The 68,284-nt window shown below is 50.5% G+C and overlaps 2 protein-coding genes across 9 annotated transcripts; both read left to right on the forward strand.

Moving 5' to 3' along the window:
* Positions 1 to 29,668: 29,668 nt before the first annotated feature.
* Positions 29,669 to 44,859, forward strand: LOC115080228 (sodium-dependent neutral amino acid transporter B(0)AT2-like). 6 transcript variants are annotated; one of them, XM_029584358.1, is made up of 12 exons: positions 29,669 to 29,791; positions 33,892 to 34,156; positions 35,985 to 36,142; positions 36,251 to 36,377; positions 36,700 to 36,875; positions 37,279 to 37,389; positions 37,815 to 38,056; positions 38,611 to 38,785; positions 38,882 to 39,083; positions 39,201 to 39,360; positions 40,182 to 40,344; positions 41,077 to 44,859. In XM_029584358.1, exons 2-12 carry the CDS (start codon positions 33,967 to 33,969, stop codon positions 41,413 to 41,415), a joined length of 2,043 nt encoding a protein of 680 aa, XP_029440218.1. In that variant the 5' UTR covers positions 29,669 to 29,791; positions 33,892 to 33,966; the 3' UTR covers positions 41,416 to 44,859. The 6 variants fall into 6 exon arrangements, with proteins under 6 accessions (XP_029440218.1, XP_029440222.1, XP_029440221.1 ...); XM_029584362.1 differs by lacking the exon at positions 29,669 to 29,791 and adding an exon at positions 29,869 to 29,989; XM_029584361.1 differs by lacking the exon at positions 29,669 to 29,791 and adding an exon at positions 31,193 to 31,384.
* Positions 44,860 to 45,137: 278 nt separating this feature from the next.
* On the forward strand, positions 45,138 to 56,465 carry LOC115080229 (apoptosis regulator BAX-like). Of its 3 annotated transcripts, none has more exons than XM_029584365.1 (6): positions 45,138 to 45,210; positions 52,680 to 52,728; positions 54,471 to 54,632; positions 54,876 to 55,011; positions 55,109 to 55,213; positions 55,576 to 56,465. In XM_029584365.1, the coding sequence occupies exons 1-6, from the start codon at positions 45,153 to 45,155 to the stop codon at positions 55,675 to 55,677; spliced, it is 612 nt and encodes a 203-aa protein (XP_029440225.1). In that variant the 5' UTR covers positions 45,138 to 45,152; the 3' UTR covers positions 55,678 to 56,465. The 3 variants fall into 3 exon arrangements, with proteins under 3 accessions (XP_029440225.1, XP_029440226.1, XP_029440224.1); XM_029584366.1 differs by lacking the exon at positions 45,138 to 45,210 and adding an exon at positions 45,301 to 45,327; XM_029584364.1 differs by lacking the exon at positions 45,138 to 45,210 and adding an exon at positions 45,374 to 45,627.
* Positions 56,466 to 68,284: the final 11,819 nt, after the last annotated feature.

The raw sequence follows: 68,284 nt of genomic DNA on the forward strand, positions 1-68,284 counted from the left end.
GTCATCCTACCCTCTAATCATACCACGCTGTGACTGCCGTCCCTCTCTGTGCATGCAAAGTTGTGACTGCTGTTCCTCTCTGTGCATGCCACACTGTGACTGCTGTACCTCCCTGTGTACATGCAGCCCTGCGACAACTGTCCCTCTCTCTGTACATGCCACACTGTGACTGCTGTACCTCTCTGTACATGCCACGCTGTAACTGCTGTACCTCCCTGTATACATGCAGCCCTGCAACCACTGTCCCTCTCTCTGTACGTGCCACGCTGTGCCTGCTGTACCTCCCTGTGTACATGCAGCCCTGTGACCACTGTCCCTCTCTCTGTACATGCCACACTGTGACTGCTGTACCTCTCTGTATATGCCATGCTATGACTGCTGTACCTCTTTGTAGCTGCCACGCTGTGACTGCTCTACCTTCCTGTGTACATGCGGCCCTGCAACCACTGTCCCTCTCTCTGTACCTGCCATGCTGAGAATGTTGTACTTCTGTGTACATGCAGTGCTGTGCCTCCAATCTCTCTCTCTCTGTACACGCCACACTAAGACTGCTATAATTCTGTGTACATGCAGCGCTGTGACCACCGTCCCTATCTCTGTACATGCCACACTGTGACTGCTGTACTTCTGTGTACCTGCTGCTCTGTGACTGCCATTCCTCTCTGTACATGCCATGCTGTGACTGCTGTACTTCTGTGTACCTGCTGCTCTGTGACTGCCATTCCTTTCTGTACATGCCATGCTGTGATTGCTATATCTCCCTTCACTGCTATACTTCTATGTGGACATGCTGCCTTGTGACCGCTGTCCTTCTCTCTGTGCACACCACGCTGTGAATTATGTACTTCTCTGTGTATATCCTGCCCTGTAACCACCTTGTCTTTCTGTTCACAATATGCTATTACTGCTGTATTTTCTCTGTGTCCATGCCATCCCTTTCTCTGTACATGCCATGCTATGACCTTTGTCCCACTCTCTGTACACACCATGCTGTGACTGCTGTACTTCTGTGTACATGCTGCTCTGTAACCCTCGTCCCAATCTCTGTACATGCCATGCTGTGACTGCTGTACTTCTGTGTACATGCTGCTCTGTGACCGCCATCCCTCTCTGTACATGCCACACTGTGACTACTGTACCTTCCTGTGTACATGCTGCCCTGTGTCCACTGTTCCTTTCTCTGTGCACCCTACCTTGTTTAAAATGGTTATTTGTTTAAATCCTTTTTTGTAAACCTCTGGTTCTGGATGGAGTTTGGGGGCAGGGATCCAACATGCAGAAACCTTTTCTTTATTTCCTGCAATCTCTTTTACTTCTGCCATCTGTGAGTTCGTACAAGTCCATGAATCTCTAGCAGAGGCCACACATGCTCCTTGCTTGTACAGTAGGAAACTTTTCCTGCCAAATATGCAGAAGGACAGTAAAACCTCTTCATCCCATGGCTGCACCCCTGGTCAGGGTCCTCACAGGGACCAGACAGAAATAACCCTGAGATAAAAAAGGAAAGAAGGCCATGTATTAATACCGCTGGCACATGAAAAGGCAGAAGACAATGGGGGGGGGGGGGGGAACTGGAGACGTGCCGGTTTGGATGCTTGCATGGGGCCGGAGGCTTGACTCATGCAGAGTCATGTGAGAGAGGGAAGGCGGTACTGCCGAAACAAGATCAAGTACTCTGCCCATGGGAAGGTCATTCATGGGATGGTTTGTCCTTGTTCCGCTGCACGCCACTTTTCTCCCCTCCTTTCCCCCACCCCCATCAGGGCCAGCTCATCCTGAGGAGCAGTCAGTAAACCTGTGCAAGGCCATGCTTCTGAGCCATTCTGCTATTTATTTATTATTCACATGCATTTATATATTCCGCACATCCAAAACGAAAGGCCTAAGCCAATTACATCTTAACATAAAAAGATAAACCTAGAGAGCCATCAAACAGAATAAAAACACAGAAACAGAGATAAATAAACACTGTAAAACTGTAAGCCCGTTCAGCTGAAGCTCCATGCCTCAAGTGAGAAGGCCCGATCCCAGGTATGGACCAGGCGATTTCCCAGAGCAGTGCCATACGTGCGTGGCCGCACGATGCTTCAAAACGTCTTTAAGATAGCCAGGGCTCTCTCCTTTCATTACTTTGAACACCAAATGTGGCTTTTTTAGATGTAATTGCGGTAGCTAGTGGAGGCTCTGCAAGTCTGGAATAATCAGATCCCAGAGACCGCAACTGCCTAATCAGCCAGGCTGCAGCCTTCGGGATGAACTGAAGCTCTCGCAGAAAAACATTCTGGCAGTCCCAGATAGACCGTGCTGCAATAGTCAGTGCTAGGAAGCAGGAAAGACTGGAATAGCAGTAAGTACATTTTATTCGCAGCACATAAAATGTACTTACTGCAGCCAGGTATTAACTGCCAGGATACAGCATTGGCCTTGGCAGATGAAATATCTGGAGAGCAAGAACATGGAAAGGGCCCTACTGCATCCATCAAGGCCAGCATCCTGTCTCCGACAGTGACCAGTCCGAGTCATAAGTACCTGGCAGACCCCATAAAGTAGATCTAATTCCTGTTACTCACTCCCAGGGATAGCGATGGCTTTCTTGAATCTACCTGGCTACTAATGTGTTATGGACTTTTCCTCCAGGAACTTCTCCAAACCTCTTTTAAAGCCCGCTATGCTCGACACCTTCATCACATCCTCTGGCAGCAGATTCCACAGCTTGATAGTGCGCTGAGTGAAAAAGTACTTTTACGATTTGTTTTAAATCTGCTGGTTGTTAGTTTCATGGGGTGTATTATTTGAGAGGGTAAATAACCTTTCCTTATTAACCTGTTCCACCCCCCTTCTGATTTTATAAACTTCTCTCATGTCCCCTCTCAGCCGTCACTTTTCCAAGCGGAAGAGTCCTTAACTGCGTAGCCTCTCATCATAGGAGAGATGCTCCATACCCTTTATCATTTCTGTCGCCCTCCTCTGCACCTTTTCTATTCTCACTGTGTCTTTTTTTGAGATGGGCGACCAGAACTGCACTCAATACTCAAGGGGGCGGATTTTCAGAGCCCTGCTCGCGTAAATCCGCCCAAAACCGGGCGGATTTACGCGAGCAGGGCCCTGCGCGCCGGGAAGCCTATTTTACATAGGCCTCCCGGCGCGCGCAGAGCCCCGGGACTCGCGTAAGTCCCGGGGTTCTCCGAGGGGGGCGTGCCGGGGGCGTGTCGGGGGGGGGGGGGGCCCAGGTCGTCGCGGCGTTTCGGGGGCGTGTCGGCAGCGTTTTGGGGGCGGGTACGGGGGCGTGGCTACGGCCCGGGGCGGTCCGGGGGTGTGGCCACGCCCTTCGTACCCGCCCCCAGGTTGCGGCCCGGCGCGCAGGAGGCCCGCTCGCGCGCGGGGATTTACTTCTCCCTCCGGGAGGCGTAAATCCCCAGGAGAAAGGTAAGGGGGGGGTGTAGACAGGGCCGGGGGGGTGGGTTAGGTAGAGGAAGGGAGGGGAAGGTGAGGGGAGGGCGTTAGAGGATTCCCTCCAAGGCCGCTCCGATTTCAGAGCGGCCTTGGAGGGAACGGGGGTAGGCTGCGCGGCTCGGCGCGCACCGGCTATACAAAATCGATAGCCTTGCGCGCGCCGATCTAGGTTTTTAGCAGATACGCGCGGCTCCGCGCGTATCTACTAAAATCCAGCGTACTTTTGTTTGCGCCTGGAGCGCAAACAAAAGTAGGCTATTCGCGCGCCTTTTAAAATCCGCCCCATGGTGTGCTTGCACAATGGCTCGATACATAAGCAACATAATATTATGTTTTATTCTCCAGTCCTTTCCTGATCATTCTTTGACCTCCACTGCACACTGAGCCGAGGCTTCCAATAAATTGTCCAATACCTACAAGGACTCTGGGAACGTTCTCTTAGGCGGTGACACCCAATAGAGAACCCAGCCTCATGTCCCTGGAGCTGGGATCGATTTTCTCTATGTGCATCATTTTGCACTTTTCTATATTAAATTTTTTCTGCCATTTCAAAGCCCCCTCTCCTGCTCTCCCAAGCTCCTTCTGTAACTCCTCACAATCTGCAACGTTTTGCTGGTTGCGGGGTCAGCAGCACTCACCCCTGCAGCGCCATCAGCCCCCCTGATGCGGCACGGACACCAAGTAACTCTTCGGTGGTTCGAATGCCGCCAGTCGCTGCCTCCTTCCCCGCCAGTCGCTGCCTCCTTCCCCGCCGGCGCTGCCTCTAGGTGGGCATGCACTGCGCGCCGGCATAAGATGGCTCCGCGACGGGGAAAGCCTGCTGGAGCGCCTCCCGATGACATCAGTGGCTTCCCCTGCTTAAGGGCCAACCCGGCGCTCCGTTGATGCCTCAGCAGCAGGTCTTCCTACGTGTCTTGCAGTGCGTGTTGGCGTCTTTCTAATCCCGATCTTGTTCCTGCTGTGTTCCTGTACCTTGCCGTGCCTCGACCAGTCTGCCTTGCCTTGTCCAGCCTCGACCTGCCCTGACTTCCCTGCCTCGCCTCCTACCTTGCCTTGGCTTGCTCTTTCGGATTTGACTCTTACTTCAGACCTGGACTACCCTCTTGCCTACCACTGACGTTTGCTTCAGACCTAGATTACTCTCTTGCCTACCACTGACCTTTGCTTCAGACCTGGACTACTCTCTTGCCTAGCACTGACCTTTGCTTCAGACCTAGACTACTCTCTTGCCTACCACTGACCTTTGCTTTAGACCTGGACTACCCTCTTGCCTACCACTGACATTTGCTTCAGACCTAGATTACTCTCTTGCCTACCACTGACCTTTGCTTCAGACCTGGACTACTCTCTTGCCTACCACTGACCTTTGCTTCAGACCTAGACTACTCTCTTGCCTACCACTGACCTTTGCTTCAGACCTGGACTACCCTCTTGCCTACCACTGACGTTTGCTTCAGACCTAGATTACTCTCTTGCCTACCACTGACCTTTGCTTCAGACCTAGACTACTCTCTTGCCTACCACTGACCTTTGCTTCAGACCTGGACTACCCTCTTGCCTACCACTGACGTTTGCTTCAGACCTAGATTACTCTCTTGCCTACCACTGACCTTTGCTTCAGACCTGGACTACTCTCTTGCCTGCAGCTGACGGGGCACTGCAACAGTCTGATCTGTGCCAGCAGAGAGGGAATGGGCTCTTCCCTCTGACCTTAAACAAACGATAAATTCACAGATCTGCTTTAGAAACGGTGGAACCTGTGTCAGAGGGGCTGGAATGTGGCCTGAAGGGGAGGAGGCCCTATAATTAGAATTTAAAGGCAGGGATACATTACACTCCGCTCAGCTGTCTAATCTTTCCTCCACCTGTAGCGGTGTTTGCCTTTTCCCCCCCCCCCCCATCTATTTATGATGGGGGTGGGGATGGAGCCTGGGCGGCTGCCGCAGCAGATCTAGCATGCAAGGGGGCCTCGACCTTCCATACAACCAAATCGGATCAAAGTAGAGGAGCGCTGTGTGCCTGTGCTTTGGAAGGTGAGGGTCTCAGTACTCGGGTAGCGGGGACAGTGAGGTGTATTGGCAGGGCAGGAGTGACTGAAACTCCTCAGAGGGCTGTTTTGCTCCCTTCTTGCTTACTGCACCCCTGTGTAACAGTCCTGAGGTACCAGGGACATCTGTAAGTGCTTGGCATGCACCCCCACGCATGTCTGTCCTGTGTAACTGGGACACCGCCTACACGGCCTGACCTTGTTCTCGTCTTCTTACTTGCTGTGGTGCTGTCTGCCCAAATGTTTGCCCAAACGTCCCTGGCTTAGGTTTTGAACTTTTGGACTTTATAATTAGCCCATTGTAAGGGAAAATAATCCCCACTTCCCAGAATCGCTCATTATGACCTGGCTTTTGTCCTGTCCTCCAGCTTCCTCTCCCATCCACCCGACGGCTTTCTCAAACAGAAGAGGCTGGGACAGGTCCTGGAATGAGTGAGACTGACGGTCTGCTCGGCAAAACCCCCTTTTGGTGGGGCCAGAGGCCTTAGAGGAAAGAGCTCCATGAGAAAGGAAAGGAACAAGGGCTATCAGAGTATTTCAGGGCAAAGACAGCAGGGCATTACAGGACCAGTGGGAGGGATGAATGGGAACAGGGCAATACCAGAGCCAAGGGGAGACGCATGAGGTGCAGCAGGGGCTTCCAGGGCCAAGGGAAGGGGGATGAAGTGCAGAGGGGTGAAGGGGAGCAGGGGATTCTCCTAGGACAAGCAGGATGGTAGTCCTCATGTGAGTGACATCATCAGAAACTTTGGCTGGCACACTGAGCATGCCCAGAATGCCACTATCCGCATGTCCACGCTGGGTCCCTTTTCAGTCTTTTTTTCCGTGAAGTGTTTGCCTCGCAGTAGCGGAGCTCTGCTCTTTCTTTCTTTTTTCAAATCTTTCTGTCATTTTTTTTTCCGGCGGTTTCTACGCCAGGTCCCTCTTCTCTCGGTCGGTGTCCTTCCTGCGGCGTGGTAGGATGAACCTTTCTCCGTGTCGCTTCTCAGTGGCCGCCAGCCATCGACCACTAGCCAGCTGTCCAGTTTTTGACCATGCCCCCAGTGCCCGCGGACCATGTCTGTCACTGATCCGCATGAGATTTGTATCCTTTGCCTGGGAGCATCGCACGACGTCTGGGGGGGGTGCGCTTTTTGCGATCAAATGACCCCCAAAGGCCATCACACCCGGCTGGACAAAATGGAAAAGATTTTTGGCACAAAAAGTCTGACCCATCTATTCCGGCTTCAGGGGTGTCAACACCAGGAGGCCGCGGGGAGCCGCTAGATACGCTGTCCTTCTCCACGCCTCTATCGGGACCCTCTCGAGAGAGAGATGGGCCGGAGATAGGCCATCTCTGGTGTCCTCGCATTCCAAGACATTGGGATCTTTGCCTTCCTCGGCGCCAGGGAAGGACTGGGCCGAGCACCGAGGGAAGTCCCGCAAGCATCGTCACCAGTTGCCGTCTTTACATGGCACCGGGTCAGGTGCGGCAATGGCGTCTGCTGTCCGACACCGAAGCGACCCCATGGAGAAGAAGCCTCGGCCTCTATCAGACCCAGGAGTCCCAGGCGTTCCCCACCAGTGTCAGTGCTGGGCACCAAGCCTCCTCCTCCTCCTCCTCCTCAGTCCGTTATTTCTTCAGCGGACTCTCAAGAGGAGTTGGATCGCAGGATTCAACTAGCAGTGCTACGAGCCTTGTGGGGTATGGGGCATGCGTCTCTCTTGGCGCCCCTGCTCAAGCGTTTAGACATCCTTTTGGGCGTACTTCCGATGCAGCCGGTGCCCGGGGTACCATCTGTGCCCCAGCAGCTACCGAAGCCCTCCTCTGGAGCGATTCCCATCATCGGCTCTACCGAGGAGGAAGAATCGATGCAGCCAACGACGACTGCAAGGGCGCTAGTTCTGTGGTCGCAATTCCCCGATTCCGGCCCCGGGTCTTCGGGGGCTGTGAGGCCATCAGTGCCCTCGATGCCTGAACCAAAAGGCTTGGGCAGGGATCCTCCAAGTCAGCCCCCAGGGTCCTTAGCGAGGAGGAGGGGAGATGATAGCTCCGAGTCATCTTCAGATGACTCAGGCGACCTTCTCTCAGAACCATCTCCGCCAGACGAGAGGCTTAGGTCCCTCCACCGAAAGACCTTTCCTTTGCGGGCTTTGTCTGGGCGATGGCGGAGGCTAACCCATTTCGGCTCCTCACTGAGGAGGATGCCTGGCACAAAATGCTGGTAGTCCACCAGTTTGTGGATGCCCCAAAGGAAATAGTGGTGGTCCCAGTCCATGACATTTTCAAGGAGCTACTCCTCAGGATCACCATTGGAAGGTGGATGCAATTTACTTAGTGCAACAAGTGTTGGGGTTTGAGAGGCGACACCTCCCGCATCAATTTGTGGTGGTGGAGTCTGCCCTCAAGAAAGCCAAGTGCTCCCGCACCCATGCCTCTGCTCCTCCAGGTCAGGAGCATTGGGCTTTGGATGATCTGGGTAAGAAGGTCTACAGGGCACTTTGCTCATTGCCCGCAGCAGCAGGACACACTTTCAACGGTGGTACAGCAGTGTCTGGAGGTGGATAAACACGAGGTGAGATCCACCTACGATGTTTTTGAGACGGCAGCCAGGGTGGCCGCAGCTGGCATTGGCGCCGGCAGGATGACCTGGCTCCGTGCCTCAGACCTTCGGCCGGAGGTCCAGGAGAAGCTGGCAGATCTTCCCTGCACGGGAGAGAATCTCTTCAGGGATAAGATCAGGGACACAGTGGTCCAGCTGAAGGACCACCATGAGACACTTCAGCACGTTTCAGCCAGTACCTATGACCTGCCGTCCTCAGTCAGAAAATCCTTGTGATAGGGCTCTAGGAAGTCCTTCTATCGCCAGAGGAAATATTACCCTCCTGCTTCGAGGGCACCCACGCCACACATGGCTTCCCGGGGTCGCTCCAGGCAACAGAGGGCCCCCAGGTCTCAGCCAGCGCCCCAGCAGAGCTCTGCTATGGAGTTTTGTCTGGGAGTGGGGGAGCATGAGCCAGACTGCCGTACCCTCGGCGCCCTGCCCTCCAGTTGGGGGCAGGCTTCGTCTTTTTGCGGAACACTGGCCCCATGATACCTTGGACCAGTGGGTTCTCTCCATTGTTCGCCAAGGGTACAGGCTAAATTTCAGCAATGTCCCCGTGGACTCTCCCCCATGGCCATCGTGGGCCTCGTCCGCTCATCAGGAAATACTTTCAATAGAGCTCTCCGCCCTTTTAACAGCTGGAGCAGTCGAGCCTGTTCCTCTGCGTCAGCAGGGATGCAGGTTCTACTCTCAGTATTTCCTGATTCCAAAGAGAAACGGGGGCCTCCACCCTATTCTCGACCTGAGAGCCTTGAACACGTTTCTTCAAAGAGAAAAGTTCAGGATGGTCTCTTTGGGCCCCCTGATCCCACTCCTGCAAAAAGGAGATTGGCTCTTCTCCCTCGGCTTAAAAGACACCTACACCTACATCAAGATCTTCCCTGGTCACAGGAAGTATCTCCAATTTGTTATGGGCAAGGAACACTTCCAGTAGAGAGTGTTGCCATTCGGCTTTGCGTCAGCCCCTCGTGTTTTCACCAAGTGCCTGGCAGTTGTGGGGAGCGCACCTCCGCCATCAGGGGGTACACGATGCATATAGGGAAAAATAACCCATGCTATAATTACACGATGTTGGGTTCCATATTAGGTGCTACAACCCAAGAAAGAGATCTAGGTGTCATAGTGGATAACACATTGAAATCGTCGGTTCAGTGTGCAGGCGGCAGTCAAAAAAGCAAACAGAATGTTGGGAATTATTAGAAAAGGAATGATGAATAAAACGGAAAATGTCATAATGCCTCTGTATCGCTCCATGGTGAGACCGCACCTTGAATACTGTGTACAATTCTGGTCGCCGCATCTCAAAAAAGATATAATTGCGATGGAGAAGGTACAGAGAAGGGCTACCAAAATGATAAGGGGAATGGAACAACTCCCCTATGAGGAAAGACTAAAGAGGTTAGGACTTTTCAGCTTGGAGAAGAGACGACTGAGGGGGGATATGATAGAGGTGTTTAAAATCATGAGAGGTCTAGAACGGGTAGATGTGAATCGGTTATTTACTCTTTCGGATAGAGAAAGGACTAGGGGACACTCCATGAAGTTAGCATGGGGCACATTTAAAACTAATCGGAGAAAGTTCTTTTTTACTCAACGCACAATTAAACTCTGGAATTTGTTGCCAGAGAATGTGGTTCGTGCAGTTAGTATAGCTGTGTTTAAAAAAGGATTGGATAAGTTCTTGGAGGAGAAGTCCATTACCTGCTATTAAGTTCACTTAGAGAATAGCCACTAACATTAGCAATGGTTACATGGAATAGACTTAGTTTTTGGGTACTTGCCAGGTTCTTATGGCCTGGATTGGCCACTGTTGGAAACAGGATGCTGGGCTTGATGGACCCTTGGTCTGACCCAGTATGGCATTTTCTTATGTTCTTATGTTCTTACCTCGAAGACTGGCTGGTCAAGAATGCCTCTTAGCAAGGTGCACTACGCGCTCTCAATCTGACCATTGCAGTGTTGCAGTCTCTGGGGTTTGTGATCAATTACCCCAAATCCCATCTCATCCCAATGCCACACCTGGGATTCATCGGGGCTAGACTGGACACAGTTCAAGCCAAGGTGTTTCTGCCCCATGATCGAGCACTCACCCTATCGTCCCTTGCGAGTTTGGTCCACTGACACTGGTAGGTTTCGGCTCGTCTTCTGCTGCATCTTCTGGGTCACATGGCAGCATTGGTCCATGCTACCCCCTGGCCAGTCTGTGCATGCACAGAGTGCAGTGGACGTTGCGGTCTCAGTGGACGCAAGCGACCCAGGACCTCAGTGCACGTATTTGCATTACACAGCTTCTCCAGGTCTCCCTGTCCTGGTGGGAGGACCTGTCTAATCTGGAGCAAGGAGTCCCATTTCAAGTTCCCCCGCCCCAGGGGGCACATGTGGACAGCCTCCATACCCAAGGTCGTTGATCAAATCAAGAATCTCAATGCCAGATAGCAGTGGCTAAAGAGATCCAAAATGGCGTCTTGAAGGAAGGTCGTGTGAGGAAGCGCTCTTGATTCCTGAAAGTTTTTCCGCAAAGAATGCCTCACACGAAAAGGAAGGGCAGGGTCCGAGCTGAAACTCCGACAACCCCGACTACTGCCCTCTCTCAACCTGCAATAGAAAGCTTCTTCACGCTGGCAAGTAGACCTCCGGGAGGCAAGTCTGTGATTGCTGCTGGACTGGAGTGGATTCCAACGGCCTTAGACCTAAATACCACCTTAAGCCCCGGAGCTCCCGTGGCTCCCTTACCGCCAACCCACATACAACCCCAGCTCCTGGGTCAGAACGCTCACCTTACGGAGGAAGTATCGGGAGGCCCTTTCGGAGTGGAAAAGGGGGAGAATGTAGTGGAGGCTGGCTTGGTTACGGTGACCTCCGAAAATCCTCGGCGACAACAGCTGAGTGAGGACGGAGGGAAAATATCTAGCGCCTTACCGATAACATCAACGCCAGACGGCCAGGGAGAAATGGCGGCGGCCTTAGAAGTTAGGCAACAACGCCGTCAAGAAATGCCGGTAAGCATAATTTTACCTTCTCTTGAGGACCAAGGACAAAAAATTACCTTAGAGAATGTATGGACAGTGTTATTGGAGTTGAAAACCTCAATAGTGAACATGTCAGCTATTATTTCAACCACACAGAATCAAGTACAAAGTTTAGATCCGGTAGTGAAACAACACACTGAAAAAATTGAGAATTTACAAGAACAAATTACTCAAATAAAAGAAGTACAGGCTGAATTGATAAAGTCTGATAAGAATAATATAAGAAGAACAGAAAATATAGAGAATCAAGCTAGATACAGAAACTTGAGAATTTTGAACTTTCCCCGAGTAAAGCTGATCTCTCCCCTGGAACAACTGAAAAGATTTCTACAAGAAAATTTACAATTTACTTCAGAAGCTATACCTTCTATAGAAAAGATCTTCTATATTAAATCTGGGGAAAAGCCAGGGAATGAACAAGGAAATATAGAAGCACAAGCACAGGATCTGGGAAATCTAACAGAGTTCCTCGAACAGTCTATGGAAGAACAGATAGAATTCCGGGGAACTCTTTGTGTAAGATTCGTCTATTCCTCAGATAGAGACACTATTTTGAGGCTATTCCTCCGTAACAGGAATAAACTTTACCTTGGTGGAAAAGTTTGGGTTTATCCGGACATCACGAGAGAAACGCAAATCCGTAGAAAACAATTTCTACAGATGGCTCAGGAAGTTAAAAACCTGGGCGCATATATGGTGATCCGTTACCCTAGTAAATGTGTTGTTAAATTAAATACTCAAAGATTTGTGTACTTTGATCCTCAAGACCTACGTAATTTTCTTGATTCACATAATTCCTTAAATAATGCTACCTAGGCTTCCCACGGGAATAGATTCAATGAATATGTATACTTCCTTCTTTATCTTAAAACAAACATATTTCCTGCTGCCTAATTTGTGGAATTTTGGATCTCCCATTGCTTTATAAATTAGATGTATATTACATAGTCACTATTATTTCTTTATGTCAATTGATCCAATTTGGAAAAGTACTTGTTTGATTATGAATATACGAATTATTGCATTGGCATGCATTTAAAATTTTTGCTGTTTATGTAAGCTGAAAATTAATAAAGATTAAATAAAAAAAAAAAAAAAAGAATCTCAATGCCAGATCAACTTCCTGGAGCTTGGGGTGATCTGCTACGCTATTTGTGCGTTTCAGAATCGCTTGTCCCACAAAGCGATCCTGATCCAGACAGACAATCAGGTGGCGATGTGGTACATAAACAAACAGGGGGGCACTGGTTCGTTCCTCCTCTTGTCAAGAGGCGGTGCAGGTATGGGCCTGTGCTCTGTCCCAAGGCATGCTCCTACAAGCAGTGTACCTAGCAGGGACAGAGAATGTGGTTGTGATCATCTGAGTCGAGTGTGCCGACCGCACGAGCAGACACTGGATCAAACAGTAGTGAACCGGATCTTCCACCTGTGGGGAACCCTGGACGTGGACCTCTTTGCCTCCCCTTGCAACAGCAAAGTGAGCCATTTCTGCTCCCTGTTCAGGGCAGACGGACTACCAGCCTTGGGTGCCTTCGCCTGCCATTGGGGCAAAGGTCTTCTCTATGCATATCCTCTGCTTTCGCTGGTAATGAAGACTCTCATGAAGCTCCAGTAGATCAAGGGGACCATGATCCTGGTGGCTTCCTATTGGCCAAGACAAGTCTGGTTCTCGCTCCTGCGGGACCTGTCGGTCAGAGAGCCCATCTGTCTAGGAACCTTCCCTGATCTGATCACGCAGGATCGAGGCAGGCTGCACCATCTGAACCTCAGGTCGTTAGCTTTGATGGCCTGGATGTTGAGAGGCTAGTCCTGCAGTCCCTCAACCTTTCTGACGATGTGTCTCAGGTGCTGGTTGCTTCTAGGAAGCCTTCCACCAGGAAGTCTTACAGACTGAAGTGAAAGAGGTTCTCAATCTGGTGCGTGGGTCATGGCTTGAATCCATTCGCCCGTCCCACTCCAAATCTGCTGTACTATCTGTGGCACCTCATGGAGGCTGGATTGAAGACAAATTTGGTCAGGATACACCTGAGTGCCATCAATGCTTACCATCAGGGTGTTGCCGGTACGTCTATCTCTGTGCAGCCTTAGTAGAGCGATTTATGCGGGGTTTGCTTCAGCTGAAGCCTCCCCTCTAGCCTCCCCTTGTGTCCTGGGACCTCAACATGGTATTGGCGCAGCTCATGCGAGATCCTTTCGAGCCTCTGTGCTCCTTCAATCTGAAGTTCCTGACCTGGAAGGTTCTCTTCCTGATGGCGGTCACTTCGGTGCACAGGGTGAGTGAGCTTCAGGCGCTGGTTACATATCCGCCCTACACGAAATACTTTCATGATAGGGTAATTCTGCGTACATATCCTAAGTTCCTACCTAAGGTGATGACTGATTTTCATCTCAATCGGTCAATCATTCTGCCCACCTTCTTTCCGAGGCCTCATTCACACCAGGGTGAACGGTCACTGCACAGTTTGGATTGCATAGGGCGTCAGCTTTCTACCTAGAATGCACAGGCAGGCCACACAATTCTTCATATCTTTCGATAAGAATAGATTGGGAGTTGCAGTGGGCAAGCAAATTCTGTCTGGCTAGTGGATTGTATCTCCTGATGCTATATGCAGGCGGGCCTTCAGCTCGGAGGCCGTGTCAAGGTTCATTCTGTGAGAGCTATGGCGGTATCGGTAGCCCACTTGTGGGAGGTTCCCGTCAGCGAAATCTGCAGGGCTGCGATGTGGAGTTCCTTATACACATTCGCTGCCCACTACTGCTTGGACAAGGATGGTCGGCATGACAGTAGCTTCAGCCAGTTTGTCCATCGCAATCTCTTCCAGCCTTAAACCCAACTCTCCCTTCCTAGGGCCCATTGTTAGGGTTCAGGCTACCTCCCTCTGTTACCAACAGCACTGTAGTTTCTTGTGCCCGTTGGCACCCAGTTAGGGGCTGTTGGTCATTGTTGTATTGAGGAGCAGCCTGTAGCTTGGTATTCACCCACATGGGAGGACTACCATCCTGCTGTCCTAAGAGAACACCTGTTACAGGTAAGTGCTTTACAGGGCCAAAGGAAAAGGGATGAGGGACAATGGGATTACAAGGCCAGTGAAAGGGAGCAGAGGCTTAAAGGGCCCAGGAGAAGTAGGAGATTACAGGGCCAAGTGAAAAAGAGTGAGGGGCAATGAGATTATAGGGCCAGTGCAAAGGGGAGCAAGGGATTACAGGACCAAGGGAAATGGGATGAAGGGCAACAAGATTACAGGGTGCCTGAAGAAAAGGGGTTGTCTGGGCCGGCAAGTGAAGCCCCTGCAGGGAAGGAGCTGCTGGAGTGCAGCTCTTGGGCTCATTGTCCGGAGCTTTTTCTTTTCTGCCTTCCTTCAAGTGCCCTTGTGCTTGAGAACTCCTCCGCCCCTTGGCCAGAAATAAACTGCCCTTTGTTGTCTGCCCAGCTCTCAAGGCCTGGATGGGAAGGAGGCCCATGCCAGTTTGACCCTTCTGTTCCCACAGCTCCATTAGGACAGAGTCATTGTGCGGTGGCCCTCCCTCAGGAGGTCCCTGGGCCTCCAGTCCTCATTGAGTGCCAGCTTCCTGCTCCTGAGCAGACTCTGCAGCAAATGGTTTGGAGAGGAAAAAAACCCTGCTATCTGACAGCGTCAAATTTAAGATTTTGGCATCCACGGGCGGGTTCGTAGAGGGGGGGGGGGGGGGGGGGGGAGAAGGGACAAATCAGAGTGCCCTGGCGGTGCCCCTTTGAAGCAGCAAGCTGCTTGAGGGCCAGGTGCCAGCGCTGCCTCAATGGAAGGCACTGCCATGGCACTCTGGTTCGCCCCTAGGTCATGCTCTTTGTGACGGAGGAGGGTTGCACCTGGTGAGGACCTGGATGGGGAGCACCAGGAGTCAAGCCGAGGAAAGGAACACCCCAACCAAGCCGGCCGAATTCACCATTGCTAAACCTCTGCGCCCCGCCCCCGAAACACAGAGCCACCTGGTCACACTCCATCACTTACGGTGTGGGCAGTGCTAGTGACAGCATCGGTCACTGACTGGAATCGCTCACCTCAGGGGCCCCTGAGAGCGCCAGGTGCACTGCCTGGAAGCCGCCTTCTTCTCCCCGTGGTCTCGGGCAACTTAACTGGAATCAGGATCGGGGAAAACCCAGCCTGCCGACAATAAGTCCCCTTCTAGGGCGGGGGGCAGGAAAAAGCCCCCGGCCAAGACTTCGCGTTTCTTTTCAGCTCTTTTGCTCTGTTGAAGGGTCACTTCCATGCCTCCGCTGTGTGTGAGTTTGAGGCGCCGTCCCCCAGTTCCAGCTCAGGCAGCCCCGGGATCTGTGAGGGCCCCCTTCCTGCCTCGGGTGGGCTGCAGTGTTCCCCAGGATCTGTGCCCCACTTCCTGGCCCCCCTCACAGAGTAATCTCGGTTGCAGCTTGTCTCTCTAGTACCATGCAGCTTGTTTTAGTCAACAGGAAATGGCGAACAGTTACAGACAGGACCTGAATTGTGCAAATCCTTTCCTGCACCTTTGGCTCAAGGTCTCGGGTTGTTGACGGAAACGGCGGCAGGAGAAGAGCAAGGGCTCAGCTATTCATAGACCACCCTCCCCCTGCTAGGGATGCACGCTCCCCTAGGATGGGGGGCCATCTTCTCGTCGGGCCTCCTCACAAGCTGCAAAAGCCCCCCCGCAAGCCCAGCCGCTCTCTCCATCAAGGCGGCACTGGAAAATGGCGACGCGCTTTGGGCAAATAAGAGGGAGCTGGGGGGGGGTAGGTGGGCAGAGGTTCCTGGACCACTCCTGGGTGAATGCAGTGATGAGAGAGGTGCGGTGATGAAGGAGGAAGCATGTCTTAATTGCCCCCCTCCCCCCAAAATGACATTCAAGGGGTTAACATCCTGACTAACCACATCGCAGCCAATCAGATCCATTCCATGCCTTGACTTCTAGCCACCTCCAGGGTGAGGTGGGGTTGTGAGGATAGGGCTTGTTTGTGTGCATTCGTTATGTGTATGTGCACATTCGGTGCCATGCGTGTCTGTAGGGGAAAGGACAACTGGTTTAAGGGGTACTGTGGTACATTTGTCGATGTACAAGGTGAAGGCTGTTGACTCTCAGTGCTGCACTTCAGTTTTCCTGGATATCTTTTGAAGGAACCCAGCTTTAGAGCAAGGAAAAGTAATTCAAATTAAGACTGGAACTTGGTGTCCCTGAAAAGGAGAGAAGCCAGGCCACACTGAGGGACCCTGCTTCTTTACCAAGTGAAGTCTGAAGCACAGGGCTGGCTGTATGCAGACGTCTCCTGGGGATCCCACCTGCCTGCCCCGGGGACTTGGCTGTGCCCTACCTGAAGACATTCACTCTATGACCTTGGGGGCCACCTCCTTACTGGCAGCTGTGCAGGAGCAGGCAGGAAAAAACAATGCGAGGCTCAAATATACACACAGCACTGCAAACAATGAGCAAAGCGAGCAGGAGCAGGAAACGACTGGGCCGGAGGCTGACGCGGGAGGGAGCGCAGGGGGCATTCCACAGGTGGGAAAACAGTGGCCGAGTCTCAGGGGACCCAGCAGGCACAGTGCACAACATCCCCCTTGTGTGCGCTGGGTCCCAGGACCTGTGTATTCAGTTAGGAGGGAGTCATGAAGGTGGCAGCCCCAGCATCGGTGTGCCCGGCTCTGTGCCAGGGCTATCCAGGACTCGTATAATCAGCGAGGGGAGAGCCCCAAAAGCAGTGAATAAAGCCTGATGTACCCAGATCGTACCGAGGGACAATCATGAGTTAATTCGTAGCAAGGAAATCCACATGTCTCCGGTTGTGATTCATAGCCCTGCTGCCTTTTTAGAGAAGGGTACTTTTCCTCTGGGAGCAAAGAAAGGCCTTTGTCCCAGCCAGAACCCTAATCTTGAGATAGAGGAAGTCCATAGGATGCCAAGAGGAAGCCAGAGGCTCTGAAGGGTTGACCTTCTATCAAACACCTGCGTGCTATCAGCCAGGAAGAGCCAGAGGAAAGGTTACTCGGCAGAAAACCAAATTCCAGCTCTTCTTCCGATGATGATTATTTATTTACCAGTAAGCGATTTGCGAAGTTATGCGGGGAAAGCAGGACGTTAGCTAGGGTTTGGACTTTGAAGCAGCGGCAGGGTGGTGCTTATGATCTTCATCTGCTGTCAGATTCTGGAAGGTCCTTTTTTAAAGAACTGCAGAATGGAAGTTAGTTGGGTCCAATTCTGATGATAACGCACATCTGCGATGGTCTTCTGTGCTAAATTCCTTCCTTTCGCCTTCTCAAACTCGGCTTTGCCACCACCTCATTCCCCTCCCAGGAAACCTCATCTCTGTCCTTATTCCCTAACCAGAGGCTCCCATCTCTACCCCATTCTCTTTCCAAGAGCACCCCCCCCCCCCATCTCTGCCCTCATTCTCTAACCAAGAGCCCCCATCAGTAGCCCCATTCCCTATCAAGAGGTTCCCATCTCTGCCCTCATTCGCTTCCCAGGGGCTTCCATCTCTGACCCCATTCTCTAACCAGGAGCCTCCATATCTGACTCCGTTCCCTAACCATCTCTGCCCTCATTCGCTTCCCAGGGGCCCCCATCTCTGACCTCATTTCCTAACCAGGAGCCCCCATCTTCGCCCAATTCCATAAACAGGGGCTCCCATCTCTGCCCTGATTCCCTAACCAGAAGCCCCATCCCTGATCCTATTTCCTAAACAAGAGCCCCCATCTCTGACCCCATTCGTTAACCCAAGAACCGGCCCATCTCCTCCTTGAGTCCTGTTCTCTCTTTGCTTCACTGGCCTGTGCTTCTGGGGAGTTTGTTTCTCTTGAGACAAATAACCTTGTCTTGGGCTCTGGGAAAATGGTGGTCTGCTTCCCAGAGCTGGAGAGCAATCAGTCATCCTGTTCCCCTGGTAGACTATAAACAGGAGGGGAAACGATCCATCCTTAAATAATATGTTTGCAATGTGGGATGAGTTTGATACAAATATTTATTGGCTGTGAGGAAGCACCGTGCCACTCAATGCCCCGGGTGGCTTCCTGCCACTCTTGCCCCTCACTACGCCTTGAATTCTCTTCTCTTCTTTGACATCACTGAGGTTTCTATGGTACCCAAGTGTGATGTCACAGCCTGGTGTTATGACATTCCTCTTTACTACTACCTATCAAAAGGTAGCTGCCTTCGCAGTGTTTAATTCAGAAATAGAAACATCACCTCTGTCATAAACTCTGCCGACCAAGGCATGGCCACGGATACCCACAGCTAGCTTGAGACGTTCTACCTCCCTCCTGACCTGCTGAGCTCTGCCACCACTGTCTGCAGGCTCACTCTGAAAGGGTCTTACTATGAAGCATTCACTCACAAAAGGTGCTTTGCATTCCCAACAAAGGAATTCCAAGAAAAAGCTTCTCAAGGGCTAATCCCTCAGCTCCACTGAGCTGTCTGCAACAGCAGATTACATGAGAACTGGCACGCAGGTACACCCAAAATACACATGAGCTGAAGCATACACCTAAACACCGGCAGGCAAGTACACCCAAAATACAAATAAGTCGAAGCACATGCCTTCTAAACAATGGCACCCAGGCACACCCAAAATACACACAAACTGAAGCACACACTTCTAAACACTAGCACTCAGGTACACCCAAAATACACACAAGCTGAAGCACACAGCTTCTAAACACTAACACCCAGGTACACCCAAAATACACACAAGCTGAAGCACACACTTCTAAACACTAGCACTCAGGTACACCCAAAATACACACAAGCTGAAGCACACACTTCTAAACACTAGCACTCAGGTACACCCAAAATACACACAAGCTGAAGCACACACTTCTAAACACTAGCACTCAGGTACACCCAAAATACACACAAGCTGAAGCACACACTTCTAAACACTAGCACTCAGGTACACCCAAAATACACACAAGCTGAAGCACACAGCTTCTAAATACTAGCACTCAGGTACACCCAAAATACACACAAGCTGAAGCACACAGCTTCTAAACACTAGCACTCAGGTACACCCAAAATACACACAAGCTGAAGCACACAGCTTCTAAACACTAGCACTCAGGTACACCCAAAATACACACAAGCTGAAGCACACACTTCTAAACACTAGCACCCAGGTACACCCAAAATACACACAAGCTGAAGCACACAGCTTCTAAAGACTGGGACCAAGATATACCCAATTTACACATGAGATGAAGCTTATAGCTTCTAAACACTCACACCCAGGTACATGCAAAATACACATGAGCTGAAGCACACAGCTTCTAAACACTAGCACCCAGATACACCCAAAATACATACGAGCTGAAGCACACAGCTTCTAAACACTCGCACCCAGATACACCCAAAATACATACGAGCTGAAGCACATAGCTTCTAAACACTCGCACCCAGATACACCCAAAATACATACGAGCTGAAGCACACAGCTTCTAAACACTCGCACCCAGATATACCCAAAATACATACGAGCTGAAGCACACAGCTTCTAAACACTCGCACCCAGATACGCCCAAAATACATACGAGTGAAGTACACACCTAAACACAGACAGGCAGGTACCCCCCCAAAAAACAAATGAGCTAAAGCACATGCCTTCCAACCACTGGCACCCAGGTACACTCAAAATACACCCAAGCTGAAACCCACAAGACAGAGCTGAACCCAACTGCACAGGTATCATCATAAACACAGGGAAACAGAGAGACAGTATCCAAGGACAGTAACACCCTGACACAGCCCAGACACACCTTCACTACTCCCCCTCCCCTCCCTGGGGTAGACCTTCCCATAGCCACACCGACTGCTTTTGTCTGTCTGAGCATTAGCCCAATGCACTTAAAGAAAGGCCAAATCTCTTCTGTACCACTGGGCATGTTATTGTTCTAGGCCCATTTTCATACGGTTCTGAAGCCTGGAGCAGAGGCTAAGTGCCTTCCTCAGGGGTGCACAGGGTTTCTGCCTGTGCCTGGTCTCACAGGTACTGGATGTTGGAAGCTAAGATCACAATAACCTGAGTTCTTTCAGCCACATCTCAGATGGAACTAGAAAAAAAGAAGGTGGTGGAAACCCCCTGCTGGCCTTTACTGGTCAGTACACAGAGGCACTAGAGATTTAGATATACCACACCTGCAGAACATGCGGGCTTTGCACTATATAAGTGATACCTAGTACAGATAATACAAACACACACTAACAACTACAATTGCTGTTAGATAACAGCAATTGTAGTTGTTATAAAATAACCTTTGACACTGTCAATCATTCATCTCTATTAAAATGTCTGGCAGATATAGGCATTAAAGGAACAGTCTTCAGCTGGTTCAAATCCTTTCTAGCAAATAGACAATTCAAAGTAAAGATTAACAACAAAGAATCACAACCGATCCCTTCCAACCGGGGGGTCCCTCAGGGTTCCTCCCTTTCCCCTACCCTCTTCAACATTTACCTCTTACCTCTATGTCATCTACTTACTAAACTAAACCTAACTCACTATCTCTACGCGGATGACATCCAGATACTCATCCCAATCTCAGAATCCTTACAAAAAACCTTGACTCACTGGAACAATTGTTTGCAACAGATCAATCATCTTCTCTCCAGCCTTTGCCTCATTCTTAACAATAACAAAACTGAGATCCTAATCATCAATCAAGACATCAACATCAAACTTCTAAACCCAGCTGACCTACTCAACTCATCCACTCCCATATTAAATCACTCACCACATGTTCGAGATCTAGGTATCATGCTAGACAATCAGCTCAATTTTAAAAAATTCATAAGCACAACCACCAAAGACTGTTTTTATAAGTTACAAGTCTTAAAAAAATTGAAGCCTCTTCTTTATTTCAATGATTTTCGGATGGTCCTACAAGCCATTATTCTATCAAAAGTCGACTATTGCAATTCGCTTCTCTTTGGCCTTCCATATTCATCCATCAAACCCCTCCAAATGCTACAGAACTCTGCAGCCAGAATCCTTACCAATACGAATAAAAGAGATCACATCACCCCCATTCTCAAGCTCCTCCACTGGCTGCCTATAAAGCAAAGGATCCTATATAAAGTACTCACCGTAATTCATAAATCCATTCACAATATCTCTCCTCTTCAATTATGTAACCAACTACGCCCTCACTCCTCCTCTAGACCCATCAGAGGAGCATATAAAGGCACACTCTATGTACCTTCAACAAAATCCTCGCATTATAAACGTGCCATATCTACAGCAGGCCCCATTCAATGGAATGCGCTCCCACCAGACATTCGGCTTGAGCTCTGCCACTCTTCATTCAAAAAAAAACTTAAAACCTGGCTCTTTAGCCAAGCTTTTCCTAGGACCATGATCATCATTTTTTCCCCTCCAACCAGCAAGAGCATATCTTCTTCACAAACCCCCATTTTCCATACCACTACCTACTTCGGTATCTAATCTCTTGCTGCAGGACACTTGAGACTTTCTCACTTATACGTTATAATTTTTATGCTTAATAAGACCTGTCAACTTAATTGTTTAAGTCTTTTTCTTTTCTTTCCTTTATCTTTTGGTCATCAATGTTACAACGTTATTGTTAAATTTTGAACTTATGTACTCTGTTCCAAGTTTCATAACCTTGTTCTATGTAATGCCTTTTGGCAATTTTCATGTTCTGTTTCAATGTAAACCGATGTGATCTTTATTTCATATAGGAACACCGGTATATAAAAATCTAAAAATAAATAAATAAATAACAGGGTATATACAAGAGATGTCACTGGGCAGTGTAATTACAGGGTGTATAACATGATCCTGCAGGTAAGATGTGTGAGATAACAGGTTATATACAAGAGGCATCACTGGGCAGTGTAATTACAGGGTATATAACATGATCCTGCAGGTGAGATGTGTGAGATAACAGGGTATATACAAGAGGCATCACTGGGCAGTGTAATTACAGGATATATATCATGATCCTGCAGGTGAGAAGTGTGAGATAACAGGGTATATACAAGAGGCATCACTGGGCAGTGTAATTACAGGGTGTATATCAAGATCCTGCAGGTGAGATGTGTGAGATAACCGGGTATATAGAAGAGGCATCACTGGGCAGTGTAATTACAGGGTGTATAACATGATCCTGCAGGTGAGATGTGTGAGATAACAGGGCATATACAAGAGGCATTGCTGGGCAGTGTATGTTACGGTTCGGCTCCCGTGGTAGGAGGAGTTAGCAATCTGTTATGGTTCGACTCCCGTGGTGGGAGGAGTTATCAATCTGTTACGAATCGGCTCTTGTATAGGGAGGAGTTAGCAATCTCTTACGGTTCTCCGTGAGGAGTTAGCAATCTGTTATGAACTGGCTTCTATGGAAGGAGGAGTTAGCAATCTGATATGCTCAGCTCCTGTAGAATGAGTAGTTAACAAACTGTTAAGGTATAGACTGCGGAGTAGCAATCTGTTATAAATCTGTAGCTGAAGACTCCTGATGGGGAAGGAGTAGCCATCTGTTACCAGCGGAGTGCTTGGAGAGGACAATCGGCTGTAGAGGAATGTGGATAGGTGGATCCTTGGGCCGATGGCAGATGACTGCGCCCCCAGGAGGATATCCTGAGAGGGACCACCGGCTAGGCTTGAGTACGGAGACAAACACAGATAATGCTTTTATTAGACAGGTTAGTAGAACCACCAGAGGTGGCAGTGGTGAGCTGATATGCCCGGCAGGGCTGAAGTCCCTCAGGTACTGGAACAGCGATCCCAGGGTTGCTGAGCTGTAGAGAAACTATAGATAGTGAGTAGACAGGGTATGCTGTGTTCATAGCCAGAACTGGAGTATAAAACTCACAAGAGGTCTTTAGAAAGCTCAGTAGCTGGAAAGGGTTAGGCCCTCGAGGAGCGAGTACCTGGTTCCAGGGAAAGCTCTGAGAGAGCGATGGTAACTCACAAATGTCTGCATCTGTGATAGCTTCCAGGCAGTAGAGAATCTTCAGAGTGTTCAGGAACATGGGCCCTCGAGGAGCGAGTACCGGTTCCTATCTGCAATCTGAAATAGAGAAAAGAGCGAGGCCCCCGAGGAGCGGGTACCCCTGGTAAGTCCGAGGAGGCAGAGTAGCTTGGCCGAAAAGCCGAAACAATCCCAGCAATCCCCTTTGCTAACTCAAATCGTTAGCGAATACTGAGACCTTTTATATTGGAAGCGGATGACGACATCCCAGCGGGATGCCCCCGAGGTTTGCGCCCTTGCAGGTACATCAATCGGAGTGTGCGCACGCCCTACGTCATCAGGCAACATGGCGGATTCTCAGCGTCGTGCCGGTCTGGGGACGCTGGAGGGAGACGGCAAGGAGACGCCGCGGCAGCAAACCGTCCATCAGGCCCGGAGGGAGTCGCCACAGAGGTAAAGAGGGCGGAGCGAGGGCGTCGAGCAGCGACGGACGCAACAGTGTAATTACAGGGTGTATAACATGATCCCGCAGGTGAGAAGTGTAAGATAACAGGGTATATACAAGAGGCATCACTGGGCAGTGTAATTACAGGGTGTATAACATGGTCCCCCAGGTGAGATGTGTGAGATAACAGGGTATATACAAGAGGCATCACTGGGCAGTGTAATTACAGGGTGTATAACATGATCCCGCAGGTGAGATGTGTGAGATAACAGGGTATATACAAGAGGCATCACTGGGCAGTGTAATTACAGGGTGTATAACATGATCCCGCAGGTGAGATGTGTGAGATAACAGGGTATATACAAGAGGCATCACTGGGCAGTGTAATTACAGGGTGTATAACATGGTCCCCCAGGTGAGATGTGTGAGATAACAGGGTATATACAAGAGGCATCACTGGGCAGTGTAATTACAGGGTGTATAACATGATCCTGCAGGTGAGATGTGTGAGATAACAGGGTATATACAAGAGGCATCACTGGGCAGTGTAATTACAGGGTGTATAACATGGTCCCCCAGGTGAGATGTGTGAGATAACAGGGTATATACAAGAGGCATCACTGGGCAGTGTAATTACAGGGTGTATAACATGATCCTGCAGGTGAGAAGTGTGAGATAACAGGGTATATACAAGAGGCATCACTGGGCAGTGTAATTACAGGGTGTATAACATGATCCTGCAGGTGAGATGTGTGAGATAACAGGGTATATACAAGAGGCATCACTGGGCAGTGTAATTACAGGGTGTATAACATGATCCTGCAGGTGAGATGTGTGAGATAACAGGGTATATACAAGAGGCATCACTGGGCAGTGTAATTACAGGGTGTATAACATGATCCCGCAGGTGAGAAGTGTGAGATAACAGGGTATATACAAGAGGCATCACTGGGCAGTGTAATTACAGGGTGTATAACATGGTCCCCCAGGTGAGATGTGTGAGATAACAGGGCATATACAAGAGGCATCACTGGGCAGTGTAATTACAGGGTGTATAACATGATCCCGCAGGTGAGAAGTGTGAGATAACAGGGTATATACAAGAGGCATCACTGGGCAGTGTAATTACAGGGTGTATAACATGGTCCCCCAGGTGAGATGTGTGAGATAACAGGGCATATACAAGAGGCATCACTGGGCAGTGTAATTACAGGGTGTATAACATGATCCTGCAGGTGAGATGTGTGAGATAACAGGGTATATACAAGAGGCATCACTGGGCAGTGTAATTACAGGGTGTATAACATGATCCCGCAGGTGAGATGTGTGAGATAACAGGGTATATACAAGAGGCATCACTGGGCAGTGTAATTACAGGGTGTATAACATGGTCCCCCAGGTGAGATGTGTGAGATAACAGGGTATATACAAGAGGCATCACTGGGCAGTGTAATTACAGGGTGTATAACATGGTCCCCCAGGTGAGATGTGTGAGATAACAGGGTATATACAAGAGGCATCACTGGGCAGTGTAATTACAGGGTGTATAACATGGTCCCCCAGGTGAGATGTGTGAGATAACAGGGCATATACAAGAGGCATCACTGGGCAGTGTAATTACAGGGTGTATAACATGGTCCCCCAGGTGAGATGTGTGAGATAACAGGGTATATACAAGTGACATCACTGGGCAGTGTAATTACAGGGTGTATAACATGATCCTGCAGGTGAGATGTGTGAGATAACAGGGTATATACAAGAGGCATCACTGGGCAGTGTAATTACAGGGTGTATAACATGGTCCCCCAGGTGAGATGTGTGAGATAACAGGGTATATACAAGAGGCATCACTGGGCAGTGTAATTACAGGGTGTATAACATGATCCTGCAGGTGAGATGTGTGAGATAACAGGGTATATACAAGAGGCATCACTGGGCAGTGTAATTACAGGGTGTATAACATGGTCCCCCAGGTGAGATGTGTGAGATAACAGGGTATATACAAGAGGCATCACTGGGCAGTGTAATTACAGGGTATATAACATGATCCCGCAGGTGAGAAGTGTAAGATAACAGGGTATATACAAGAGGCATCACTGGGCATTGTAATTACAGGGTGTATAACATGGTCCCCCAGGTGAGATGTGTGAGATAACAGGGCATATACAAGAGGCATCACTGGGCAGTGTAATTACAGGGTGTATAACATGGTCCCCCAGGTGAGATGTGTGAGATAACAGGGCATATACAAGAGGCATCACTGGGCAGTGTAATTACAGGGTGTATAACATGGTCCCCCAGGTGAGATGTGTGAGATAACAGGGCATATACAAGAGGCATCACTGGGCAGTGTAATTACAGGGTGTATAACATGATCCTGCAGGTGAGATGTGTGAGATAACAGGGTATATACAAGAGGCATCACTGGGCAGTGTAATTACAGGGTATATAACATGATCCCGCAGGTGAGAAGTGTGAGATAACAGGGTATATACAAGAGGCATCACTGGGCAGTGTAATTACAGGGTGTATAACATGGTCCCCCAGGTGAGATGTGTGAGATAACAGGGTATATACAAGAGGCATCACTGGGCAGTGTAATTACAGGGTGTATAACATGGTCCCCCAGGTGAGATGTGTGAGATAACAGGGCATATACAAGAGGCATCACTGGGCAGTGTAATTACAGGGTGTATAACATGATCCTGCAGGTGAGATGTGTGAGATAACAGGGTATATACAAGAGGCATCACTGGGCAGTGTAATTACAGGGTGTATAACATGATCCCGCAGGTGAGAAGTGTGAGATAACAGGGTATATACAAGAGGCATCACTGGGCAGTGTAATTACAGGGTATATAACATGATCCCGCAGGTGAGAAGTGTGAGATAACAGGGTATATACAAGTGACATCACTGGGCAGTGTAATTACAGGGTGTATAACATGGTCCCCCAGGTGAGATGTGTGAGATAACAGGGTATATACAAGAGGCATCACTGGGCAGTGTAATTACAGGGTGTATAACATGGTCCCCCAGGTGAGATGTGTGAGATAACAGGGATAAGCAAGAGAACATATCCGGCTAAGTGGTGCCATTTCAATATTGGACTGCATTCAGGGGCCACCACTTGACTGGATAACAATGTATCTGGCTACATAGCTGGCTGAGGGCTGGGATGTGGGTCCTGGGGCAGAACTATTTATCTGGCTAACTTACGGGTCGATTCAGTAAAGTCCGTGGAGAGCGGGCGAACGCCCGCTCTCCCGGCGCACGCATAGGCCACTTGCCTGTGCGCGCGATTCAGTATTTTAGGCCCGGTGGTAGAAACAGGCAAAAGGAGGCGCTAGGGACACTAGCGCGTCCCTAGAGCCTCCTTTTGGCCCGGAGCGGCGGCTGTCAGCCGTGAACTCGGAAACCGGACGCCGGCAAAATTGAGCGTCCAGTTTTTGACCCGACAGCCGCGGGCCGACTTCACATTTTTTTTTCTTTTTTTACCCTTCGGGACCTCCGACTTAATATCGCCATGATATTAAGTCGGAGGGTGCACAGAAAAGCAGTTTTTACTGCTTTTCTGTGCACTTTCCCGGTGCCCTGGAGAAATTAGCGCCTGCCTTTGGGTAGGCGCTAATTTCTGAAAACAAAATGTGCAGCTTGGCTGCACATTTTGTTTTCTGAATCGCGCAGGAATACCTAATAGCGCCCTCAACATGCATTTGCATGTTGAGGGCGCTATTAAGTTCGGCGGGTTGGGCACGCGTTTTCGGCCCCTTACTGAATAAGGGGTAAGGGAAAACGCGCGTCCAATGGCGGGTATTGAATTGGCCCGACAGCTGGATAAGTGCCCATATTCAGCCTTATTTTATTTAAGATCAATTCTGAATCGCTTTCCTGATAAATGTTGCTCAAAGCGATGAACAACCTAAAATAACTGCTCTTGAGCAGGTCTAAAGTTAGCTGGAAAACTGTCGGCTAGCTGGATATGTTCAGGGGCCCTGCCATGCCGCTGAATATCCCGACAGATTCCTCTGGCTGACTTGCTCAGCCTGGATATTGGCTGATCAGGAGATGGGCAGGTCGAGGCGATGACTGATCGTTGGGCTGGCCGGGGCAGCCGCAGTGGCACCTTGGCAGGTCCTTGGGTGAGAGAGTGGCTTCCCAGGGACCCCGCCCCGCTGGGAGCCTGAGAGAGCGTAAGGAGAGAAATGCTGAAGCTACAAGGTCAGGGGAGAGGAGAGGAAGGCAGGGCTAGGAATGTAAGGGAGGCCACCCGGTCTGGTGCCTTCTGCAGGGCCACCCGCCCCGGCCAATCTGCGGCTTCCTCACCTCTCATTTCCTAACGCCTTCTGCATATTCTGGCAAGGAGTCATGTTAGGTTACTCCAGCACACGTTGGAGGGACTGGAGACTGGAAGCTTTTAGATGTTATTATTCTGCAGCATTCCTCTTTTGAAATAAAGCTGGGAATAGGAGTAGCTGAGGTAGCCTGGCAGCGATGGTCTTTTCTTCAGGCCATGTGCCTTGGATCAGGGCAGGGTGCACTCAGGGTTGAGCTGGCTAAATAGTGCCATTTCAATATTTGGGCCCGGCGAGCGGCCGTCACTTAGCTTTCTAAATAGCTGGCTAAGTGAGAGATGGATCGGGGCATTCCAGAGCAGAGCTCTTTTTCCAGCTAACTTACTGGCCGATACAGTAAAAAATGCGGGAGAGCGGGCGAGCGCACAGGCCACTCTCCTGTGCGCACGATACAGTAAAAAAATGTATTTAAATTAGGCCCGGCGGTAAAAAGAGGCGCTAGGGACACTAGCGCGTCCCTAGCGCCTCTTTTCGGACAGGAGCGGCGGCTGTCAGCGGGTTTGACAGCCGACGCTCAATTTTGCCGGCGTCGGTTCTCGAGCCCGCTGACAGCCACGGGTTCGGAAACCGGACGCTGGCAAAATTGAGCGTCCGGTTTTCAAGCCGCGGGCCTATTTCAAATTTTTTTTTTTTTTTTTTTTTTACTTTTTTAAACTTTCGAGACCTCCGACTTAATATTGCCATGATATTAACTCGGAGGGTGCACAGAACAGCTTTTCTGTGCACTTTCCCGGTGCCGGCAGAAATGAACACCTACCTTTGGGTAGGTGTTCATTTCTGAAAGTAAAATGTGCGGCTTGGCTGCACATTTTCCTTTCTGTATCGCGCGGGAATACCTAATAGGGCCATCAACATGCATTTGCATGTTGATGGCCCTATTAGGTTCGGGGGGGTTGGACGCACTATTACCCACTGTACTGTATCGGCCTGTTAGCCAGATAAGTGCTAATATGCAACGTTATGTGGCTTAGTTGGCCGCATGTGGCTAAGACAGCTATCTGGCTATCCTATAGTTAGCCAGTTAAACTTAGCTGACTAACCGTACAATAGCCACACCTCGCTAAACATCTTGGCCAGGTTAACCAACTAAACAGGCCGACACTGTAAAAGGTGCAGGAGAGCCGGCGCTCCATGTTGAATGCCCGCTCTCCCGACGCGGGCCCAGGCACCTCTCCTGGGCGTCCCCAACGCCTCCTCATTAGCGGTAGAGGTGGCTGTCAGCGAGTCCGACAGCCCACACTCAATATTACCGGCGTCGGTTTCCGAACCCGCTGACAGCCCCAGGTTAGGGAAACGGGTGCCGGCCAAACTTAGCCTCCGTTTTTCTACCCCGCTGACTGGCGGCCAAACAGGTGCTAAACAGTGCGCGTGGCCGAGGATGCCGCACCCTATCGGCCTGCAATTAAGCTTAACCTGCTCAGCTGGATAGCGGCTGCCCAATGGCATCGCAATGTGTCCTCCTGCAGGAGGAGAAAAGTGGAGCTCCCATGTGCCCCCTCCTACAGCGAGGGAAGAGCAGGGACTCCTGTTCCTTTCCCCGTAGCCTCCGGGTCCCCAGGAGTGATGGAGCTTCTTCCAATGCAGCGTAGAGGACAAGATTTATAGAAAAAATGCGAGCACATGTCTTGGACAGATGGTAAGGGACAGAAAAAAGCACCTGGTGTGAATTCGGGAAGGAGAACGGGGAGGCAGATCAGGAGCTGAAAGCCTACCCTGTCTCTGTGCCATTGCATTCCTGGTGCAGGCTGGCCAAAGATACACAGAGAGGGAGAAGCAGGGAGGAGCGAGCCTGAGGGAGGGACAAACCCGGCTGATGCAACCTGCAGCTGGGATTTCCTTGGCCGGTACATGTGTCAGAGGGAGTCCCGGCGGCACAGGCTGCGGCTTCGGAGCCCCTGCAGTGCCCCCCCTCCCCCCCACCCACCCCTCCAGGGCTGGGGGAGCGCAGAGGTAAGAGTCTTTCAGCACAGTCACATTCAGAGGAGGGCACCGAGACAGGAGGAGACAGACAGCGAGCACCAAGACAGTAACAGGGAGAGAGAGACGAGTATGGGCTCCACACCAAGCTGCCTTCTTTTCTGTCCTCTGAGCGGTGCCTGTGCCCACAGCCCTACACCAGAGGCAGGCTCGGCAAAGAGACTGTGAAAGGTTGTGTGTGTGTGTGTGTGTGCCAGGCTCCGTCTGTGTGTGTGTGTCTCGGAGGGGGACGGTGTGTGCTGCTAGCAGCCACGTAGTCAGCGAAGGAAACCACTTCCTCCCACTCTCAGGGTGCAGAGTTCTGCAAACTGGAAAGGCCCAGGATCAAGAAAGCGAGTAGGCCTTACCTGCCCAGCACATGTCAAGGAGGACTGCTCTCTGTCCTCTGTAGTGTTCTCAGTACTGGAATAGCAGGGGGTGCTGGGTGCAGGAGTGAGGTGTGAGGGTGTGTGAGGGTCTCAGTAATGGAATGGGGGTGTGATGAGCAGGACTGAGGTGCAGTGGCAGAGCTGTGTGTGAGGGTCTCAGTACTGGGATAGCAGGGGATGCTGCAGGGCAGGAGTGAGGTGCATTGGCAGAGCTGTGTGTGAGGGTCTCAGTACTGGAATAGCAGGGGGTGCTGCAGGGCAGGAGTGGGTTGCATTAGCAGAGCTGTGTGGTGAGGGTCTCAGTACTGGGAATAGCAGGGGGTGCTGCAGGGCTGATGAGTGGGTTCATTGACAGAGCTGTGTCTGAGGATCTCAGTACTGGAATAGCAGGGGGTGCCGCAGGGCATGAGTGAGGTGCTTGGCAGAGGGCTTGTGTGTGAGGGTCTCAGTAACTGAGAATAGCAGGAGGTGCTGCAGGGCAGGAGTGAGGTGCATTGGCAGAGCTGTGCGTGAGGGTCTCAGTACTGGAATAGCAGGGAGTGCTGCAGGGCAGGTGCATTGGCAGAGCTGTGTGTGAGGGTCTCAGTACTGGAATAGCAGGAGGTGCTGCAGGGCAGGAGTGAGGTGCATTGGCAGAGCTGTGTGTGAGGGTCTCAGTACTGGAATAGCAGGAGGGGCTGCAGGACAGGAGTGAGGTGCATTGGCAGAGCTGTGCGTGAAGGTCTCAGTACTGGAATAGCAGGGGGTGCTGCAGGGCAGGAGAGAGGTGCATTGGCAGAGCTGTGTGTGAGGGTCTCAGTACTGGAATAGCAGGGAGTGCTGCAGGGCAGGTGCATTGGCAGAGCTGTGTGTGAGGGTCTCAGTACTGGAATAGCAGGAGGTGCTGCAGGGCAGGAGTGAGGAGCATTGGCAGATCTCTGTGTGAAGGTCTCAGTACTGGAATAGCAGGGGGTGCTGCAGGACAGGAGTGAGGTGCATTGGCAGATCTCTGTGTGAAGGTCTCGGTACTGGAATAGCAGGGGGTGCTGTGAGCAGGTGCATTGGCAGAAGGGTGTATGTGTATTGGGGTGAAGGTCTTACTATGGAGGATTGTTTGCTAGATGAAGAGAGGCTGGAGGAGGTTGGGATCTGGTGACTGACCCATTCCTCTCTTCTTGCTGATACAGCATCTCCAGAAAAGATAGCTCCACTTGGATAGGTAAAGTATGAGCTGATGACTCTCCAGATTGTCTCTCCGAGGTATTTAGCCCAGTAAAAAGGTCTCTCCTACCCCTTGTTTGCTGATCCCAGGAGAAGGGGAGTGGTGACTCCGTTTATTTGCTTTCCTTGATGGCATCTGGTCTGCCCTTCTCCTTGCCATTGCTTGGAAGGGCGCGGTGGCTCCAGCATACCCCGTCCCTCCACCTCAATCACCAGAGAAGGGGGCCAGGAAGGGCTGGAGAGAGAGAGCCTGTCCCAGAGATCCTCCCGCAGCCCCAGATTGTGCCTGAACCCCCAAGACTTGGCAATCCTGCCACGATTTCTGCTGGACACGCTCAGCGCTCTGCAGATGCACCTTTATTTATTTATTTTGAATTCTTATATACCCACATTCCTGTCAAGTATACAGATCGCACCGGCTTACAGTGCAACAGAAACAGTCGCTGGGAGCGATACCAGGAACATTTACCACCAATAGAGTAGAAAAACTTCATTACCGAATAAAATACCCATATAACTTTATCTGCAACATAGAAACATAAAGACAATTGGGGTATATTCCAGTGAAGATAGGGAAAGCTAGGGGGGCTGGGGAGAGAGGCTCTGGTTGGGGAACAGTAAATGGGTACCCAAATACGAAAGAGATGAGATTACCAGTTAACTGTTGCTACATATCAGGGTAAAACCGATTGCAAATTGCGGGTTACTTGGACCAGGTGATCTAGTGCTTAGGTCAGTGGGTCTAAGGTGAAAATATTGAGATACTGAGGGGGGAGAGGCAGGGCATGGGGGGGGCAGGAGAAATAAGGAGGGAAAGAACGAGGGAAAGAGGGCCCCAGATAAAGGCCTGGGAGGAACTAGGTTGAGGGCCTGCCTCTCACATGAGAGGCAGTCCCTTCTCCCTAGAGCTTACGAGCATTCTCTCCCATTCCTTCCCCATGGTGGGAGGCTGGGGAAGCAGAGAGCGGCAGCACTCCGCTTTCGTGCAGTTTTCTCTGCCGGCCCGCCTGACACACCTCCTCCATCTGGCGTCTGAGTGGCTGCAGCGAGAACCCGATCTCTGGAGGCAGGAGGGGCTGCCTGAGAGCGCGTCCTTCCTGAAAGCTCCTCTCAGGGCTCCTCTGGAAGTCCCTTTTTGCTGGCGTGGCATTGCACAGCAGATTTGGAAAGCTGTCATTTAGTAAGGAGCAGCTGGGAGTAGGAGGTCGGGATGCCTGGCTGTTCAGGCTGACCAGGGTTTACATTTGCATGGATAGAAACGCATCAGAGCCTCCATACATCAAAGGCTGGAAGTGCGGTGGGTGCTACTGAAGGCAGGGTATGTGCTGGGGGGGGGGGCATCAGGACTGGTGGTGCCAGGAGTACTTTTGAAGGCAGGGTATGTGCTGGGGGGGGGCATCAGGGCTGGTGGTGCCAGGGGTACTTTTGAAGGCAGGGTATGTGCTGGGGGGGGGGCATCAGGGCTGGTGGTGCCAGGAGTACTTTTGAAGGCAGGGTATGTGCTGGGGGGGGGGCATCAGGGCTGGTGGTGCCAGGGGTACTTTTGAAGGCAGGGTATGTGCTGGGGGGGGCATCAGGACTGGTGGTGCCAGGAGTACTTTTGAAGGCAGGGTATGTGCTGAGGGGGAGAGCATCAGGACTGGTGGTGCCAGGAGTACTTTTGAAGGCAGGGTATGTGCTGAGGGGGGAGAGCATCAGGGCTGGTGGTGCCAGGAGTACTTTTGAAGGCAGGGTATGTGCTGGGGGGGGGGGGCATCAGGGCTGGTGGTGCCAGGAGTACTTTTGAAGGCAGGGTATGTGCTGGGGGGGGGGCATCAGGGCTGGTGGTGCCAGGAGTACTTTTGAAGGCAGGGTATGTGCTGAGGGGGAGAGCATCAGGACTGGTGGTGCCAGGAGTACTTTTGAAGGCAGGGTATGTGCTGAGGGGGAGAGCATCAGGGCTGGTGGTGCCAGGGGTACTTTTGAAGGCAGGGTATGTGCTGGGGGGGGGGCATCAGGGCTGGTGGTGCCAGGAGTACTTTTGAAGGCAGGGTATGTGCTGAGGGGGAGAGCATCAGGGCTGGTGGTGCCAGGGGTACTTTTGAAGCCAGGGTATGTGCTGGGGGGGGGGGCATCAGGGCTGGTGGTGCCAGGAGTACTTTTGAAGGCAGGGTATGTGCTGGGGGAGGGGGGGGGGCATCAGGACTGGTGGTGGCAGGGTTACTGCTGAAGCCAGGGTACATGCTGGGAGAGGGTGGGGGCGGAGGAACAGTTTTGGTGGTGCCAGGGGTATCGCTAAAGGCAGAGTATGTGTTGGGGTCAGGGGAGGATCCAGGCTGTTGGTGCGTCTAGGAAGTGCCACTTGTAGGTATGACTCTGGGACTCCCCTCCTCCCTGTGTGTTAGTGTCTGTATCCCGTGCCCGGGCAGTGCCTGGGTGGGAGTTGGCATCCTTCCCCAGTATGTCGGGTGTGATGTGTTCCTGTCGGGTGTGATCTCTCCTGTAGCATCTCTGTTTTTCTCTCAGGGCGGAATTTGAGAATCCAGCTGAGGTCCAGGCACGGGAGCCGTGCGCCTGGAGCCCCACCCTGCGACGCGCCTGATGGAAAAGTGCGGGCCGGAGCTGGAGGAGCCGGCGGTGGGGGAGTCCAGCCTTGGCCTGCTGCCAGAGGAGCTTGCCCCCCGCCCCTCTTGGGGCAGTAAAGTGCAGTACATCCTTGCCCAGGTCGGCTTCTCCGTGGGACTCGGCAACGTGTGGAGGTTTCCCTACCTCTGCCACCAGAATGGAGGCGGTAAGCTGAGAGCGTGTCACATTGCATGCCCGAGCACCGTGAGACCCCCCTTAGAGTCTGATTGTACCGTGCGTCGTGCCTGCCCTTATCCCGACTCCTCTGGAAGATCCAGGATCAGGCCCTGAGATATCTCAGGGGGGATGGGGCGGCATGACCATGTACTGGCAAAATGTGCCGCGGCTCTGACCTGCCGAGCCGCCTCCTGTGCTGTTCTCGGTGAGACGCCTCCTTTGGGCAATGCGCACTTTGAAATCCGGTCTTCGACCACTCTGGGGTTACCCCCCCCCCCACCAGGGCGCCTTGCTTCCAACCCAAATAAAACCAAGAGATCTTCGGCCACAGGGTCCCCGCGCATGCTGTGCGTGAACATTGGCGTGTCATGCCCACGGTAGCCCACATGCAACCCACTAAGTACCAAGACAATAACACGAGGGAGCGGAGGTAGTGCTGGGCCTCGGCATGTACTGTTTTCATTTATTTATTTATTTATTTATTTAGAGAATTTTATATACCGACAGCCGTTTGCACATCGTATCGGTTTACATAGAACTTATAACAAATTGGGAATGCCATTACATAGAACAGGAACAAAGTGTACAATAACTAACAATAACAAGCTAATCTGGATAACTGAGAAACTATTTACAGGATTCAATGGTAGATAGACGATAATTTGGTTAGGGAGGGAGACCATAGCGTGATTGAGTAACTGGGAAGGCATAAGAGTGTTACAGGATATGCATAGAACGAAATCTTAACAGAGTGGTGTTTCAGGGAAAGTTATAGCAGGGGGGGGGGAGGGAGGGATAGCATGAGAGGTCTAAATAATTGTTGACACAGGGTGAGGAGGTAGGAAGTTATAATAGGTAGTTCAGAGCCATGGTTCTAACTGCAGCTCTGTGGGTTGCCAGGCGGGTGGAGGTCGCATGAAGGGTAGGCCTGTAGGAACAGCCAGGTTTTTAGCTTTTTTTTTAATATAGTCTGCTTTTTGACTCTTCAAAGTGAATTACATTCAGGTACTGTAGTTATTTCCCTGCCTCAGAGGGTTTATAATCTAAGTTTGTACCTGAAGCAACGGAGGGTAAAGGGACTTGCTCAAGGTCACAAGGAGCGGCAGTGGGATTTGAACCCTGGTCTCCCTGGTTCGTAGCCCCGATGCTCTAACCTCTAGGCTGATTTGCAAAGCAATTCACCCCGGGAAAAAGTGTCTTGCCCGTGTTAATCGGCTCTCTGACTCTCACCCTCCCTCAGCGTGAGCTACAACGCCCAGGCTTTGAGTGGCCCTGAGAGGGTAGGAAAAGGAGCCCACCTCACATTATCAGATCTTCCTGTGTACTTTTCCAGCAAAAGTCTGTTCGCACACAAAGCAAGTGCAAGCGATCACGTGGCCCTTGTACGCGTGACAGCTTTCAAACAGAAATCTGAGACTTCATGCCAAGCCCAATAGGTAAAGCGCACCCAGTGCTGGCAGCTTACAAACCAGGCCCTAAATAAGCAAACAGACCCTCCAAACACAATCTGGAACCCCATCCCCTGGACATTCTCTGTGCTGTGTGGCGAAAAGGACGCGCACCCTGGATAGGCTGACCAAGGCGAGTTACCTCTGTCAAAGGCATCCTAAGGCTTGGAAAACTGCAGGCCCCCCAGAATGTATTGAAAAGCAATTCCATTCAATCCTCTTAGAAGGATGTGCTCAGACCGTCGTTCTCCTGTCTCCCAGTTATGCGCTCGGCAGCGGGCGGGATCCCTCTCTCGCCCTCGGCGTGCGCACGTGTCCCGCCGCCGGCGTGCCGACGGCTGCACTCACTGTGCGATGCTTTGCCTGCAGGGGCCTTTCTCCTCCTGTACTTCCTGCTGCTGGGGATTATCGGCATCCCCCTCTTCTTCCTGGAGCTGGCTGCAGGGCAGAGCATCCGGCAAGGCAGCATTGGAGTCTGGAAGCGCATCAGCCCCCGGCTTGCCGGCATTGGCTTTGCCAGCTGCGTGGTGAGTGGCCTGTGGCCGTGCTTTGCTAAGAGGGCTGGCGTTCCTGTGGCGAGGGGCTGGGGAAGGGTCTTCACCAGCACTGATGTCTGATCTTTGTGGCTTTTCCAGGTTTGCTTCTTCGTGGCCTTGTACTACAACGTCATCATTGCCTGGAGCCTCTTCTACATCTTCCACTCTTTCCAGTATCCCCTGCCATGGGAATCCTGCCCCATCCCGCCCAATCAGACTGAGGAAGGTTTGTGCTCAAACATGGTGACCTTGATAACCAGGACACTCCCCAGAATGGTGCTGGGGGGAGGGGGTGTTTGCTGTGCTGCAGAAGGCATCGTCCTTCATAAATAAGACACACTCCAACCCCGGCACCGTAGCATGGTGTTAGGGAGTGTTGGGCTGTCGGAGGCATTGTCCTTCATAACCAGGACATGCTCCAGTTTCCAGTACCCCAGCATGGTGTGCTTCATACACAGCTCAGGTGGGGATCATGTACCCTTCCTTCTGATGCAGGAAAATCCCGGCCTGGTGAATGCATATCTGTCTTCTCTCTGCGTTTTCTGTAGTGCGGGAATGCATCAGCAGCTCTCCGTCCACCTACTTCTGGTATCGTAAGGCGCTGGAAATCACAGACTCGATTGAGGAGAGTGGGGGCCTGAATGGAGCCATGGTGGGCTGCCTCTTCTTAGCCTGGGTGGTGGTCTGTTTCAGCATGATCAAAGGAATCAAATCCTCGGGGAAAGTAAGTCTGAAAACCTGTGAGAGTCTTTCTGTCCAGGCCAAGCGTCTCGTCTTCTCTCTTCCTCACATCCTACCTGTCTAGGGAAATTCTGGAGCTTTTATAGATTCATATCGTCTCTGAAATGTTTCTTTGGATCTGCTGCATATGGACGAGATGCTTCAGGTACAACAGCAGCGTAATATGGTATTCAGACTCCAGGGTAAACTTTGGGCTAGGAGCGGGAGCATTTGGATTTAGATGGGCTAGAACAGGAGACTGAGGAAGAGGCTGGAAGATTGAGGTTTATGCGGAGTCTCCTGGGAGGTTCTGGAGATTTGTGATACACAGCTGTAGACAACTCGGGGGAAGAGCGATGCTGCGTGGAAAGTAGTAATCTGGCCCCCGCTGTTGCTTCGTTTTCTAGGTCATGTATTTCAGCTCGGTTTTCCCCTACGTGGTTCTCCTTTGCTTCTTGATCCGTGGGCTCTTGCTGGAAGGAGCTGTTGATGGGATTCGTATCATGTTCACACCAAAGGTAAGGGTGCCCCCTCACTCCATCCTACCCCTTCTGCAAAGGTCCGCCATGTGCCTTTTTCGAGGGGGTGACTCTCACCAGTAAGTGCCTCCAGTCCAGCACGTCAGCAAAAGGATTTGCATGCCCAGACTGTGGGCGGGGTAGGCTGAGGGTATCTGGCTTTGGAATACAATATTCCAGTTTTGTAAATGTTCAAATCCCATAGTGGCCTGAGCTGTCATTCCTCAGCCCTCATAGCGCCTTTTGTTCCATTGCCACTCCCTCCCTAGTCAGAATCGGTCAATATCCAACCAGCACAGTAACCTTTACTATCCCAGCAGTCTCTCGCTAATCAACGACGTGCCCTGTGTTATAGGAGATTGCTGCCGTATGTTTACAACACCAGTCGGTCTTACTGCATTAATGCTTCCTTTCTTTACCCATAGCTGGAAATCTGGCAGGACATCCAAGTGTGGCGTCAAGCTGCCACCCAAGTGTTCTTTGCCTTGGGCCTGGGCTTCGGCAGCGTGATTGCCTACTCCAGCTACAACTGCCGCACCAACAACTGCCACTTTGATGCCATCCTGGTGTCGTTCATAAACTTCATGACATCCATCCTGGCCACACTGGTCGTCTTTGCCGTGCTGGGGTTCCGGGCAAACATAATCACTCAGCAATGCATCCATGAGTGAGTGACCCCTTCCCCCCTCTAATCTGACCCTTTCTGACCCCCTACTGCTCTAATAGAAGTAGAAACTGAAGCAGCCATATATGTGTCATCTCAGCTTCTCTTTTTGATCATTGACATGTCAGTCGTATCCTAGCATGAATGACAGGTGGAATGGATGATGGGATGCTGCGTGAATAGTGGAAGGGATGTGTGGATGAATGGATAGATTGAGGTTGGGAGGGATGGATGGGGGAATGGATGTAGAAATGGATGAATAGTGGAAGGGATGTGTGGATGAATGGATAGATTGAGGTTGGGAGGGATGGATGGGGGAATGGATGTAGAGATGGATGAATAGTGGAAGGGATGTGTGGATGAATGGATAGATTGAGGTTGAGAGGAAGGATGGATGGGGGGATGGATGTAGACATGGATGAATAGTGGATGGGATTTCTGGATCTCTGCCATTTGTGACAATGTTGTGAAATTCAGGCCAACAGTGTTGCTACTCCAACAGAGAACATGAACAGATAATATGTTTACTATTTCTAAGCTCTGCTCTCTGCTGTCAGGAACACGCAGAAGCTGATGGATCTCATACACGGTGGCAGTCTCTCAGCTGAATTCCTCCTGGTACAGAACCTGAGCAGCACCGAATACAGCCAGTGGTATCAGCGGGCAAATGAGAATGGCACCTTGCAGCAGCACGGGATTGAAGATTGCAGGGTGGAGAATGAGGTGAACAAGGTGGGTTCTTGTAGTCATTAGCAGCCCCATCTGGCTGCTCCCCCGTCACCAGGTGCTGTGGTGCGCTGACCTGTTTCCTCTCACTGGTTCCCGTAGGGCGTGGAAGGCACAGGATTGGCGTTTATCGTCTTCACGGAGGCCATGACGCTCTTCCCGGCCTCGCCTTTCTGGTCTGTGCTCTTCTTCTTCATGCTGCAGAATCTGGGCCTCAGCACGATGCTGGGGAACATGCAGGGCATCATCACCCCTCTGCTGGACAACTTCCCCGCCCTGCGCAAGAAGAAGACGCTCTTCACAGGTGATGCCCAAATCCTGCCACGCCACTCCACCCCGCACTCGCAGCAGTGCACCCTGGGGCTTGGAGGGTTGCTGTACTCTGCTACCACACCTCATTGCCCCCTCTGCTTGTTTCCAGTGGCCTGCTGCCTCTCGGGATTCGTATTTGGGTTGATTTTCGTCCAGCGGTCCGGCAACTATTTTGTGACCATGTTTGACGACTACTCAGCCACGCTGCCGCTCATTGTTGTGGTCATCTTCGAGAACGTGGCTGTGGCCTGGGTATATGGGGCAGACAGGTAACGCGTGCATCTCTGCTTAGCTGCATGGGAGGTTTCCCATGCCATACTGTCCTGTTAGATCAATGGCGGAAGTGCCATGGGCTGACTAGACCGGGGTACATGATACCCTGCTCACCTCCAGGCCATCTCACTTTCTCCCACCTCCCCCAATGTCTTCTCTGATGCTCAGGCAGCCTTCAACAGCAGACTGGCTTTGATCTTACCCTTTGCGGCTTCCCCCTTGATCCCTGTCCCTTGCCTTTCCCTTGTGTCCAATGACGCTCGCGTTTGCGTTGGTCCGAATAAAGGCTACCAAAATAGATTAGGCTCGACGCCAAAATCCCTATGGGATGAGGCGGAAAGACCTACATGTGTACACCCTAGAGAGGAGGAATATGATAGAGAGAGTCAGATACCTCCAAAGGAATAAATAATGCACAGGAGAGAAAGGCCCCAGGAGGTAATATCAGAAAATGGAGCGGCCTCGCAGCGGGAATGAGAGAGCTCCTGGGATCGGCGCAGAGGGAAGAAGTGAGGGGAAAGCTGACTGGCCTGTCAGGGACCGTCTCTTATTTGTGCCTGTCTAATAGCACTGTAGGGATGAGGAGCAGCAGCAGCAGCACCAGGAATCCAATTTAGGAAGAGAGTGGCTGGATCTTAGTTATCGGTCCCTGCTTCGAAGTTACATTTCTGCATCTCCATCTCATGAGGCCTGGGGTTGTTTTGCTCTCCCTCTGGACAGGAATAACTGGCTGGACCGCGTTTTCTTTTTTTTTTTGCTATGCTGTGTTAAAATGTGTCAGCTGACGCCCGTGTTTCTGTGTTTGATTGCTTTGAAGGTTCATGGATGACTTGGAGCAGATGCTGGGCTGGCGTCCCTGGTCTATTTACAAGTACACATGGAAATATGTCAGCATCCTTGCTATGCTAGGACTTCTGCTGGCCAGTCTTATCCGCATGTGCTTTGCACATCCCACCTACCGGGCCTGGAACATGGAACAGGTAAGACCACTCTCACCCCCTCATCCCTGCTCAGCAGTAGATGTGCCCTGTAGAGGAAGGAGGAGCAATTTTAGACCACTCTCTCCCCTTCATCACTGCATGATGGCATTTACACCCCGTCCAGGAAGATGGACACAGTCGTAGACACAGTAAACTCCAGAAAGAATTGGGCAGTTCGTTCAGGGCATTGTCTCTCTCGTGTGAATGAGAGAGACAGACGGAGGCATCTTGATGCCTCGCTGGCATGCAGGAGGAAGACCGTTGTCCAGAGAAAGAATGGGTGTGGCACGCTTTCTGCTTGCCCAGAGGTTCTGTGACCGCTCTGGACTGTGCCTGACTTAAGGTTTAAGTTTTATTTATTTTTATACCGTCATTTCAGTGGAACCATCATAACGGTGAACAATAAATTAAAGTAAGAAAATACAATACATAATCAAATCATATAAACTTAATAATCAGTAAAACATAAATACTAAAATAAGCTTAAGTTAATCAATTAAAACAGAAAGATAAGATAAGATAAGATACAAAATAGGAAAGTGCTGCAGTAATGCCGTGTTCTGTTGTCACTATGATTCCAAGTAAGCACATTTAAAAAGCCACGTTTTGAGATCTGCCTTAAATTTCTAGATATCTGCTTGCAGTCTAATTTCTTCAGGCAGAGAGTTCCATAGTTTTGGACCTGCTATCGATATTGCCCTTTCGCGAACTTGTCTGTTTCCTGCTCCCTAGGCCCTGGAGATGAAGCTGGAGTACCCGCCCTGGGCCCTGGGCCTCCTCATCAGCCTCATCGCTTTGGCTTCCTTCCCCATCCCTGCCCTCTTCCTCAGGCAGGTCCTGAGGGAGAGCTGTCGGAGAAAGAGCGTGGACACCTACTCCCAGTGCGGCTACCATCAGGGGGACACTGCCGACGAGACAGGCTCGCCCACGGAGGAGAGCCCGGCGGACCCTCAGTGTCAGGCCAACGGCTTCCCGCCTGCGGAGGCAGCGGAGATGGCAGAGACGGGGAAGCTGCTGGCAGAGGACAGTGGGGAAGAGGCGGAGGAGGACGAGGACACTTTGCTTCGCTGACAAAGAACTGGTAGAAAGTTTGCCCATTCTGGATGGTGAGAGGGAGGACGTCTCACACCCCCCCCCTTCCCCCTGACTTGGATCCGTTCCGGAGGAAGCCCGCAGGTAAGCCGGCTTTGTCTGCACTTTGGAGGCGAGGAAATCTCTTCAGACATTGGGACAGAGAGCCGTGGGCTGGCCAGCTGTGGCCCTCCCTAATGAGGCTTCAAAAACGAACAAGCTGCTCCATAAACTGTTGGAAGTCAAAAGCATCTCAGCTGGGGGGTGATTGCACAGCCCTCGCTGGGCCCTAAAATACAACATTTGAAACCAGGCCACCCTCCGATACTCTGGAACTTTCTTGGCTTTCGGATATGGATTTGGATTATAAATTTAATGCTGCTCAGGGACAGCTAATATTGACTGGGGGGGGGGGGGGGTTAAAAAATGCCAGGACAAAAGGCTGTGATGCCTGCTATGTCTGCGTGCCGCCTCGTCCACCGCAGAGCCACGAGGAGCGCAGCGGGGCCCTCAGGGTCACAGCACCCAGGCCCCTGGCAGAGGGAGGAGTCTGCGTGGAGTGGCTGCAGGAGCAGGACTTGACAGAGTGCATTACTGAGCAGCGCTCAGCTATTACGGGAAAAAAAAAGGCCAAAAACCTGGAAAAATGAAGGAAAAATAAGGAGACAAAAAGTTAATGCAGCTACTGATGATGGAAGCTGTGGGGCTAATTTCTTTCTAGAAAATACTGAAGGCTGCTGGAAATTCAGTTGCTGGTACGATAAGAGCCAGTAAGGAAAATGTTTCATCGTAGATGTATGTCCGTCCATTCTGAATATAAGATCACACAACCAATGAGAAATCAGCCAAATGCACTAAACACACTCCAGGGCAAACCAGATCTGTGCATCTCACTCCCAAATGTAAGAGACACATGAGCCAATGAGAAATCAGGAAACTCAGCCAATCAGAAGCACTAAATACAATCCACTGCCAGAGATCCTGCACATAAGATCAGAGAACCAATGAGAAATTTCAGAGCCATTGTTGTGGGTAAATCCCGATGTAACTGTCCTCCCTTGCTGGATTTAGAGGAGGCATTCCCCGGGAGCGCCATAACATTTGCCTTTTTACCTCTCTGCCCTCTAGCTAGCTTCAGCGTCAAACTTAAGTGCATCGGTCCCATGCCAAAGTCGCCCCTGCGAGTCCAGATTTAAGACATAGAAACATAGAAAGTGATGGCAGAAAAGGACCTTACCAGTCTGCCCAGCAAGCTCCCATAGTTATGTTTCCCATACTTATCAGTTTCTCCAACCGCCAAGGTCAGGGCTCTTGTTGGTTACTGTTTGAGACACAATTTCCCTTCCTCCCTGCCGCTGAATCAGAGAGCAGCGTGCAATGCTGGAGTTGCATCAGAAGTGTAGTATCAGGCTTTTGGTTAAGGGTAGTAACCGCCGCATCAAGCAAGTTACCCCCATGCTCATGTGCTTTCCCACACCCTACAGTTCATGGCCTCGGTTGCTGTCTGAATCCAATTCCTCCTTTCCTCTTTTCTCCCTGCCATTGAAGCAGCGAGCAATAGCGGAGTTGCTTCACATTTTGAAGTCTATTTGCCACACCAGCAAGATACCCCCATGCCTTACTTCATTCCCCAAAAGCCAAAAATGATGGGTTTTGCCCCAGAAATCAGAGAACAGCAGGGGCAGTCCGGAATTTGGCTTGTGTTGTCTCTGCCAAAATCTGAATCTGGTTTCGGGCAACCGTGCTGGGCGGTGCCAGTATCACAGTCGCATGACCTATTAGTAGCAGACACCTGTCACCTTAGTAATGCCACCCTATTTTTAGGTGAGCCGATTGGTGTGGGTGGCTCTGACAGTGCCCTTGCTTGTATGTTTCATTTCCTTTTTAGATCATTATCAATTGCTTTCCAGATAAACAAAATCACCCAAAGCGAAGAACGACACATTCAAGTGTACAAAATTACAATTCCCACAAGAATCCTTCCACATTTTCGATAAATCTGTTACAGAACTCTTGATCCCCATGAGGCCTGGGTGCACCCACCCACCATGCTTTTGATAAATCTGGTACTGGGTGTACTCTTTGAAAGAGATTTAGATTTCAGGCCCTGTGACCTTTCTATGCTGCTAAGATCTGAGAAAGCTCCCCGGGTCGGGGTTTGATGACCTCACTTTTCCATTTGCTATGCAAATGAGCCAGGGTGTGATGTCAAGGCACGGCTCGTCATTCTGCCCTATGGTGCTCTGTGGGCGAGCCACCTGGGACTGGAGCTCTCCATACCAGCACTGGAAAAGAGGAGGGGTGCTGGGGCCGGGAAGGGTACGGTCTAACATGATTACTGTTTGTCAAAATTTCCACTGCCAAATGTAAAATAATATATTATTTGATTTTTTATTTTTTTTTAGCTCTTGGTGCCTATGAAGAATTGCTTCTAGGAAGTAGATTTTATGTATTGCTATAATTACATGTGCATATCTATGTTTGATTTTGTTACTCTTTGCTTAGGGGGCAAAGGGTTGGCCCCTCTCCTATTTGATATTATATCCTTAGAAAGATGTGAAGCTCTGGGCACTCAGCTATGTTCTTGCAAACACTGCAAGAGCTCTGAAGCCTCCCATGCCAGTCCAGCTCAGCAGAAAGAAGCCACTGTTGGGAAGGATGCCAGCATAGCCCCTGCAGTTTCTGGCCTCCGCCCCCCGGCTCTAGTTTGGGTCATGTCATGCCTCTGCTAAGATCAAGGGCTGCTGCATGGATCAGAGCAGAGTCAGCTGCTGTGCCTTGTTGGCTGGCAGTGCCTGAGCCTTCAGCCTCTCTAGGGAGACTTGGATGGATTCAGATTCTTTGGAGTGCTTCCTAGAACTTCTTGGCTTGGAAGTGGGGATATCTGGCGATAGCATCACAATCAAACTCCTGTGTGGGAAAATATGCCCCCCCCAAGCCGACAGAAACCAGGGGAGCTGTGGAAAACATTAAGAAGCCGGAGGCTTTCAGATTGCTGAGTTTTGTAAAGTGAATTCTTACAGATTGTGCTATACTGTGAAATGGATCCTGGTGCTAGGGTTTTTATTGCTCTGCAGTAGCCTCAGCGGAAAGGTTGGGTGGGCCCATAGCACTGTCTCGGCAGACCTTAGCCCAGGTCTGCTTCTGCTGGCACCTGTGCTTCCTGGCCAGTCCCCTATAGGAGGTGCCCTCTCTTCTGGGCCTGAATGCTGTGAGCAAGGGTCAAGGCAGTGCTAGTTGGCATGGGGAAGGGAGTTGGGTGCAGACCCGAAGATTGCTCAGAGCCTTGGAGACAATCGGATCGTCTTTGCTTTTCCATTGATTGTATGGTGTTTGAACGTTTTATATGAGGATTTTATGCTGAAGTTTTGTAAACCGCCTAGGTCGGTCAGCACTGTCTGTGGCACAGAAACTTGGATAAATAAAATATTTTAATGCAAAAACCTTTATTGGGTCTGCCCATAAGTCTATTAGCCACATGATCGCAATAAGAAGGACAAGAACTGGAAAGAGCTCTAAGAGGCATCAGCTCTGACGAAGGGCGCTGCTGGGGATCGGAAATGCAGCCTTTCCACGGGAACTCACTCTCCGGTCTCTTGCGCTAGGATGGTCCCAACCATGTGGCTTTGGGCAAGCAGCCTCCCTGTTCCGGGTGCAACCAAGCCACTCCTCGCCAATGAAGTCCGGCGGTGGCGCGCCGCGCATGCTCAGAGGTGGGGGGGGGGAAGAGCGTACTGATGACGTCACTCATGTGTAGCTTCTTGGCGCGCTGCCCACGGAGAACACCTGGCACAAGTAAGCGATTTTTGTTTCCTGATTGGGCGCACACGAGCATTTGAAAGAGGGGGGGGGGGGGTATCAGTTGATGATTCCTTGTGATTTCTCCCGGCGCGCGTTGGCGGAGGCAGCTAGGTGACAGTGATTGGCCAGTTGGGAGCCGCGCGCGCGCAGGGGCGGCCGCGGTGATTGGTTAGGAGCCTGCGCTGGGCTGCGAGACTGGCTGGGGCGGTGGGGGATTGGTTGTTCTCTTGGACGGGAAGTTGCCGGTGTTTGGTTGCTGGGCAAGCAGCGGTCGGGAAGCAGCGATGGCGGAAGCGGGAGCAGCAGGCGATGACAGCGGAGGAGGGGAAGAAGTGGCGGCGCCGGGCCTGACGGGGGATCGGAGTGGCGGGGGGGACCGCAGGGGAAGCCGCAGTACTAATGGTAGAGCCGGTGAGTGGCGGGGATTTCGGGAGAGCCGTGACAGGAGGTCCGGCCCGGGGGGGTGGGGGGAGGCGAAGATGGAGCTGGAAGCTACTCCCGGGACCTTTCTCTTTAATTTCTATTTTGTCTTCCCGGGAGCTTATAACAATGAACAAAAACCTGGAGAAACTCAGCCTAAAGCCGCGATCTCCTCTCTCACTGATTCTTCTTCCCCATAATGAGACATTCCCAGGAGCAATAAACTAAAATTGAGCTGTGAAGTGTCTGAAAGGTGGAATATAAATACAAACAGGAAGATGCAAGCCTGGATCGGTCCCCCCCCCCCCAGCCGGGTGGCTCGAGCAATGCCAGCACCTCCCAGGATGAGCCTGGATCAGGACGGACACCAGAGCGCTTTGTCCTCTCCAAGGTCCGCCCTGTCACCGGTGAGCTGCTCCTGTGAAAGGAAATTGGGATTCCCCTGCCCCACCATTATTACTCGGCCTCAGCTGAGCGGGGTGCCCTCTACCGGCCTGCTCTGCCCTCCCTGAGAGTGAAGACCTTATTTCTTTATTTCAAATTATTTTTGTCCCGCAATCTCTCAGGAATCGAGGTGGGCAACAAATCACCGTTCATAAAATCACACGATGATCCGAAACTCACGCCTGGCCTCAAAACCCGCGAGCTGCCATTATGCAGACCCCCTCACGTTGGTAGGTGGCAACTCACACGGCAGCTTCTTCAAAAGCAAGTTTAAATAGATGTGTGTTTTTAGCTGGTTTTTAAAAATGGCGGAACTGGCATAGTAATGAATTCCACAATAAAGTGGCAGTGATAGAGAAAGCTCTGTCACAGGTTTCTGGCAAATAGCCATGTCGGCTGATCGCAAGGCGCGCGATGGCGCCAACCCATGTACTAATGTCTCGCCTCAAGAGTTTATGGGATCTGAGCCTCCAATAAACCAGCAGCCAATGCAGTGCCTGTAGAATGTGGCGGGAGGAGGGGGCGTCATATGCACCTCAATACCGGCACCGGAAAGAATGTGAGCTACACGGTTCTGTACAACTTGTAATGCGTGAATTGTTTGCTGGGGGGGCTACAGCAACCCAAGCTTGCTAACACTGCTGCTTGTAAATCTGGGCAAAAACCATACGAGTTCATAACGATTTCAATCGGCAGAGCATCCAGCGTTTACAAAATGTTCTTAATCTGCACCTGCATAGACAGGCTAGAGTCCAAAATGAATCACCGATTTTGCACTTTGCGTATCATTGGAATTTTACAACCTTCATGCTCAAAAGTCCTGGGAGATTCAAGGGGGGGGGGGAGCTCTGCGTAGAATCATAATCTCCATTTTATCAACATTTAGTGCTAGTCTGTTTTGCCATAACCAGCACTTGCAGCGACAGTGCCTGTTCATCACTTCTCCTGTGCAGTTCCTGGTGACTTTTCCCCAGGCCTGGGAAATAAATCCATAAAACACATCTAAGAGAATGCACTTGGGTGGCGCATGTCCTTGAGAAGAGAGAGCGCTCACTTGGAGCCTGCACATGCTCTTATCTGCAGGGAGAGGTCAGCTAATGCACACTTTGTCCTGCTTTCAGTTTCTTTCTAAAAATACACCATAAAATCATTGTCAGTGCTGGCTCCAGCCTAAGAGAGAGAGAGCGAGCGACTACCTGCCAACACTCTTCTTACAAAGAAGCCAAATAACGGCCTATAACCAAAATCCTTTCCAATTAATGGGCCGCACATTTTACTTTCAGAAATTAGCGCCTCCCCAAAGGTCAGCGTTAATTTCTGCTGGCGCTGGGGAAGTGCACAGAAAAGCAGTAAAAACTGCTTTTCTGTGCACCCTCTGACTTAATATCATGGCGATATTAAGTCGGAGGTCCCAAAAGTTTAAAAAAAAAAAAAATGTAAAATGGGCCTGCAGGTTGAAAACCGGACGCTCAATTTAGCCAGTGTCCAGTTTCCGAGCCCTTGGCTGTCAGCGGGTTTGAAAACCGACGCCGGCAAAATTGAGCGTCGGCTGTCAAACTCGCTGACGGCCACCGCTCCTGTCCAAAAAGAGGCGCTAGGGACGCGCTAGTGTCCCTGGCGCCTCTTTTTACCGCGAGCCCTAATTTAAATAAAGTTACTGAATCGCGTGCACAGGAGAGTGGCCTGTGCGCTCTCCCGCCATTTTTACCGTATCGGCCCGTTAGATTGTAAGCCCTCTCAGGATCGGGAAATACCTACAGTACCTGAATGTAATCCGCTCTGAAGTGCTGGAAAAAAAAGTGCAAAAAGCAGAGTATAAAAAAAAAAAAAAAAATGAAGACTATGCAGAAGGGACCCGATTATCTTATTCATAAGCAAGCATGGGTTAAACCATTCCAAAATTCCATTTAGCCTTCAAATCCTCACTATTCCTTAGCCATTGAGCTCCATAACATAATGATTTAGAACATCTGGGCATCCCACTCCACCCAGGTTTTTCTTCAGCTTTTGCAGCGCTAGACACTGTGGTTTCCTTTCCACAGAAAAAGGTTTGGGGAAAAGTGTGAGTGACCTACCTAAAATGTAATCAATCTGAGCAGTTAGTACCATTTTGATGGCCTCTAGCCTCTCCCACCGCGACAGATCTAGTGGGGGACAATCTACGTATTCTCCCTTCTAGCACCTTGGTAATTGCTGACATGGATGTTTCTAACATGAGTTCCATAGCAGGTATAAATGTTTTATTCCTAAATATTGGAAGCCTCCAAATGCTGCAAAGTTCCAAGGAGCTCAGGACCATTTTGCCTGGGCGGAGCGACATTTGCCAGGGATGGACGATGTGCAAGCAGACTATCTCAGCAGGCAACAGTTGGACCCAGGAGAATGGGAGCTGTTGAAGGAGGCCTTTGGCCTTATCCAGTCTCATTGGGGCAGACCCCGTCTGGATCTGATGGTGTCAAGGAGCAATGCCAAGGCAGCAAGTTTCTTCAGCTGTAGATGATAGGTTGCAGCTGAGGGCACAGACGCTCGGGTTCTTCCATGGCCGACAAGGATCCAGCTGTATGTGTTCCCTCCGTGACCGTTAATAGGTCGAGTGTTTAGGCACGTCGAGAGGCGTCCAGGTCAGTGGTGCTGGAGAGGCTGCGTCATCCGTGGTTCGCAGATCTGGTTCAGCGCGCAGTTGACGGGTCCATGAGATTGGCTCATTTGCAGGGGCTGTTAAGGCAAGGTCCTATTTTCTCGGATTGGGTAGATCACGTTTGTCTCGCAGCTTGATTTTTGAGAGCAAGCGCTTGTGCTATAAAGGATACTCTGAGCCTGTGATTTTCAAGGGCTTAGTTTACAATTCCTTGTGGATTCAGGTGGCAGCCTTGGGGGTGTCTGAGGTATACTCCCAGGAAAAGGTTGTTGGCCTCACGTCCGGATGTTGTGAGGTTTTTGAAGGGGGTCGAGCATCTGTGGTGCATAGATTGGGTCCGGCATGGAGTTTAAACTTGGTCTTGCGGGTGCTTTGTGGGCCTCCGTTTTGAGCCGTTGAGGAAGGTATCGTTAAAGGACCTCACGCCAAAGGTGGTATTTTTGGTGGCAATTTTTTCGTTCAGAAGGATCAAGGAGCTGCAGGCTTTGTCCTGTAGAGAACCGTTTTTGAAGGTTTGCGTACGGTACCTTCGTTCCTATTTAAGGTGGTATCTTCGTTTCACTTGAATCAGAATGTGGAGCTCCTGCCTTCCCCAATGGATCGGCTGAGTTGCCGGAGGCAAAGGTCACAAACAGTTTTCGGCGGTCGGCTCATTTGTTCGTTTGTATTGTTTGGAGGTGCCCGAAATGGATGTGAGGATTCCGAGAGCACAATAGTGCATTGGCTGAAGGAAGCCATTGTTTTGGCCGACCTTTTGTAAGGGGAGAATTCCAGAGGGGTTGCGTGTGCACCCTACTAGAGCGCAGGCAGCATCATGGGCCGGGTGTCAGTGTCACCGCAGGAGATTTGTAGAGCAGTGATGTGATCCTGTCTTCACACTTTTTCTTGCCACTACCGTTTAGATGTTCAGGCTCCAGGAGAGCCGATGTTTGGCGAAAGTGTGTTGAGAGAGGGTCTTTCACGGGCCCGCCCAGGGTAGGGATGCTTGGGGACATCCCACTTGTCTGGACTGATCTGGGTACGTACAGGCAAAGGACAATTTGGTTCTTACCTGCTAATTTTCATTCCTAAAGTACTACGGATCAGTCCAGAGACCCACCCCTTAATGTTCTCAAGACCGTGATGGGAAGTCCGGGTTCTGGCATGCTTACTGGGAAGAACTGTCAGAATGTATACGTACAGAACCTAAAGACATTTCCAAGGTTGTGGTTAGCCCCTTGGGTTGACTTGTGTTTTTTCTGTTTGGGGGGGGGGGGGGGCTCCAACTTCTGGGTTTGGTGTTTGCCCTCATTTAGAGGGTTATTTATTTATTTAAAGGCTTTTATATACCGATGTTCATGTAATAGTACATATCGCGTCGGTTTACAGAGAACTAAAGTTAGAAATGACATCGAACATGTGGGGTACATATAACAAGGTGAATGTAATAAGAATTATAGATAAACAAAACTTAGTATTACATCAAATGTAGTAAGCATGTGATACATATAACAAGGCGTAAGTAGTAAGAATTATAAAATTATAAAACCCAAATTTAGTATTACATCTAACGTGTTAAGCACAAATTATATGAAAAAGTGAGAACATAAGTATATACCTGAAAACAGACAAACAAAAGGGCGATAGCCCCAGAGAGTTTTCTAACCCGGGACCATGGTCCGGGAGTAGACTAGCATGGGATAAGGTTAAGAAAGAGAAAAGAGCGGTCAGAACAAAGCTGAGGTGATGGGGTTATTGAAACCTTTAAGTGACGGCTTTTGTGAAAAGCCAAGTCTTAAGCTTTTTCTTAAACGTTTGCCTACAAGGTTTCTAGTCGAAGGTCCGTGGGGAGGGCCGTTCCACTGTGTGGGGACCGGCGGTCGAGAATGCGCGTTTCTTGAGCAGTGACTTGGCTGGAGGTGCATAGAGGGTGCCTAAATAACTGGTTCTGATCGGTCTGGATGATGAGTGGTGACGAAGGGAGCAGTTTAGTTCTAGCGAGGTCTGGGAGTGAATGGGCTTGTGGGTTATGGTTAGAACTTTGAACAAGATTCTGGATTTCATGGGGAGCCAATGTAGGTTTTTAAGGATTGGTGTGATGTGTTCTCCTCTGCTAGAAATTGGTTAAGATCCTGGCAGCGGAGTTCTGTAACATTTGTAGTGGTTTGGTGGTGATAGCTGGAGGGCCGATTAGCAGAGAGTTGCAGTAATCAATTTTTGAGAATAAAATTGCTTGGAGAACCGTTCGAAAGTCCTGAAAATGGAGGAGAGGTTTCAGCTTTTTTAATATGTGAAGTTTATGAAAACATTCTTTTGTTGTATTATTGAGGAGTTGTTACACTATAGTTGGCTTGGGTACAGGTCAATCCTGAGGGACTGCAGGTGGCACACGAGGTTATGCAGCAGTGCCTCAGAGTTTTGTTCTCTGTCTCCATCTGCTGGCAGGGATGCAAAACCCACTGGTCTGGGGTATGAGCAGGAACGAAAATTAGCAGGTAAAAAACAAATTTTTCCTTTGCTTTTCCAGCTAGCCCACGGGTGCCCCTGGCAAGTGTCAGAGCCAAAGCACAAGAGTACCTTGTCCTGATGCAGGCAGGTAGAAGACTTTTGAATCTGCAGCGGAATGGTGCTTTATTTATTTTGAGTTTATTATTGGATTTTATTGTATGTGTTTGTTTTTTTTTGTTGTTTTTGTACCTCGCAGTGGGCGATTTTTATCTGGAAAGCGATTCGTACATGGAATGAAATGAAACTAAAACATAGTCTGTGAAACTTAACTGAAATGTGCAGGTTCCTGGAAAGGTTACCAAACAGGTTAGGTGACTAGCATTTTCCAGAAAGGGTGGTGGATATGTGGAACAGCCTTCCAGGGCGGCGGATGGTGGGGACCCAGGCTCACAGAATGCAAGACGACTCGGGATAAGTTCAGAAGCTCTGTAACAGGAAAGAGATTGGGCAGACTGCTTTCTGTTTTTTATGTGCTAACTGGTTATGATCTCTTTTTTTTTTTTCCTCTCATCTTCTCCTTTGGGCCTTCAGGGCTGGGAACCTTCATTCACAACTAGTGGTCGTTTCGTGTTCCCCCTCCAGACTAACTCTCATGCATGGGGGACCTCCAGTTGCACCCTACGTTCAGCCACTTGTCACTGTTGAGCAAGGAAGGACACCAAAAGGAAAGTCCTTTATAACTTAAAACATTTTTATTGCCTGTCAGGCAAATGTGTCCGCATACCAACATAGTTAACAGAAGCTTCACGGTCCGTTTTTTTTTTAAGTTTTATAAAGGACTTTTAACAATGTTGTCGTCCTTCCTGGTTGGATTAGTTTTGGTTGGGCTGCTTGGCTTTACTGCTGAGCAATGGCCAAACCTGCATCCGGTGGCCGAGAGGCCTGGCCTGGGCTCTGCACCGAGGGCCGACGCCTGCTGGGATTCCTTCTAATGATTTCCTACACTGCAGCTTATCAATCCAAAGATTTTCTCCGTTTACCATGTCTTTGTTTAAATCCAGTTCGCACCTTGATCTTTATCCAGGTTGAACCATGTTGGTCGTAGCTCCATAAAAGAATCATACTATTTGATTAGTCATTGGGATACCTTATTCTCCATTTGATCCAAGTTTTTCTCCCTTGTTCAATGTAATCGCATTCTTACATGCTTGTTAATGTTACAATGTAAACCGAAGTGATTTGGAACTTTGCTACATGAATCGCGGTATAAAAAAAATATTGCTAAATAAATAAATAATGGCCCGCCAGAGGTGAGGCCCTGTACTGCCCCGGCTCCCCTGCCAGCTCTGTTTTAGTTGGTTCTTTAAGAAGTCGTCACCACCTGCAAGGAGACGAGCCTTCTCCAGGAACCGCAGAGGGGGGGAGGGCCGTGGGTGATGGGCTCCTGAACTTCTCCCCAAGGAGTTCTGGCATGGGGCTGGTCTCGCTGGGGAGGGTTTATCACTAATCGGGCTGTCCCTGTGATGTCTTGCAGGTAAATCCTCCGAGCAGATCCTACAGACGGGAGCTACGCTCTTACGTGGGTGAGTGTGCCACAGACACTGCAGGAATGGGGGATGGGGGGGGAGGGGACAGAAACTGCTCAAAAGGGCAGGACAAAGCAATTAATCCTCTCTCGCACAAAAGCAGTAAACAGCGCGCGTTACGGTCAGACGAGCGCTCTGAATGCACGCGTCTCTTTGCTCTGCTTCTCTCTCCTTTTACCTCAGCCCCTTTCTTGTCCGGTTGCTTTCACTTTTTAATGCTTCCCTTTTCATCCTCCCATGCGTGTGAACATCTCTGGAGATCCCTGAGAGGGGAGTGGAAGGGACTGGAAAGCTGAGGCGGAGGTGTGGATGGGCTGCTCGTGGCTCCTTCTGTGCTAATGTAATAAACCAGTAAAATCCATGCAATCCACGATACGTTCCCGGACTCCGTCAGTCCATGTTGCGTAGGCTCGGTAAATCCAAAGTGAAGGGAACTATCCCTCGCCAGCTAAAAAAAGGTTCCAAACGGGAAGGCTCAGGCAGGAGTTTGAGGTGCAGTGATGCCGCTGCCAGCACCCTGACCGGGTGCTGGCAGCGGCATCACTGCACCTCTTGATCAGCCTGAAAGCCAGTTGCTGCAGCTGCTGGTCACGAGAGCTCAGGGCACCCGGCAGGAGAGGGTGACACAAAGCTTGGCTGAGCTTTGGCAGTCCAATTCGTTACAGTTGGGAAACGGAATGTGTCAGCAGGAGAGGGGAAGGGTGACACGAAGCTTGGCTGAGCTTTGGCAGTCCAATTCGTTACAGTTGGGAAACGGACTGTGTCAGCAGGAGAGGGGAAGGGTGACACGAAGCTTGGCTGAGCTTTGGCAGTCCAATTCGTTACAGTTGGGAAACGGAATGTGTCAGCAGGAGAGGGGAAGGGTGACACGAAGCTTGGCTGAGCTTTGGCAGTCCAATTCGTTACAGTTGGGAAACGGAATGTGTCAGCAGGAGAGGGGAAGGGTGACACGAAGCTTGGCTGAGCTTTGGCAGTCCAATTCGTTACAGTTGGGAAACGGAATGTGTCAGCAGGAGAGGGGAAGGGTGACACGAAGCTTGGCCGAGCTTTGGCAGTCCAATTCGTTACAGTTGGGAAACGGAATGTGTCAGCAGGAGAGGGGAAGGGTGACACGAAGCTTGGCCGAGCTTTGGCAGTCCAATTCGTTACAGTTGGGAAACGGAATGTGTCAGCAGGAGAGGGGAAGGGTGACACGAAGCTTGGCCGAGCTTTGGCAGTCCCAATTCGTTACAGTTGGGAAACGGAATGTGTCAGCAGGAGAGGGGAAGGGTGACACGAAGCTTGGCCGAGCTTTGGCAGTCCAATTCGTTACAGTTGGGAAACGGAATGTGTCAGCAGGAGAGGGGAAGGGTGACACGAAGCTTGGCCGAGCTTTGGCAGTCCAATTCGTTACAGTTGGGAAACGGAATGTGTCAGCAGGAGAGGGGAAGGGTGACACGAAGCTTGGCTGAGCTTTGGCAGTCCAATTCGTTACAGTTGGGAAACGGACTGTGTCAGCAGGAGAGGGGAAGGGTGACACGAAGCTTGGCTGAGCTTTGGCAGTCCAATTCGTTACAGTTGGGAAACGGAATGTGTCAGCAGGAGAGGGGAAGGGTGACACGAAGCTTGGCTGAGCTTTGGCAGTCCAATTCGTTACAGTTGGGAAACGGAATGTGTTAGCAGGAGGCCATATTGTCCAGGTGTAGGGGAGGGAAAGGATGCCCCTAGTAACGGTGTCCTCGTTTCTCTCGTGTCTCCAGGTTTATCTTAGATCGGGCGCAGCGTGATGGCATGGCAGGTTCCGTGACCATAGAGGAGCTGGGGGGCACCGAAACGCAGATGTTTGATCCCTCCACCAAGCACCTCAGTGACTGTCTGCGGCGCATTGGGGACGAGCTGGATGGGAACATGGAGCTGCAGAGGTGAGGCCGGGCACTTCGCGCTCTGCAGGTTGAGTTGCTGTTTTCTCTGTGGCTCACGTCCTTCAGTTAGGGGGTGACCTCTCTTTGGCGTCTTTGTCTGGTGCGCTCTTTCTCTTCTCTGCCTTTTTTTTTTTTCCTCGAGTTTGGGGGGGGAAGGGGGGGTGGCATCTTTGTCAGGCTCGCTCTGGAGTTAGAGTTGATGTCTCTCTCTCTCACTCACCTTCTCTCCTTCTCTCTCCGTAGAATGATCTCCCAGGTGGGGACGGATTCCCCTCAAAAGGTCTTCTTCCAAGTGGCTGCAGAGATGTTCTCAGACGGGAATTTTAACTGGGGCCGTGTTGTGGCCCTTTTCTATTTCGCCTGCAAGCTGGTTCTGAAGGTGAGTCCCTTGCCTGCTGATGAGAGATGAGGAAGTGGGGTGGGGAGGGGGGGAACCCCGCTGGTTGCTAACTGGAGCTGTCCTCCCCCTACCGTAGGCGCTGTTGGCCAAGATCCCGGACCTGATCCGTACCATTATTAGCTGGACCATGGAGTACCTGCAGGACCATTTGCTACAGTGGATCCGGGAGCAGGGAGGCTGGGTGAGTCCCGCGTTCTCTTGTTTGGAGGTGCACCTTTTGCCTGGGTATCGACTCCGCGTGGCCCCTCCTTCCCCCATGCACTGCAGGCCTCAGTGTGTAAGACGTACATGCAGCCTCCCCAGCACTGGGCTGATTTCGGATATCACCATGGGGTGCATTGAGGAGCTGAGACTTGCACCAGAAACCAAGCGGTCTCCGCCTCCTGGCATGATGTCCGCTGAGCGTGCTCCCCTGCCAAGCACCTGTGCCCACGCGTGCACATTCTGCCATTCTCCTCCCTCTTTATATTGTCTCACTTACTGACTTGCCTACCCTGTCTGATTTCTCCCTGCTTTTTTTTCTTTCTCGCTTCCTCACCCCAGGAGGGTCTGCTGTCCTATTTTGGCACTCCAACGTGGCAGACAGTTGGCATCTTTGTGGCAGGTGTCCTAACAGCTTCTCTCACCATCTGGAAAATGGCCTAGTGGAGGGGGCCTCCTGTGCTGGCATGGCCTGTGTTTTCTTAAAGTGACTGTTTCCGACTGGGCTGTGGCCTTTCTCGGCTCTCCGAAGGGGGCCCCCCACCTCCCCCTCCCTGTGACAGAAACCCTCTCCTCACCCGAGGACCGTGCCATCAGGAAAAGCCTGCTGCCATGCAAGGTAGACCATTCCCTCGAGGGCCGAGGCCAGGCCGTTCGCCCAAGAGCCGTGCCACCAGGAAGAACCTGTTCCATGCAAGATGGGCCATTCCCTGCCCGGGAGGGCTGCGGCCATTCCGTTCCAGATCTCCAGAGCTGTGCCACGCCATCGCGCAAGGTGAATCCTTCCGGGACTGCGCCCCCGGGAAGACCTTGCCACGACTTCTTCCCTCACCCGAGGACTCTGCACCAGGAAGAGCCTCCTCCATGCACTGTGACTCCTTCCCTGTGCTGGAGGGTTCTCCCAGTGCCTTTTTACCCACAAAAGCGATGAATTTAGGATTTGTTTTTTAGCTTTTCACTAACTGGTTTGAAATTTGAGTAGTGCCACCTGTGCTCTGCCCGGGGCACTTCTGAAAAGAAATACTGCCAGGCCTGGACTGCCCCTTGCGTTTGCTCACGGCTGCCGTCAGGTGTGGGGGTGCTCGGGGTTTAGCTGCCACCGAGCCTGCTCTTCTGCTTTTTCTTCTTCCATTTCAGCTCGGTTTATCTGCAAGTGTTTTTTGTTTCTGGGTGGCGGGGGACAGTGGCAAACCCTGCATGGGCGGAGGCTGCGGGGAGCCGTCACTCCAGCAGGAGCAGGGCCCAGTCTCGGCAGGAGCCATGTTACGCTCTCCCAGCCTGAGTGCTGTTTCCAGCGAGAGGGTAGGCGTGTTTCTGGAAGGCACTGCTAACGCGATTAGACAGAAAGCCTCCAACGAGGCATTGCTACAGTACAGACCGGTGGAGTTTTCCATAGGAAAGGGTGTGATGGGGGGAGGAGGGACGTGCCCAGCAGGGTTACAGATCTCACACCTGCTTGAGCCAGTGCTGGGACTCCTTCCCGCCCTCCGGGGGAGAGGTGATGAGGAGGACCAGACCCAGGGCGGTGAAGAGATGGGAACCAGCAGGCCACAATGCCTCAGCGATTCTGGGTGTTCAGGGGGGTAAGTGAGATAATCATCGAGCTTGGTCCCGAAAGCCTGGCGGTTGGCGTCTGCATGCTCCTCCTTTCCAGAGGGGTAGAGAACCAACCTGCGATGCATAGGGAGCGCTATCCTGCAGCCAGTCAAGCTCGTACAGCTTGCAGTGTGTGGCCCCTTGGCCACGTGCTCTTTTTCTGGTTTGTAATTCTCGATACCTGCACCGGTGCCTGCGCTGCTGTCCCTCACTCCGGCCAGCAGGCCTTGCCCTTGAGAAGACCACCAGGTGTGTGTGGGCAGGACGTCTACTCTGTGAGTGCCTGGCGGTGCAATACTAGTGCTCTGGGCGGAGCCTCCCCGGGGGGGCGGAGTCATCCTTCCCTCCTCTGGATAGGAAGTGAAGAGCAGAGGGCGTTTCTGAGGCTGCCCGCTCTAGGAGTGCCAGTGTGGCATATGCTGCGGGCCTGGGCGAGTCCTTGGATGTCCTTGCAGTGGATTCTGGGTGCTATCTTACTTCAGGGTTTTGTATTATATCTTTTACACTGTAAACTCCTTGTAAATGGGGGGGGGGGGGGGGGAGGGGAGGAGGAAATGCTGTCAGATGCAAGACTTCTTTTAATACGCCTTCGTACTTCTTTATTCTGTATGTCTGATCCCTTCTCCAGCAGAAGGAGAGGCAGTAATAAATTGTCTGTTTCCACCTGTCAGGCTGGGGGCTCTTCTCTCCTGTGTAGCATGATGGGCATGAACCTCGCCTGTAAGCTGGGGAAGCCAGGCGGGATCTCGCTTGCTCAGATGTCCTGCTAGTGCCTTACTATTGCTTGAACTTTGCCAAAGCATCTCCTTGCAGAGCTCGTAGGGTGTGATTTATACGGGCAACATAACGAGGGGAGCTTGGAAGCTCTTTCTAATCAGGCCAGTGATGTGAAATGCCCACATGATCTAGGTTTCTGCTTGGTAGTTGAGCATCATCTTTACTCTCCGGGATGTAATACAGATACTTGTGTTAGTAATGCCGTTCTTGTGTTTTTCTCTCTTGTACCACGCTGTCTGCTTTTCCTGCAGCAAGCTTTGTCTCTTGGCGAGCAGCAGGGCTGAATTAGTAAGGACTGCAGGGCTACGGTCAGCTGCCAGTGCCAAACTGAACTCTCTCTGAGCTCAGTAAAAGCTTTACTGAGCACGCAGCACCCTGTGAGCCCCTCCGTCTGATTTTTGTCTAAGCTCTGGCAGGGATGTGTGACCCTCCCACCCGTGGTGGGGCCGCTGGGCCAGCCATAGTGCTCATAACATGATCAAATGTGACTTAATGACAGGAAGGGAGACAATAAGCAAATCCACGGCTCTAGCGCGAAACTTTGATAAAATGAGGAAAATAGTTTAAAAAAAAAAAAAACCTGAAAGGTGCAGCTGCAACAGTTAAGAGAGTGCAACAGGCGTGGACATTGTTTAAAAAAAAACAAAAAAACCATCCTAGAAGCACAGTCCAGATGTATTCCACACATTAAGAAAGGTGGAAGGAAGGCCAAACGATTGCTGGTATAGTTAAAAAGTGAGGTGAAAAAGGCTAATTTAGCCAAAAGGTTTTCATTCAAAAATTGGAAGAAGGCTCCATCAGAGGTAAATAGGATAAAGCGGAAGTTAAATGTAAGACATTGATAAGACAGGCTAAGAGAGAATTTGAAAAGAAGTTGGCCATAGAGGCAAAAACTCACAATAAAAACTTTTTAAAGTATGTCCGAAGCAGAAAAGCCTGTGAGGGAGTCAGTTGGACCATTAGATGATCGAGGGGTTAAAGGGGCACTCAGAGAAGATAAGGCCATCGTGGAAAGATTAAATGATTTCTTTGCTTGGGTGTTTACTGAAGAGGATGTTGGGGAGGTCCCCGTACTGGAGAAGGTTTTCACGGGTAATGATTCAGATGGACTGAACCAAATCATGGTGAACCTGGAAGATGTGGTAGGCCTGATTGACAAACTGAAGAGTAGTAAATCACCTGGACCGGATGGTATACACCCCAGGGTTCTGAAAGAACTCAAAAATGAAATTTGAGACCTATTAGCAAAAATTTGTAACATATCATTAAAATCATCGGATATACCAGAAAATTGGAAGATGGCTAATGTAACCTCCATATTTAAAAAGGGAACCAGGGGTGATCTGGGAAACTATAGACCGGTGAGCCTGACTTCACTGCCGGAAAAATTGTGGAAACTGTTTTATAAAGAATAAAATCACAAAACATTTAGATAAACATGGTTTGATGGGACACAGCCAGCATGGATTCACCCAGGGGAAGTCTTGCCTCACAAAGCTACATTTTTTTGAAGGGGTGAATAAACGTGGACAAAGGTGAATGGGTAGATGTGGTGTATTTAGATTTCCACCTCGAAGACAGAGTTTGGCACCTCAGACCCTAACAAAGCACATACAGTTACGGTCCACTACGTCGGCATGCCTCATTCCCGCAGTGCTAGGACATCTAGTGGCAGCCATAGATGTAGTCCCCTTAACATGTCTGCATATCAAATGATTGTAGTGATGGTTGCAAACACAGTGGAATCAATTCCTGCAGCCCCTATCATCAAGAATTATCGTTACAGAGTTCATTAAGAGGGATGTCAATTGGTGGCTCCAGCAAGGTGTGTTGGAAGTAGGAGCCCCGCTTCAGCCCCCACCACACCAAATCATGCTCGCCATACGTGCCTCAACTCAGGGATGGGGAGCCCATCTCCTGCAATTCAAAACGCAGGGACTATGGTCACCTCAAGAATCACGCTACCAAATCTGGAGGTAAGAGGTCGTGCACTTGAGGTGTTCCAACACATACTTTGAGGGAAAGACGTAATGATTCCTACTATCAGGTAGTGATGTATTATATAAACAGGCAAGGGAGGATGGGGTTTTCGACCCTCAGCCAAGCAACAAGGAGAATCTGGAATCTGAATAATAGTCGACCGTGCAGGCAGTCTACCTCCGGGGAATCGCAACTACAGAAGTGGACACGAGTGGGCTCTAGCGCAGGAAGTAGCCAACGGGGCCTGTTCCATGGAGGGGGGCAACCTTGGATAGATCTGTTTGCAACCGAAGGGAACAGGCAGGTACCCCGTTTTTGCTCCCTACATCCCAGCCAATAACAAGCTCTAGCCGCATTCCTGATTTTGTGGTCTTGGCGGCTGCTCTGCGCTTTCCCTCTGATCCCACTAATACCCGAAACAGTTAAGAAATGCATGCGAGACCATGCTAGGATGATACCAATAGCCCCAGCATGGGTGAGACAACCTTAGGATGCATATCTCATACAACTTGCAGCGAGTCCTCGGCAAAGGTGGGGGGGGGGGAGGGAAACCACTGCTGCCGCAGGAGGAAAGATTGCTCCTTCACCCCTTGCAAACTTCACTCAATCTCACGGTATGGATCTTGAACAGTCAACTCTAGTGCACTTGCATTTTAGCTAGCGGTGTTGGAAGACATTAAATATCAGCAAAGAAACCGTCCACGTGACGTAATTATGCCTTCAAATGGAAGTGCTAGGCCAGGTGGTGCAAGGAACAGTCCCTCAACCCACTTGCATATGAACCTAGTCGGTTACTGAACTATCTTCACTTAACTTTCCAGTAAGGGCCTCACAACCTCTTCTATCGTAGTGCACCTAAGCGCACTACAGCTTATCACATCAGTGAAGGAGGTAGGCCCATATCCCATCATCCGCTCATTGTGGGCTTCATAAAAGGGCTCATACACGTACGGCCTCCAGTGCCTTGGGACATGAATGTAGTCCTTCAACACCCTGGATAAAACCAAACTAAAAGTGCCTGACATGGAAAGTCATTTTCTTGGTGGCAGTTACTAGAAGAGCGAGCAAATTGCAGGCGTGCTTGCCAGAGATGGTATCTACATTCCACTTAAATCAATCCATTCCGCTCCCCTCTTTCTTCCCCGAAGCAGTTACTTACTAGTCTAGACTACAACAGGGCATTAGTCTATGATCTTCCAACTTGTGTTTTATAATAGGCTATCGTCTCTGCTTTTCGTGTCATACGATCAATACATTGGGTGCACCAGATACTAAGCGCACCTACCGTACCTAAATATAATCCGCTTTGAAGTGCCAAAAAGTGGGGAAAAAAAAATAAACAAAATTGGATTGCATCCTGCATCAAGCATTGTTAGGCAACCCAACCCCCTTACTCTGTCGCATTCTATAAAGGCAAAACCAAGTCAGAGCGACAGCAGCTTCGCCGGCGTATTTGGGGATTGTGACCCATTGAGGAGACTTGCAAGGTGGCCATCTGCTCGTCACATCACACTACTGTCTAGATGAACGGGCAAACGCAGATGGCGCAGTGGGAAAGACAGTATTGCACCCGCTAACACCCAGACCGATGCTGTCCACAGAGGAGTCCTGGTTATAAGAAAAGAAAAAAAAAAAAACCAAAACGAAAGAAAAGGACTGGCCTGGATCGCCCCCCACCCATCTTTTTCACAACCCTCAACTTGGGCCACCCATGCAGCATGGCTCATTGAGCCTGCTTATGGACGGAAAAACGTTTGCTTGCCGTAAATTGTTTTCTGGAGATAGGATGAATTAATCAAGTGTTCCCATCCTCGCCTCCCTGCACAGCATTTCTATCAATCTGGATACCTTCTATGCTTGGTTAGTGCAGTTGGTGTAGCTGGGTTCAAAAAAGGTTTGGATAAGCTCTTGGAGGAGAAGTCCATTAACGGCTATTAATCAAGTTTACTTAGGGAATAGCCACTGCTATTAATTGCATCAGTAGCATGGGATCTTCTTAGTGTTTGGGTAATTGCCAGGTCCTTATGGCCTGGATTGGCCACTGTTGGAAACAGGATGCTGGGCTTGATGGACCCTTGTTCTGACCCAGCATGGCAATTTCTTATGTTCTTATGGATATGAACTGAAGAGACATCTAGAATGCTCATGGGTGCGGGAACCCCCACGCATGCCAGTAGGGAAAAGCTCATAGCGTTGAGCGACGCCTCCAGCTCGTGCAGCCTGACGATGTCACCCATGCAGCATGGCTAATTCATCCTCCTGCTAGCTATGGGATAAGGGGCTGAATCCCTGCCTGCAGGTCTCTGCAGAGCAAGAAGCGGTCAGGGCTGAAGGCACAGGGAGGGGAAACTATTCCTGCAGGGAGTGGATCAAATGCTGGGTTCTCACCTACCGTTAAGAATTGGACCTGGGAAGTCTCCTATAGCCAATATTTGAATACTTTCTGCACTTTTCTACCTTGAATGGACTTATAAATGTTCTCTTGCACTGTTTTGTGCTTAAGGACGAGCAGTGCCAAAAAGGGGGGAATACGTTTCTACTGCTATGTAACCATTTCCATAGTCCCTGCTCTGGGAGAGACACACAAAAGACAAAAGAAAGTAATCACTTAAGCGTTAACGTAAAAATCCGTTCAATCTGAGAGGGTCATGATCGGGAAGAGTCGGGTTTGCGCATTTAATAGCAATCTCCGAGGTGGATCTTTAAATTGGATTCAAAGACGGGCAGAGAGATGGCGCAAGCTGCAGCAATGCAGGAAGGTTGTTCCAGGCACAGGGTGCCCCCCCCACCCCGACAGGAGGCAAAGGAGGAGAAGGGCTCAGACGGGAGCAGCTTGCCTGACAAACGGAGATCATGAGGAAGGAGGGGAGGGGGAGGGGAGGCAGAGGGAGCTGCGCTTGTGAGGAGTAACGGCAGCAGACAGGGAGCTAAGGTAGATCGGTGAGAAGGAGGGGTAACCTGGTGGGATAAACACTGGAGCGGAATTTCCTTCTGGTTGTAGTAAGGAAAGAGGGCTAAGGGGCACACCTGCCTCCTTTCCTTCAGTGGAGAGAGCAGGGGCATTAGAAGGTCTCCGAAAGCGGCCACTCCGGGTGCCTAAGCAGCACATTCCTCGCACGGGTTAAGGGGAAGCTAAAAGGGAGATGCACGTCACACTGCAGCCACTAGATGGCAGCAAGGTTCTACAGGCCCCCGACGTCTTGTTCCGTTGCTGCTTTATTTGCGAGAGACCGACCATGGTCAATTTTTATCAGCAATGCGCTGCAGCAATCTTTCTCCATTTCCTGCATAACAATTTAGGGCTGTTTCAGATGCCTGCACGTTCTCCTTTGGAATCTTTTAGGGGAAAGAAAACAACGCTTTCTTTCTAATAATGAATTTGTAGCCTGACTTACGGAGGGCAGGAAGCGTTTTTGGTCCTTTTGCGCTGCTCTCTTGACGCCTTGCTATCGGCCTTGATCTCTCTCCGTGCATCTGCAGTCTCAGGGCTCTGCGTCTTCTCTGGTCTGAAGTTCGTACTCTTTGCTTCTCTCGTGTGTCTTGCTGAATCTGCTGCTCGTGTTGGATTCTTTATGGTTGCTTTTTGTAGTTCAGTGCAGGAACTGGAGGGCTGTAGATCGCAGGTTGTGCAGTGAACTCCACAGCCAGCAGGATACTGTATTAGTGTTTGAGATGATTGAGTCAGTCTTCAGCTGTATATTCCGTTCCATCAACCTTTAGGTGATCACGGGTCACGTTTTGTGTATTCAGTTGTATTAGTTAGGTGGTGGTTCAGACATTTTGGTGTATCCCATTCAATCAGTCTTTAGATATAGACTGGTAATGTTGTCTGGCTTTTGTCTTCAGCCATCATGCAGGGCAGACTGGATGGGCCGTGTTACTATATTTCTTCACCGTGTGAGTGTGAAATATTCCTGCATCAGTATAATTAATATTTCAGCACAAAATATCACTCCTCCTACACTAATTCCTCTAAGAGCGAGAGCACCTCCATGCCCAGAGGTGCACTGGGGTAAAACCAGGCCTGGCTCTGCAGCTCCCTGCTGACCTGGGGCTGCCGGAAGATGATATTGCACAGGCTCTCTCATCCCCTGTGTTCACAGCAGCTGTGCTGAGCTGACATCTGCAGTCTCCAGGAGAGAAGTAAATGCCCAGCAGGGCTCGGAGGGACCTTAGGGAGCGCAGGGCCCTGCCAGCCTCCTTTCAGCCTGGAGAGGCAATGCCTTGGATTAAATCAACAGCTGGCTCCTGCCTGGGATCTGGCACTGTGAAACTCATCAGAAGAGAGAAGGTCTTGGTGATATCTTGAGCACATGGCCAGGAGCAGCAGAGACAAGCTTTTGGCATTGGATTCTCTTCCCTGGGCTAATTGTTAAGGATTTACAGTCCATCACGGGCTTTGCGATCTTTATAATGTGGCCTGCTTGATGTTCCATCGGCTTGGCACGCATGTTTCGCTGGGCATTGCGTGAGAGGGCATTGTGGCAACTCCCATTCTGTGGAATCATCTACCAGAAGAGCTGCGATTAGTAACTCCTGTTTAAAACCTTTACGGGGATGCTGAAGAGTCACCTTTTCAAACTTGCCTTTAGCTCATCCTCTGCTAAGGTTTTATTGTAATTGAACTTCAGCTTTCCTGGGGTAGTCACTCCTGACATGTCATTTATTTATTTAAAAATTTTGTATGCCGTCATTCGCAAGAAACGTCACAACAGTTCACATCATAAAAGCAACAATAAATTCTGGTAGTTAAAATACAATAAGATATTTGTCTTGTGTGTCCTCTATTTTATGTATGTTATTTGGTGAGCCGCCTACAGCCACTGGCATTGGCGGCATAGAAGCAGAATTAAAATAAATAAAACTGACACTAATTGTAGGCTTAGAGCATTTTAATACCAGGACCAGTGAGGGCACGCTCATACACCGTCTTTTCCAATGTCAGACTCTACGCAATTTTTGGGAGTCGGGGGCAGATGTCATCCAGCAGTGTATCGCTGCCTTGGTGCCTACCACTGGACAATTTCTTCTGTCTAGTCCGCAGGCCTGTTCTCCTGGCCTATGCCGCTCCAAGGACAAGTTTAGCAGAGTGGTCGTCCTTCTGGCGTGCCGCACGAGCCTCTTAGATTGGGCGGCCCCTGTCGTTATTGGCCTGGTTCCAGCGCACGGCCTCGTTTCTTCAACTGGAACGTCTGGACTTTGTACTGGGCAAGCGGAAGCCGGACAAACTATACCGAGCCTGCTGGCAGGCATGTGGTCCCCCTGATGCCAACAGCTGTTCAGGAAGGATTGCGAGCAGGCGGCTATGAGCCGGAATGGTGCAACCCTCGGTCTTAGCAGGGGGGAAGGGGAGGGAAGCGTGTGGTGGTGTGAAAACCCATAAATAGCAATTTAAAAATAAAAGAGCAGCTAGAGCTGACCTGCAGCCCCAGGGCTAGTATTATGCTCGGAGCCACCAACAGATCCTCTTCGAGAGTCTCTGGCCAGATGTTTCTTCTCTTGCCTGCAAGGCTCTGCGCCCAGAAAAGGTGAACTATAAGTTCCAAAGTGCTCCTAGTGTGAAAGCCTTGCAGGGCCAAGGGTTGGGTGCTGCCTTAGCCATACTAAGGCTGTGGGGTTCCAGCCTAGCCCAGAGCAGAGGCTGGTGCTGCCTAAAGAGAAAAGTAATTTTAGGGGGATATCTTGGCCATTTTCCTGGATAAAAAGTAGTAAACACTCCCACCCGATGGCAGCCCATACCGTCATTAAGTGTTCACTGAATATACTCGGGTCTATCTAATGCTCACCTGCCCTGGCCCCACCAAGCTTCTAGCTAAGCTGGAATAAATCCCAAGACCACCTATATTCAATGAAATCTTCTAGGCCCTGGGCCACCGGTTAGCAGATGAGTCTGGCTGTTCTCTCTTCTACTTCTCTTTCCCTGACTCTGCTTTAAAATGATCAGGGAAGGCCCTATGATTAAAGGAATTGCATTCGAGACCTCCTGCCTTTAAGGCCCATCGTCTAGCCCCTGGGCGAACAGGCAGGGAGAGAGAATCTGGGGTTTCCCCCCCTTATACCTCTCTTTCCCTAACTTTAAAACAAACAGTGAGGTCCCTACAACTAAAGGATCAGTGTTGCTAACTCCTTCTTGAAGAAAGTCACTAGAGCCACTGTGAAAAGTCTCCAGATTGGGGTAAAAAGTAGCTAAAACCATGCTGGGCTGTGATGTCAGCGTAGCTGGTGAGCCCAAGATTAGTGGGGAAAGAGGGGTGGATCACACTCATACACATTGTCCATCTAAGGGCATGGAGATTGAATTCGAGGTCTTAGAATCATTACTACTTCCAAGGCACATACAAGATGTCCTCCTCTCATCTCGGAAGCCTTCTACGTGCCACAACTATTCCTTTCAATGGAAGCGTTACACGGAGTGGTGTAAAACACAATCGGTAAACCCTCTTGATTGCTCTCCAGAGCTCTTACTGGACTACTTATACTATCTATCCCAGACTGGTCTACAAACAGGTGCAAGAGAGAAATGTGAGAAAGATCCCGAGCAGGCAGGGCTAAAGGAGGGAGAGTTAGAGAAGCAATGAAATCTAGGTGGTATCTGAATTGAAGGATGTTCAGTACCCAGTGGTCTGATGTTATTTGGGGCTATACTGTGTAATGACTGGAACGTCTGGCCCTGCCCGCTGGATTCTAAAAGCCTTGCTGGTTCTTAATCGTTGACTGCTGCTGTTGCTTTGGTGGCCTCTGCTCGTGTTGGCATCCTCTCTGCGGAGGTGGTTGTTGCTGGGGGCGGGGTTGTTGGTACGAGGTTGGGGGGTATTGGCCATACTGCTTAAAGGACTACCTCTAGTAGTACAGCTTCTTATATTGAGAGTAGAATTACCTGAAAGCCAGTGGTTGGTCCGTCGGTAGCATCAAGGACCGTAGCGCCACGTTCTGCTCTTTGATTTGAGCTACACGCGCCCTTACCTTGTTGCTGAAAAGATTGTCCCCTAAACAAGGGAGGTCAACAAGCTTTTCATGAACGTCTTATTGTGCAGGCCTTTAGCCATGCCACATGGCGCACCACAATGGAGGCTGCAGATGTACATGATGTTTCAAACGCTTTGTACACCAAGCACAACAGATATTGCAGACCTTCCTCTAAATCTTGGAATGGTTGAGGTGATATTTGGTCGCCCAACTCCGAACAGATAAATGGTTTCAAATGTTGGAGGCATTCATAAATATACTGCACCATATAGAATGATGCTGTTCAATTTGAGATGGCGGAACTCTAAAATACTTTCCTTCTGAATTCATCCAAGATTCTGTTGTCCTTGCTTGGCGGTGTACTGGCATGAAGCTTGGACTTCTTTGCTTTTTTTCAAGACTGATTCTACCACTACAGATGTATGTGGAAGTTGGACCAATCCCCATAGTATTGGGATGTCTTTAATAGGAACTTTAGGTCCAGTTTCCTGGCTACTGGTAGGTTGGTATGCAGGGACTCCCAGGATCTGAGCAAGACCTTATCCAAGACTGCATGGGAAAGTAGTGCCGATGGTTTGGATGGAATAGCTAAGATTTTCAGAATTCCAAACCACCTCCTTACGTGGGTCTGGTATCTTGCGTACCTCCACTTTCAAATGTACCTCCATCTTCTCCACAAATTTAGGGTACGTTAAATCCTTAGGTGGAAATGTGTGCTCAGGAGGTTCCTGTGGTTCATCAGATGGTAGTCCTGTCGGTAATGATGGGGATAAGGGCAGTGAGCAATCCACGGGAGGGGAGGGTGGAATACTGGGAACGTCAATCAGTATTGGAGACCCCTGCAGTGATACCAAGCCTAATGGGCTATTTTCTCTGTGAGGTGAAACTGGTTGAGGCTCCTCCCGGTCGGTGTCAGTATGGAAGTCAAAATCCAGAGGTTGCAGCCAGAAGTGCAAAGTAGAAAACAGGCCTGTTATTATGGAAGAAATTTTCTCCATTGTCTGTCTGGACTTAATATGCAGAGACAGTGGTGGAGCTGTAGGGAGGGGAACTCTGTAGTGACCTGGAATGGCTGTGGGATGTCTATGGATTTTTTGAGGAGGGATGACTGCTCTGTGGGTATCTGAGGGCAGGGAGTGGAATGGCAAATACCTAAGTGTCTCCTCTACCAATGTTTTATCTCTTGGAAATAAGACCTCCTGGAGCTGTGATCCTCTTGGCTTTCTGGTTGCAAGTCATGAGAAGCCTGAGCAAACCTCTAGGTCACTCTGTGAGGAACCAGAAGAGAGATTAGAGATGGTTCTCTGAGCAGTGAAGACGATGGTTTATAGGATGGGCTCCACCTGGACCCTGCCCTCTGGCTCCAGTGATCTGTGCCTTTGCCGGCTTTGGTTGAACCAGCTCTTCTTTGGGTGCCGGACGTTTTGCAGGTTTAGGTACTCACTGTTCTGCCTGCTTGGAATGCTGTGTGGTCGCTTTCTTCGATGACCTGTGTTGATTGGCAATGGAGGAGGAGTTATTCTGTCTGTCTCGTGTGATGACGCTTGTGGGACACTGTGCTATGAGCATCGCGTCGTGGTGTGATTCGAGTTGCAAGTGCGGCGTTTCAGTCCATGGTGCGTCGGGTGTCTAAGGCTTTGCAGTTTTGATCGAGCCACACAGCACGGCTGATGGTGCCATTTTCGACAGGCCTGACGAAGCATGGGCCGACGATTTAGAGTGCTTATGCGGT

The sequence above is a fragment of the Rhinatrema bivittatum genome, chromosome 19 (assembly GCF_901001135.1).
Source record: "Rhinatrema bivittatum chromosome 19, aRhiBiv1.1, whole genome shotgun sequence".
NCBI classification, from domain to species: domain Eukaryota; kingdom Metazoa; phylum Chordata; class Amphibia; order Gymnophiona; family Rhinatrematidae; genus Rhinatrema; species Rhinatrema bivittatum.

Coding starts and splice junctions, on each gene's coding strand:
- LOC115080228 (XM_029584358.1), top strand. CDS start 33,967: ATGGAAAAGTGCGGGCCGGAGCTGGAGGAGCCGGCGGTGGGGGAGTCC. Junction 36,378..36,699: donor GCCCAATCAGACTGAGGAAG/GTTTGTGCTCAA, acceptor CGTTTTCTGTAG/TGCGGGAATGCATCAGCAGC. Junction 37,390..37,814: donor GTATCATGTTCACACCAAAG/GTAAGGGTGCCC, acceptor CTTTACCCATAG/CTGGAAATCTGGCAGGACAT.
- LOC115080229 (XM_029584364.1), top strand. CDS start 45,501: ATGGCGGAAGCGGGAGCAGCAGGCGATGACAGCGGAGGAGGGGAAGAA. Junction 45,628..52,679: donor CAGTACTAATGGTAGAGCCG/GTGAGTGGCGGG, acceptor GATGTCTTGCAG/GTAAATCCTCCGAGCAGATC. Junction 54,633..54,875: donor GGGAACATGGAGCTGCAGAG/GTGAGGCCGGGC, acceptor CTCTCTCCGTAG/AATGATCTCCCAGGTGGGGA.